The sequence below is a fragment of the Ipomoea nil genome, unplaced genomic scaffold (genome assembly GCF_001879475.1).
Source record: "Ipomoea nil cultivar Tokyo-kokei standard unplaced genomic scaffold, Asagao_1.1 scaffold2036, whole genome shotgun sequence".
Lineage (NCBI taxonomy): Eukaryota > Viridiplantae > Streptophyta > Magnoliopsida > Solanales > Convolvulaceae > Ipomoea > Ipomoea nil.
This window is the reverse complement of record NW_017618464.1, coordinates 5,654,186-5,726,274: the sequence shown is the minus strand read 5'-3', so window position 1 is coordinate 5,726,274 and position 72,089 is coordinate 5,654,186. Positions and strand designations below refer to the sequence as shown.

The 72,089-nt window shown below is 33.0% G+C and overlaps 1 protein-coding gene and 3 non-coding genes across 5 annotated transcripts; all 4 read right to left on the bottom strand.

The window, feature by feature from the left end:
- Positions 1-55,455: 55,455 nt before the first annotated feature.
- On the bottom strand, positions 55,456-56,914 carry LOC109148224 (phosphoenolpyruvate carboxylase kinase 2-like). 2 transcript variants are annotated; one of them, XM_019296092.1, is made up of 3 exons: positions 56,076-56,914; positions 55,912-55,946; positions 55,456-55,831 (listed from the first exon to the last, which is right to left on the bottom strand). In XM_019296092.1, exons 1-3 carry the CDS (start codon positions 56,872-56,874, stop codon positions 55,673-55,675), a joined length of 993 nt encoding a protein of 330 aa, XP_019151637.1. In that variant the 5' UTR covers positions 56,875-56,914; the 3' UTR covers positions 55,456-55,672. The 2 variants fall into 2 exon arrangements, with proteins under 2 accessions (XP_019151637.1, XP_019151638.1); XM_019296093.1 differs by lacking the exon at positions 55,912-55,946 and having other exon boundaries at positions 55,693-55,831; positions 56,076-56,913.
- A 6,491-nt stretch (positions 56,915-63,405) lies between these two features.
- On the bottom strand, positions 63,406-63,478 carry TRNAR-CCG. Its single transcript has one exon. It is a non-coding gene; the product is annotated as a tRNA-Arg (tRNA).
- A 2,008-nt stretch (positions 63,479-65,486) lies between these two features.
- TRNAR-CCG lies at positions 65,487-65,559 on the bottom strand. The gene has a single exon. It is a non-coding gene; the product is annotated as a tRNA-Arg (tRNA).
- A 2,830-nt stretch (positions 65,560-68,389) lies between these two features.
- Positions 68,390-68,462, bottom strand: TRNAR-CCG. Its single transcript has one exon. It is a non-coding gene; the product is annotated as a tRNA-Arg (tRNA).
- Positions 68,463-72,089: the final 3,627 nt, after the last annotated feature.

Here is a 72,089-nt window from a genome sequence, read left to right as displayed (position 1 = left end):
TTCCATACAAATGAATTAAGATAGTAATTCATTCCTATAATTGAGTTGCTTGAGAATGAGCACATTTGACTAATTTATATAAAAAAAATACTAAACAATGATAAATAAAATCTCCAAAATTACAGCACCGCATGCGTACATCTACACATTAGCTATTAATTTGAGCAATCATTTGCTCAAATTTAAGCAATGATAACATCAAAACACATAAATAATCCAAACCATATGTTCAATTGCACTATATAATATTTGATGTTATAATTTAAATAATTATATATTGATCGAAATATTCTTAATATATTACAACAAATCCATTCTGTGCATCAAACGGGTGAAAATACTATTATTCTAATAATTTTTCTTTCCTTCTTTCGTGTAATTACAATGCTAATGTATTTAAATATTGAAAGAGAATTCTATAAAAAGGATCCTTAACTCACTAAAATTCTATATTATTCTTAAAAACAAAACCCCCATTTCTTACTTACCCGCCCAAACAATAAAAAAAAATTACCAATTAATAATACTAATAATAATTAGTAAAAAAGTTAGTAGTAAAATAGAAAAAAAATCATTAATTCACAAAAAATAGAAAAAAAAAAAACGGGATTCACTAATTAATTAAAACTAACAATAATCAGTAAAAAAAGATCCTTAATTCACTAAAAATGAAAATATAAATGGAATTTACTGATTATGACTAATAATAATTGGTAAAATAGGAAAATAAAAAATGAGTCTTAATTCAATAAAAATGAAAAAAAGAAACGTAAGGGTGTGAAAAAAAAAAGGTCATAATAGGATAACAGTAAAAAAAAAAAAAAGAAAATTCTACCAAAAATTAGAATAATAAAAAAAGTTTCTTAATTCACGAGAAATAAAAAAGGAAATGGAATTCACTGATTAATTAATAGTAATAATAATCAGTCAGAAAATTAGCAGTAAAATATGAAGAAAAAAAAAAGATCATTACTTCACTAAAAATGGAAAAATAAACGAAATTTACTGATTAATACTAATAATAATCAGTAAAATTGAAAATAAAAAAGGATTCTTAATTCAATGAAAATGAAAGATTTTTTTTTTTTAAAAAAAGGGGTCATAATAAAAATAACAGTAAAAACAATCCTACAAAAAAAAATGAAAAAAAAAAGATTCATAATTTACGAAAAATAGAAAATGAAATGGAATTCACTGAATAATTAATACTAATAATAATCAGTAAAATTAAAAGTTAGCATTAAAATAGAAAAATATAAAAGGATCCTTAATTCACTAAAAATAAAAAAAGAAACGAAAGTCACTGATTAATACTAATAATACTTAGTTAAATAGGAAAATATAAAAAAATCTCAATCTATACCATTATTAAAAAGAAAATACTTCTTCCTTACTTTCACACCCAAACAATAGAAAAAAAAATCTATAATATAATTAAAAACAAAATTCTATTTACTTGATTTATCGCCCAAACAATAGTAAATAGTAAAGGTAAATTTTTTTTAAAAAAAAAGGATGAAAAAAAAAGAACAAAAATATTCTATATTATCAATTAAAAATGGAATGTAAATTAGGTAAATAAATAAGTATTATTTAATAAATATTAACAATTGTTTGGCATGACTTCCCACATAAGAGAGGTCACTACATGCCATCTGAGCACAAGGTGCTTGGCAACAAACATTAGGTTAATTGAAAAAGGAAATAAATATTAACAATTGTTTGAAAATAAGAAAATATTCATAATTGACTAAAACAGAAAAAAATGGTCAGATCATTGCATTTTAATTTTTCACAATAATATTACACAGTATAATACATCAAATCACGAGTATGTCATAAATTTTACACAATTTTAAACAATAGAATGAAAATATTTCAATAATAATATTCTACACTATCAAGTAAAGGTAAATTAAAAATGAAAAGGAAATACTTCAATAATAATATTCTACATCATCAATACTAAAGACATATTTTAAACAATAGTAAAGGTAAATTAAAAATGTAGCGAAAATTAAAAATGAAATGAAAATATTTCAATAATAATATTCTAAATCATCAATTAAAAATGAAACGAAAATTTGGTAAAAATATCATTGCATTTGATATTTTAGTTCGCTAATTGATTAATTGACTAAAAATAAAAGAGAAGTAATTGGATGAAAATAAATATGATATTACTAATGGATTGAAAATTTAAAAGGAAATGAATATTAATAATTGACTGCAAATAAAAAATTATTCATAATTGACTAATATGAAAAAAATAAATGGTTAGATCATTGCATTTTAATTAAAATGGAAGGGAAACTAAAATTGAACGCCAATATTTCAATAATAATATTCTACATTATAAATAGTAAGTGCATATTTTAAACAATAGTAAAGGTAAATTACAAATGAAACAGAAATATTTCAATAATAATATTATACATCCTCAATTAAAAATGGAACACAAATTAGGAAAAAATATCACTCCATGTAATATTCTAATTGTCTAAAAATACAAAAGAATAATTGACTGAAAATGAATATGATATTACTAATTTATTTAAAATATAAAAGGATCGCTAATTGATTAATATTATACCATTATATATTTTCACCGAGTCACCCATCCTGATCAATTGAAGGTGTTAGCTCTAGACGATGATGGACAAGATTGTATTGCTACTACCAATGTCGTCTACAAAGAGGTTTCAACAATGTGTAAATAAAATCGTTGATATTATATTTTTAAATGACAAAATTGTTATATGTATAGACAAAAAAAATATCCTCCATACAAATGAATTAAGATAACAATTCATTCATATAACTGAGTTGCTAGAGAACGAACACATTTGTATAATTTATAAAAAAAAAATACTAAACAATGATAAAAAAAAATCTCCAAAGTTATAACACTACATGCATACATCTACACATTAGCTATTAATTTGAGCAATTATTTGCTTAAATTCATACAATGATAATATAAAAACACTTAAATGATTCAACCCGTATATTCAATTGAACTATATAATATTTGATGTTCTAATTTAAATAATTATATATCGATCGAAATATTCTTAATATATTACAACAAATCTATTCCGTGCATCGCACGGGCGCAAATACTAGTAATAATAATAATAATATAGGCTCTTTGTAAACACTAAGTACTGATCTTTTCATATAAGAGACTGTTGAGTCAGTGTAATTTACTCCTTTATTATTTGGTTGGGTGGAATGTTGAAATTATTGTGGAAAAATGTTGTCAATTCAATCTTTTAACGCGTTTATTTAAAAGAAGTTTAAGACGTAGGAATTATTTATGTCAGCCTAGGGGCTATGGGGACAAGTTTAACGCGTTTCTTGACTTAGAAAGTTGACGTCAATAATTTTTTTCATAAAAGAAGCAGAACACCATTGGTTATCGTCCAAATTATGGCCGGCTTAATTAATAAATTGAAAAAAGTTGGAACAATTCCAAAATTGATCACTGCACTATGAATAAGACTTTCATCATATTTGATAACATACTTGATAAGTTAATTTTGCCAATTTTTCCTGGTTTAATTAAGTTTAACTGGTTAATAGACTACTTTAAACTCAAAGCTAAAGTGTTTAGTAGAATGACTTATTATATTACTTTATATTTTATTGAGATAATAAACTAAAATCTAAAAAATTAAGAGGAGTAGAATTTTTAGTTAGCCGTTTGGTCTTGGCTTACTTATTAAATGATCATTTTATCATTACCATCCGTAACATTTATATCTCTCTTGTTGTTGTGTCATATGCCTTGCCCTTTTTCTTTTTGATTCGTAACAACAATAAAAATGTTTTTCTTTCTTTTTGATTTCACTCACCTTTGTAATAATAATAATAATAATAATAATAATAATAATAATAATAATAATTATTATTATTATTATTATTATTATTATTATTATTATTATAAAATAAATAAAAAATTATAAAAGTAATTTAAGAATTAATAAATTAGCTATGTTTATGCCTTATAAGTTATTTTACGTACAATCAGCTAAAAGTAAACAACTAATTTACTAATACGATTAGCTAGTCAAAGTGCTAAGCCAATCAGCTATCAACTAACTTAATCGGCTATCAGCCATTTGCTAAACACCCCTTTTTTGTGACAGGCTCGATCAAGAAGGTGTTAGCAATAATCAAACACATGAACTTCGAATATAAGAATCATGTTCTATTCATGGACTACCCTTTCAGACTTTTTGTCATTTATTCTAGTGTTAATTAGTTGGACACTCACAGTACGTTTGGTTCACGGAATGAATTTTGAGATAATAGGAATGCTATTCCATAAGGAATGGAATAGACAAGGAATAGAATAGGAATTGTATGCTATTGTTTGGTTCGCAGAAGGAATAGACTTTAGGAATTATATTACAGTGTTTGGTTGATTTAAGGAATAGAAATTGAATATGTTTTAAAAGACATAAATACCCTTATAAAAATATGTAATGGTGGCGATGGTGGTGGTGGTGGTGGCGGTGGTAGTGGTGGTGGTGGCGATGGTGGTGATGGTGGTGGTGGCGGTGGCAGTGGTGGGGGCGACGGTGATGGTGGTGACGGTGACAGTTGTGGCAGTGGTGGTGGGGACGGCGACGGTTGTGGCGGTGGTGGTGGCGGTGGTGCTACTGGGTGGTGGTTCTAGTGGCGGTGGCGACGGCAGCAATGGTGGGGCAGTGGCGGTGATGGTGGTGGCGGCGATGGTAATGGTGGTGGCGGCGATGGTGGTGGCGATCAGGGCCGTCCCTCGGCATGTTTGCCCAGGGCTGGCGCACAGGGCCCCCAACTTTTTGGGGGCCCCATATTTAAAAAAAAAAATTATATATGTATATAAGCCGCATTAAGCAAATCTCATGCATTAGTCATTGTGTAGTACTGTAGCAGAATTAGCAAAGTTCATTAGTCATTACGTAGTACTATAGAAAAATTAGCAAATCTCATTCCTTCTGCGCAACCCTATTAGTACCGTCGGCCGTAGTTAATGATAAACCAAATGATTCGCTTTTATTTAACATATATGATCAAAGAAATTGGATGCCCTTGATTCTAAATTAATAGATATTTGTGTGAAAGATGGTCCTATAATAGATTTATCACTAAATAAAGGTCCTAACGATATATTCTCAAGAAGATTTTCGTCAGCGTTTTACACAAGATATTTGCCAAATGGAGAGAAGTGTGATCGAGATTGGCTTGTATATTCATTATTAAAAAGAACTTGACAAGGTGTTTTGTTTTTGTTGCAAGATTTTTATAAAAAGTATAGGAAAATGTGCTTTGGTCTATGAAGGTTTTAGGGACTAGACACATCTTGGTGTTAGACTTAAAGAGCATGAAACCGAGTGTATATCATATGACTAAATGTGCACAACGCATGTCACTTTTTAAAATGAAATTTTAGATGTATTTTTTATACAATATTTATATTTTGAATTTTTGATACAACTTTTTGAACAACTATTATTTTTATATACAAATTACTTTAAAAAGGGTCCAATTTAAAATATTGCACAGGACCCCATTTTTTATTGGAACGGCCCTGGTGGCGATGGTGGTGGTGGCGGTGGTGGTGCTGGGGTGGTAGTGGTGGTGGTGGCGGTGGCAGTGGTGGGGGCGACGGTGACGGTTGACGGTGACGATTGTGGCAATGGTGGCGGTGGTGCTGCTGGTGGTGGTTCTGGTGGTGGCGGCGGCGATGGTGGTGACGGTGGTGATGGTGGTGGCGGCGGTGGTGGGGGTGGTGTCAACGGTGGTGAAATAGGATAAAAAAAATTAGGTTAAAGAAAGGGGTAAAAAATAAAATAGATTCTAAAATCTATTCCTGAGCGTTCAGTAATAGGCTAATACCAGGGGGCCCTAGTAATAATAGCTATTACCTTATTTGAGGTAATAGGCTATTACCAGGAATATTATTCCTGGTAATAGAAATGGTTACCAAACAAAGGAATAGGCCTATTACTGGGAATGCTATGCCATTCCCGGCCTATTTCGTGAACCAAACGGGCCATCATAGTAGCAGGGGCGAATCCAGTAATCTTTGTTTGGGCGAAAGATTAATTAAAAACTAATGAGATAGTTTAAAAAAAAAAAATACTTAGAGGCCAAGTTATAGATATTGTTAATTAGAATGAAAATTTAAAACACATAAAAAAGAGATAAAAAAAAAATTCAAAACACATCAAAAAGAGATAATAAAAAATTCAAAACAATATATGAATTCAATTGGAATATAATTAATCTCACTATAAATTCATAGTGTAGGATTTGTACCTCTAACATTTAAAACAAAATTAGATATCTTACCATCTAAACTAAACAATCCTTTAGCTAAATTTAGATAAATTTAGTATTTATAAGTTAACTATGTATATACAAGGAACTTTTATATATATATATATATATATATATATATATATATATATATATATAGGGTCCGGATCAGGTGAGGACCTAATCTTAGGTGAGGACGTGAGGACTAATCTAGACCATTAAATCAGAATGATGTATGATTGAGATTAAAAGAAACAAATCACACGGATTAAGAAAACAAATCCCTTTAAAATATTAAAATATATAAATTTAGGGTAAATCAGTCTTATTAAAAGATGTGCATTCCTATACTGAGTGTTGTGCATCAATAACTTCATTGTTGTGCATTCAAACCCCGCCAAAAAATCATACAGTGAACATCCAATGTTCTACGATACATTGAACTATGTGCTATAATGCACAACTCCCTAGCCTATAGTGCACAACTTACAACACTAGGTTGCACAATCAGCACACACGAATGCACAATCGTACTACCCAGGCATTTATACATGTACACGGCAATCCAAATATAGACAATATTATACTCAAAAGAACAAGCGAAAAAAAATAAAAAATACTGATTAGTTTGCATGAGCGAACACTCAATCAATGATGAAGAAATCGCGGCTCCAAATTGCAACAGTGATGATCCAAGAAAATAGGAAACCAATTTGGCCAAGGATTATACATGCGTTCACACTTAAAAAATAGAAAAAGACACTATTATCCCACTTTAACAAAAAAAATCAATCCATGTCATCTCAAGAACTCAAATCTGGACCATCCAAATAAAAAAAACAAACGCACAAGATTAGTCCTCACGTCCTCACCTAAGATTAGGTCCTCACCTGATTCGGATTCTATATATATATATATATATATATGGACGGGGTGGGGGAGTGGGGGCAACTGCCCCACTGTCTCTATTATGGTTCCGCAACTGCATAGTAGCGTAGTTGGCTCAAAAAAACACTAGGAAGAAGATGTGTGTAAAATACGTGCTAGACTAAGGTATTGACAAAAATTAAATACATAACTTTTAATTACAATAATCATGATGTACTCATTCAATCGACTTTAGGACATTTTATTACCGAGTATCATTATTTTACTGATACACACAAAAAAAAATAACAAAACACAAATGCTCTTCTTATTGATTTTAAAAAATACAGATACAACCATTATAGTATTTATTTATAACTAGCACAAAAGAAATATATAGCAGCACTGTATGTTTTTTAACTTGATCTAACAAATCCTTTTGGGAATAACCATTTAAACTTAAGATGACGGAGGTGGTGAAAGCTGCGACGGCGGTGGTGATAACAGATGAATCGGGTCATGATGTGAACGAGTATTGGGCCGAGGAGGCGGAGGCGCAGGCTTTGTTCGATCGGTTTGAATCTTCTAAGGCCAATGCAGAGAAAGGGTATTGCCTCGCAGCCATGGCAAAATGAAGCTGCAGCGCCATCACTTCATGGATCAACAATAATGCGATCGCCAGCTCTTGAAATTTGCCCATTATTCTATTCTTAATTGTTAATTTAGGGTATGAATTGAAGATTCCCATTATTTATTGTAAGCTTTGGGCCCTTGTTAACTTTGAAAGTCGTGGAACTACTCAATACACACTCAAGAGTCGAGACAAGAAGGTGGATACTATTAAATTCACTCAAATTGGTTTGCAAATATAACAAGACGTTTGATTGGAGAGGATGAATTATGTGGAAAAGAAATTGCAATTTCATGAGAGATGAATTATTGGGAATAAAGTGGAAATTTAAATTTCAGTGTTTGGTTACAAGAATAGAATTATCGGGAATTTCAATTCCAATGTTTGGAATACATAGAAATTGAAAGGGAATAAGTAGTATAAAGTCAAAAATGTACATTGTTGTTGTTAGACATCAATTTTAAGTTAAAAAATGAAGGGGTAATTTTGATTCATCACTCCCTTTTTTTCTTACTAAAATCCCAGGAATTAAAATACCGGGGGACATGGAATTTTAATTCCATGAAAATGGAGGAATTGCAATTCCTTTCAACCAAACAAGGAAATTTTGTGTCCTTTGGAATTATGTGGGAATTAAGTGGAAAGAGAATTTAAATTCCCTTCAACCAAATGCCCTGTAAGGTTTTAAATTTAACTCTTAGTATAAGCTATTTCTTGAACTTTTTGTTTTAAATCAGTCAGTTACCTATCCTTTATTACAATATTACTTGCTATTATGATCGAGTTTTTAATAATAATAATAATAATAATAATAATAATAATAATAATAGAGGTTTATGGGAAGAGAAAGTTTTTAAACAAATGACAGATTAGTATTTTAATCAAATAAATTCTTACAGGGCGTTTGGTTGGAGGGAGAGAATTATGTGGGAAAGGTGGGAGTTGAATTACTGGGAATAAAGTGGATTAAATTCCAATGTTTGGTTGACAGGAATAGAATTACTGAGAATTTCAATTCCAATGTTTGGTATACATGGGAATTGAAAGGGAATAAGTAGTATAAAGTCAAAAATGTCCATTATTGTTGTTAGACATTAATTTTAGGTTAAAAAAAGGAATAGGTAATTTTGACTCATCACTATCTTCTTTTTTTCCATGAATTAAAATCCGGGGGGGGGGGGGGGGGGGTGGGGAGGGGGGACATGAGATTTTAATTCCATGAAAATGGGAGAATTGCAATTTCCTCCAACCATACTACGGAATTTAATGGCCTTTGGAATTAGGTGGGAATTAAGTGGGAAGGGAATTTAAAATCCCTCAACCATACTACGGAATTTAATGGCCTTTGGAATTAGGTGGGAATTAAGTGGGAAGGGAATTTAAAATCCCTCCAACCAAACGCCTTGTTAAACTTTACTAAAAAAAGTAATTAGGTCTTTAAACTTTTAAAAGTTACAATTAAACCTATAAGCATGTTATTTTAGAGCTAAAAATCATTTGGTGACCTGTAATTACATGTCACTAGCGTTTTGACAGCTCTCCGACCAATTTTGACGATCCTTCAACACTTCCAGCCAACTTCTAACGAATTTTCAACGAAATTTCGGAACAAATACCAACTATCAGCTCACCAGAGAAGGTGACCAACTCAAAACGTAACGCGATCGTGACCATTTGACAATTGTTGAAAAATTTTCGGAGGCTAGTTAGAGTTGTCGAAGGGACGTCGGAGTAGGCCGAAGAGTCGCCGGAACCCTAGTGACCTGCAATTACAGATTGCTGATTAATTTTTGAACTTCAATACTCTAAAATAATATGTTTATAGATTTAATTAAACTTTTAAACGTTTAATAACTTAATTAACTTTTCCAGTTATTTGAAATTTTTTCCCTAGCTAGCACCCTAAAAAAGAAAGGTAAAAAAGAAATAGCTCTTCTCTGATTTTTTCCTCGTACTACCAAATCGGAGGTGGCGAGAGATGATACAGTGGAGGGTAAAAATGTTGAAAAATATTGTTTTTTGGAGTTGGCGGCGCCGCCTTTGTCCGATCGGATTGATATAATATTGAGGAGTCGTCGTCTATCATCTACGGCGGCCATTACAGAGGAAGGGAGTTCTCGTGCAGCCATGGCGAAATGAAGCTTCAGCGTCATTTCATGGATCAATAATAATGCCATCACTAGCTAGCCCTGCAAATTTGCCCATTATTATTCTTAATTGCATATCTTAATAGACGCTAATCATTTATGTAAGCTTAGCGAGACGAGTTTAACACATCTGTTGACTTCGAGTTGACTCCAATAATTTTTTTTATTTATTTTTCCATCAAAGAAATACAACTTGTTAGTTGTTATATATCGTCCAATAATTTTTTATTGGACTCAAAATCAAACATTTATCACTACACTAATGGGCTGTTTGGCTCACGGAATAGGTTAGAATGACATAGTATTTCCAGAATGAGTTCTACTATGTGTACTCCTAAATTCTACTCCCTTACTTATACTCCTTCCAGAATAGGCCTAGAATGACATATATCTCTATTTGGTAACCACTTGTATTCCCAAAAACATTATTCCCATGAATGATCTATTCCCCTTGCAAGGGGAATAGAGATTCCTGGGGTCTCCTGGTATTAGGTTATTTTCGAGTTCTCATGAATAGTTTAAAGTTTCTATTTTTTATTTTACCCCCAATTAAATTCATTTCCTATTTCACCGTTGCCACAACCACCATTGCCACCGGCTACCACCACCATCGCCGCCACCAGCACCAACACCACCACCCCACCACTGCCACCGCTACAACCGCCGTCGTCGCCACCACCCCACCACTGTCATCACCACCGCCGCCACCACCACCACCATCACCACCGCCGCCACCATCACCATCACCACCGCCGCCACCATCACCACACCCGTTGCTGCCACCAACACCACTGCCACCGCCACATATTTTTATAAGGGTGTTTATGTCTTTTAAAACATATTTCATTTCTATTCCTTAAATCAACCAAACACTGTAATATAATTCCTAAAGTCTATTCCTTCCGCGAACCAAATAATAGAATACAATTCCTATTCTATTCCATTCCTTATGGAATAACATTCCTATTACCTCAAAATTCATTCCGTGAACCAAACATGCTGTAAAAGTTATAGAATGTGTAACTTTATTATTTTTTTATTTTATACTTGTATAGCATCAACATCACGTTTCAATGTCAAGATGCTGGACTCAGTCCTCCATACCATCGCCCAATACATAGATTCCTTATTAACTCAGCTTAGTTAATTTACAAATAATTTATCAAAATAAATAGTTGTCATTTTTTTAAAATAAAAAATAACTTATATAGAGTGGTAATTGTATAGTCGAGAAACATTTTTCATTTATTTACCATTACCATATCATAGTCCATATTGTCAGATATACAATAGTCTAACTATATGAACCATAGTATACGAGAAACCTAACTCGTATGATAGCGAAAGCGTAGCCGTGTTGATCTCCAGCCATAGTTGATGTTCCTGTTGTGTTGCCTCCTAACGGTAGACCGTCAGCCATGTTTTGCCTCAGACCTGACTCAGAACCCTAGATGGTGTATTGATATCTACTGAGCAGTCTGAGTACCGTAACTGAATGTGCTATCTAATCCATAATCCTGTATCCCATCAATCCAGGTTATATTAGGCACAGAGTTTGGTTGACTAACAACTACTAGTTATTAAGTCCAGCCAGACCACTTAATAAGCCTAGTCAACTTGCACCACTTAATTAAGGCCCTAATATATAATATATAATATATATTATTAGGGAAAATCTTACATTCTCCCACTTGGTGCAAGTACTAGCACAACCTTCATCAAAGAACAAAACACACGAATCATAGTGATATGTCTTCTATTTAATGTAGTATCCATTATGGTCACATGCATTTTAATTCTCCAACTTAGGTCCTTAATGAACAAACCCTACGTTTATTCTCGGTACCTTAAGGGATGTTTCTCAAAATACATTATGTGCACAACTGAAGGAGAAAACACATCCAAATTGTACAAAAGAGTACACTGTATGATCTCTAAAACTTTATAAGCATGCCTTAAGTAGAGATCTCTTAATGTTAGCATAATGCTAACTATATTCCATGACCACTTTATAAGTTAACTTTAAGTACTATCTCTAACAGCTAAGAGCTTGGAGTTGACACGTCTGTCACTCCCACTCATCAAAAATAGTCAAAAGATCGTCAAGTCACAGAAGCATTCCAATAACTTAGACAATAAACCAAAGGTCTAAGTCCATAAATTTGGAATCTTAATCATACACCATAACTTCCCAAATAACTTCAATGTCCATTTTAAATGAACTGAACATAATGAGTCTTACTTTTATGTCCCACAAAATTGTTTTGAGCCTTACAACCGAAATGACCCAGGATCAATTTTGAAGAAACTAAAGACTCTATTAATCACTGAAAAATTTATTAAATGGCAGTGCACCACAAGTTAAATGCTTTTGTTCTAATAAATTCCTTAATATTGTTGCAACATTTTCATAAATATGTTGCACAACCAAATGTTCAATAATTTGAACTTATGAATTTATATGAACAAATACAAGATTAATACTTTTGAAATATTTTGGACTTATTGTTTGACATACAATCAAATTTAGGATGTATGAAGCCAATTAAATCCATAAACTCTAGTGGAGCATCTTAATGATCTTTTTCTAAATGATCACTCCCACTGATTAAAATATTCTTTAGCGAAATTAATAAAAAGAACTTAATAACATACATACTCATAATTGATTTATTGACCAACTAACAAATGAAGACGTAATTCCCCACCATTAGTTGGACATACTAAATAATCAATTTTGGTTCCAATTAAAGTCCAACTAAATAATGAAGATATATTTCCCCACCATAGTTGGACATACTAAAAAAATATAAAATACATCTTTCAAAACCAAGTTAGAATTTGACTCAAAAGATACATTTTATCATTATTGAAATCCAAGAGGTATGTCAAATCACGTAACTTACTACAGTTAGTCCGAAGAACCGAGCAAGATTCGTGGATTAATTAATAGAAGTGGCTAAATTTTGGGAAGTAACTGAAAACATATTTTGCCAATGCAAACCATGAACCTTAGAATTATAATTGAGCTAAATTTATAATTTCTAAGAATTGTGACAAAATTATTATCTAATGGGTTGAAGGATTTATTGACATAAAACTTGCATGTGGGCTAAAGTTTTAATTCTATTGAATCCAATTAAGAAACCCTTATGATAATATTTTTCACAATTACTAAAGAGCCAGAAGAATCTAGTGACATAAAACTTGCCTGTGGGCTAAAGTTTTACTCAATTAGATCCAACTGAAAAATTTATTTATGATGAAACCATTATCAAATGACTTGAAGAATCAAATGACATAAAACTTGCCTGTAGGCTAAAGTTTTAGTCAATAAAATTCATTACTATCATTATGATAAAAAACTTAAGAGATCATGTTCCTTTTCTTAATCCCTGTGGGCAAATTAAGAAATATGATCTAAAGTTTACATCATAAAATTAAACTTCATGATAGAACTGAAAATTATTTACAAATAACCATAAAGTAAATGTATAAATTTATTTCTATCATCATTGATAAAACTACTAGACTACATTCCGATACATAATTGCCTGTGGGCTAAATTATGACCGTAGTCCAGTATTTCATCCTGATTAATCATACAAACATAATGAAATTGCCTGTGGGCTAAATTTCATCATATTACATACAATTAATCACAAATGATATGTCCAAAACTTTATGTGATCAAAATAAACCGCTTAATATATAATTTTAACTGATTAAGGATGTTGTGGCTACTCCAAAACCAAATTATAATTATAAGATCACTAGACAATTATCAATTCATTGCCTACACTTTATGTGATTGAAACTTAACAATCTTAGGTAGCTGAATATGCTATAGCATTTCTTTAATTAACCAAGATTGAAAACTCAAGATATTTCAGTAAATTAAAGATGCTTTCGCTATTCTTTAATGAACCGAAATAAAATCACATTGGCAAGGAATACTTAAAAATTTTGACAAACAAATTATACCAAATTGTGATGGGAAAAACTGAATATACTCCAAGGAAAGGTGGTTAGAGACTAAGTCTCACTGAAAACCAATTCCTTAAATAGAGTATCAATTTAAGGAGACTAGTGGCACAAGATGTTTTTAAGTCATGGCCATTAAAAATAGTATGTCTCCCCGATTAATATATAGTTAATGTATAACTATTTGGGAGTATGAACCTAAAACTGTAGGGTATACACCAGAAAACTGTAGGATTCACCTATGATTAAAGCTTAAATGATGAACTAAATATAGCGGACTAAACGTGCTTAACGTCAGACACTACCGCAACTGAAGTTTATGCATAAGTCCAACTTAAATAGGAACTAATATAATTCCATCTTAAAATTATGCATTGCTAAAGTCATAATAAAATTGCATAATTTAAAACAGAATATTATGCTTAGGACAAATATGCACAAAACTAAACATTAAACTCATATGTTCCAAATAAATTGCATAACTTAAAGCAATTTACAATATGAGATTTTAAAGTATAAACTTAATATTCAAACATCGATGAGTTCAAACTAAAAGAGACCCAACATTTTGAATAATAATGTACTGGATATATACTTTGAAATTTTTTTTTAAACTGTAAGCCCATGGGAAAATGTTTTAATGCATAAAGATCAAATTTATGAGAAATAATTGAATTTACAAATTCAAACAATATCAAACCAAAAAGATATGCTATCATTTGTAAATTAAAATCTCACAAACTCTAATTGCATAATTAAACTTAATATTATGCACTTAATGTGATCGAATGCATAAAACAATCTAAGGAATATGAACCAACTAAAGAATATGAATTTAAACAAAAATATTCATTTATTCATACTTAACCAAATATGGGCAGTCAGAACTAAAATCATAATTTCAATAACTAAATGAATTATGGAATTAATGGCAAAAGTCAATTGCCTAGCAAATATGTTTTCCAAGATTACTAAATTGATTCAAAATCATCCTCCATAACTCAGATAATAATATTATTATTATGAATGGCAAAATTGCAAATAACCAAAAGAGCAATAAATAGCCATAATAATATTATCACATTATGTATGTAGGAGACTAAATATGGAAAAACAATGGTTAAAACCGCTAACATTTATAAACGTTTTCGGATAAAATTTTGAAAACTTGATAAAATTTGAAGTCCGAAAAATATTAATGTCCAGAAAATTATTTTCTGAACTGGAGTATTGTCACATAAATTTATTTGAAAACAGTTTAAGATACATATCTGAATACCATACCAATATAATGTCATCATTAATTAATTATTAATTATTAATATTAATAAGTAACATTATAATCACTATTAACATCCTATATATAATAAAGTCATATGGTCTTGTGAAAATTAAATGGTGATAATCAACATTTGATTTTCACAAGACCATAATAATATTGTTATTGTGAAAATTAAATGGTGTCAACATTTAATTTTTCACAAGACCATAATAATATTGTTAATTATAATAACAATAACAATAATAATAATAATAATTGCAACAATAATAATGATAATAATTTCAACTGACAGTTTCTAATATATATATATATATATATATATATATATATATATATATATTATTTATATTTCAATTTTTACTGGCAAATTATTGTGTGAACGATGGTCCACATAATTGTATGGATCATGAATATCAAATACATTTTTAATATATTAAAAATACATTATTTTTATATTGAAAGTACCTTACATACATATATAATGTACCCTTAGTAGATTTAAAATATACTTTTTATTGCATGCAACCCCAAAGTTCATAAGTTTGAAATTAATATATGGCATAGCTAGGCGGCCTAATATTTAAGATTGTTGATGTGCATATTGAGGACTACGGAGACAAAGATGCGTTATTCGTGGATTCATCGGATACTATCCAACAACACTCTCCAACTTAATTGACGTGAAGTAGGCTTAGTAACATTAAGATTATATTCTCGAATTATTAGTTCTCATCTTTTATTGATTACACACTTAATTCGATAGTATTTGGAAGAAAAAATCAATATTCGAACTAAGATTGTGATTTTGGTCTTTAAAGGTCAATTGTATGTTGCTACATCTGGAGTTAGAAATCTCAAAGGTCTAAAAATTTTGATCCGCGGTGACTCTAAAATTGTAATTCAATTACTGTTGTAGTTTACTAAGTTCTTAAAAATTTGTAATATTAAATACTATGTACTAAATTTTTAATATAGTTTAAGATTTGTAGTAATCACCCACCTTAAATATTATTTTAATTGTAAATATATTTATGTTCATAATTTTATCATAGGAATTCACACATAATAATTATTAAATAACAAAAATTTTATATATGAATAAACCTCATATAGGGTATATTTTTATAACATATTTTCCGTGCATCGCACGGGACAAATACTAGTTAATAATAACGACAAATCAAAGTATGGTGATGCACCTTTTAATGTTTCCATTTTTCTAAAGATAAACTATGCGACTAGTCCAAATTAGCGGTTAACTGTAACTGTAGCACTAATTATCAATAATAACCATAAAAGATAATTAATGACTAACCTTAATGATGCAAACCGCATCTGCCCATTGTGCTAAGAACGATGACGATCCACAAGAGAAGAAAAGACTCCAGAATTCTTCCAATCTTCACTATCGGTGTCAATGAACTCGATGTAGCGTCCAATGGTACGTTAAAAAATTTATTGGTAGGACTTAATTACCAACATTAATATAATAGTCATGTAAAATGAAGTGGTAATCATGCCAATGTACCAAATATAGCAGATTACCATGAAATAATAATTATTATGGAAGGTAATAAATGAGGTTAGCCCCTAAACTTAATAACAGTGATTAATAATGCCAATTAATAATAACTACAATAAAGGCAAAACTGTAATCAAGGGATGTCAAATACTAATCTCAATTTTATCACATAATAATTAATCATGACTATTATGATACTTAGGGAGACTGAAGTTAGGTAATAACCAAATTACCATTATTCTAACAATATACCAATTGTATTGCTTTTGCCATAAATTAAAGACTTAATATTATTATTAAGACCCTGAAAAACTATTGATAGATTAAAAATTTAATCAACTTAAACAATAGTTATAATTTTTAATGGCCAAAATAACAATTAAATCTTTAAATCCTTAGTGTCTCTAAATAGGCTAAGACAATAATTATAGCACCTAATCACTCAAATTAGGCTCATAAACCTCAATGGCCCAAGTGAATTATAACATGGATGGAAAATGGTCTAATACTGAAGTAGACCCAAAACTTAATATTATTACCAACGATGAATACCAAAATATGGTAGTTAGTAATAATTAAAACTTAATAAACATATTATAATTAAAAAAAGGAGCTATAATTATTATTTAAATATCAATCAAAATGGTGGGATCCATACTTTAATAGTTTATTGACCCAAGATAGGTCCCAAATAGCTTGTTCAAAATAGGTTCTAAAGTCCCAGAGACACATAAAACTAAAATGAGCTCAAAATTAAGGAGAAACCAAAACAAGCTACCTTAATAGGCCATAATGCTTCAAATTGATCCTAAGGATCCAAAATTGAGTGATATTTTAATAATGAATTTATGAGTTAATAATATGCTAAATCCAACTTTAATACATGCTATTAAGAATGTATAATTATAACAATAATTTATGAATATACGTAGCATGCTTGGATGTGCAAATTAATATATTATTAATACATATGATGGTTTTTGGGTTTTCGGGTCCAAGGAGGTCCAACACAACCTTTAGCTGGAGGATACACCTTTCAATAAAGCTTGCTAAAATAATATGGGCTCGATGATTTTGACGTGGAAACCGAAAGGAAAACCACGGGCCTTTTTGGGCGGTGCCAAGCCTAATTCCACTATGTATTTCGTAGGTATATCTTTATACATGTTGTATGGTTATTTTGTATATAGAGATATTGTGTAAGAATAGAGCTATCTATGATACCGAGAGATGGAGTATGCTTCTTGATGGAATGGTGGTGGAGTCTTCTCATATGGAGTCTTCTTGGGAGAGTGGTGTAGGAAGAGTGCTTGGAGCCTTCTCATACGGAGTCTCCTTGGGATAGTATTTGGGAGAGTCCTCCCCACATGTAGATGAATGAGTGGATCCTCCCTTTCTTCTTGTCTTCCCCTCCTTTTTATAGCTAGCCCATCTCAAAAGTGTCTGTTGGACATTTAGTAGGGTAGTGATGGGTGATAATTAGGGGGTTATGGATAATAATAATAATGGGGTAATAAGATGGGGTAATAAGTGGGAGGTTAGGAATGGTGGGGTAGTAAATAGGACTTTAAGGGTAGATAATTAGGAATTTAATAGGGGCTAACGGCTATTTTTAGGCCGACCCTCTACCCGTGTCGATCCCACACTCATGCCGACTCCCGGGTCGAACCGACTCCTCGGTTTGACTCGTATCTCTTTTGGACTTACTCCATTTTTCTCTTGGGCTTCTCTTCTTCTTCTTAGGCTTGATCTCTTTTCTTCTTGGGTCCGAGCCTATGGGGTTCACACCCCATCAACATATATACTAAATAAATTGCAACACTTGAGGCAATTTAATATGCTCCTTAACATTAAATTAAAATTCAAACAGCAAACTAAAACTTAATATTGCTCCAAATTGAATGATAATTTAATTATGAATTTAATGCCAAAATTAAATGGAAACTAAAGGGCGTTAAAATTTCAAATTAAGCAATTATCATACATTTACCATTTGCTAAAATAATATACAATATTAATTAAGATAATATAATTAAATATGGTAATTTAAAACTAAATAATTACCCTTTACCATAATTAATATGTAATATTAAATAAAGCAAATATTAATATGGTAAATAAATATATATGATAATTGTAATTGTAATTACCTTAATGACCAAACTTAACTTAATGCACGGTCAAGCAATCAAAGTCGAAACACCCATCAGCGTCCATCTTCTTCCAAAGGCAGACGACAGCATCTCAGGCAGGCCAGAACTTTCCTTATCCTCATAGAATTTCCAACGCCATAATCGGCCTTACGGACTCTGCAAAGGAAAACCAAATCGAAGTCGCCGCCGCAGAAGGTGGAAGAGAGAGAGGACGTCAAGATACTAGTGTCGCCGGAATTTTTTGTATTAGGAATAAGGTCCAAATTGGCCCCTGAACGAAACGTAAAAGTGCAATTAGGTCCCTGAACGTAAAAAAAAGTGCAATTACCCCCCTCAACACCTCAAATATGTGCAATTTGACCTGATAGCAGGTTAACATCCCATCTAGCAGGTTGCATGTGTGACGTGGATGATGACTTGGCATTTTTTTTTGGAAAGATGACTTGGCATTTTTTTTTTTATTTCCTTCTTTTGTCTTCTTCTTTACAAAACAACTAACTCTAGCAGTTGTAATATTCCAGCATCGATATCTTCTCTCAAATTTACAAGCAGGATAAATTTCATGAAAAAATATTCAATTTTACATAGTTATATTAACAACGAACAAGTTAATAGCTTTCACAGGCGTGGTTTGAGAATTTCTAATGCAGGTACACGGTGAATGGAATTTCTGATGCAGGTACACGATGAATGGAATTTCTGATGCAGGTTTGGGAATTTTGATGCGTGGTTTGGGAATTTCTATTGAAGCTTTGCCTTAATACACGGTGAATGGAAGAAAATGAAATAAAAGGAAATTAAAAAAAAATGTCAAGTCAGCATACACATCATCATATAACCGGTTGGATGGAATGTTAACCTGCTATCAGGTCAAATTGCACATATTTGAGATGTTGAGGGGGGGTAATTGCACTTCTTTTACGTTCAGGGACCAAATTGCACTTTCACGTTTCGTTCAGTGGCCAATTTGGACCTTATTCCTTTTTATTATTGGCGAGGACGGAGACTTCTTCCCCTTCTCCACAGCTCCACTGCAGCCCAATGAAGAAGAAGCAGCAACCGGGATGCAACCATGGAAGCAGCGAACAGCATCCTACGGTGCCCCTACGATTTAATGACGCACTGTCTGACCGCCACTATGGCAACCAACCTTTTTTCAAAGGTGAAGTTGGTCGCCACCCCACTGCGCCTACGACACTGTCTCTACGCCAACGTTGGTAAAAACGTAGTAGACAACGCCGCATCTGATGACTGATTTCCATCGAACTCCTTTGCCACTAGAGAGCTCTACAATTTGTTACCTTCGAACCGTATTCCTCCGGCCAAAATTTGATGGCGGTGGATTTCAAAAAACACGGCAACAACAATCAATCAAGTCCATAAGACAATATTTCGAAAAACAACATATATTAAAATCAATCTATATGATATTAATTAATGTTGATTTTTAGGCAAAACAATCAACCAGGCAGAGATTGATAAAGGCTCTGATACCAAATGTCATATATACAATAGTCTAATTATATGAACCATAGTATACGAGAAACCTAACTCGTATGATAGCGGAAGCGTAGCCGTGTTGATCTCCAGTCATAGTTGATGTTCCTGTTGTGTTGCCTCCTAACGGTAGACCGTCAGCCATGTTTTGCCTCAGACCTGACTCAGAATCCTAGATGGTGTATTGATATCTACTGAGCAGTCTGAGTACCGTAACTGAATGTGCTATCTAATCCATAATCCTGTATCCCATCAATCCAGGTTATATTAGGCACAGAGTTTGGTTGACTAACAACTACTAGTTATTAAGTCCAGCCAGACCACTTAATAAGCCTAGTCAACTTGTACCACTTAATTAAGTCCCTAATATATAATATATAATATATATTATTAGGGAAAATCTTACAACATATGAACATTTCTAATTTCTATCACAAGTAATGAACTTGAACATGTTATTGTTACCAATAAAACAAAAAAGTACTAACAAGAAATAAATCACACACAAAAAGATTTAAAAAAAAAAAAAAAAGCACTGCTCTTTTCCTCGTACAAACAAGTAGGTTGGGAATTGATCATCACCAAAACTTAAGATGGCGGAGGTGGTGAAAGCGGCGACCGCGGCGGTGGGAGCGGAGCAGGGTGAGGTGGCCTGGGCGGCTGAACAGGCGGCTTAATAATGGGCTTATAATGTATACGATTATTGGATTTTGGAGCTGGAGGCGGCGCCAGGTTCCTTTTCCGATCGGGCTGAATCTTGACGGAAGGGAGTTCTCTTGCAGCCATGGCGAAATGCATCACTTCATGGATCAATAATAATGCCAACACCAATCCTGCAAATTTTCCCACCATTCTCATCTTCCAATTTCTATCTCTCAATTTAGGCTATCAAAATCCCTATTAAGGAGACAAGCTTAACGCGTCTATTGACTTCGAAACGCGACTGTTAACACCCTCCTTCGAACCAAACGCCCCCGATAATGCATATTATGCGGTCTGCTTTCATATTCACAAAGAATAGATTGTTGAAAAAAAAAAAGGTGAAAAAGACACTTTTATCACTGAATTATAGGCTTATAGTACTTTTTCCCTCTGAGTGATTATGTATTCATATTTTTTCCTTTCAATTATTTTAAAAGTGGCAGTTTTTCTCATTTTGATGTTAAATGAACATTTTTACCCTTAAAACAAAAAATATTCATTTATTTTTCTTCTCCAACCAATTATTGCTTATATGTAAGAATGACTATGGTCGATTTAAACCGAACCGAACACTAGCAACCGAACTAAAACAGTAGAGACAGTTCTTGTAATGATTCAGAACCAGAAAAAATAAGATAAGATAAAATAATTGTTGAATTTAGGCTATTTAAGAAAAAAAAAAGAAAAAAAAAAGAATTTACAAAAATAAATAAATAAATAAATTTTGAACTGGCGGTTCAAACTGAAACTAGAATCAGAATAAATGTGAACTTGAATCGAACAGTTTTATAAACACTGTTTGTAAATGATAAATCTGTTCGGTTCTGGTTCACAATTATCCTGATGTATTTATTTATTTAATTTTTGTAAATTCTATTTTTTATTTTAAAACAATCTAATTCAACAATTATTTTATTTCATTTTATTTTTCTATTTCTGAATCGTAACAACAAACGTCTCTATTGTGATTTAGTTTGGTTCGGTTCAAATCAAATCGTGGTCATCTGTACATATATATAAGTAATAATTTGTTAGAGAAAAAATAATGAAATAATTGTTTTAAGGGTAAAAGTATCTATTTAACTTTCAAGGGGAAAACCGCCACTTTTAAAATAATTGAGTAGGCAAATGTGAATACGTGAATAATTTATAGAAAAAAAATGCTATAAGCCAATAATTCAAGGGGAAAAGTATTTTTCCGAAAAAAAAAAAAAAAATTGCTTGTAATCTGTAATACTTTGACATACAACAAAATTACAGAAGAAAATGAGGGAACAAAAAATTGGATCATTTACATATTAGGTGTGTAATCACTTTCCTATAAGTTTTAAATCTCTATAAAAAAAAAAAAAAAAAAAAAAAAAAAAAAAAAAAAAAAAAAACAACCAGGTTCAAGATTTAAACTTGTGAGACACAAGAAAATGAATGAAATTCTTAAGTTGCTCTGTTTAAGAATTTCATGTATAATTGTTGGACTGTGAAATATCTCGGTATACTCCAAGTTAATTTCATCCATCTTCGTTCAGATATTTCTTCAAATATTTATAGATGTAAAACTGGCTGTTAGGAGAAGTAATACCAAAGTTATGTCAGTTTAAAACTCAACTTTCGCAAGTTATATAAATTGATCTCTATTACTATATAAATTTTCAACACAACTCCAATCAAATTGTTTGTATTATTGATTTAGTAATAGTAATTATAATATTATAAGTGCTTTTTTAAATCAGTTTAGTTTTTTTTTTTTTTGAAAACCAACATAAAACTTCATTAAATCAAATCAGAACCAGACTCGAGATATAACTCGGTGGAACATAGTCATAGTGACCAAGGATAGACATAGAAACAGTCGCATGTGCAAGCACATGGGTTAGTCATTAAATCAGTTTAGTTGGTATTATTGATTTGAGTCAAATAGTTATGAACAACCTAATAAACTATTTTACCTTTTTATTGTCTTTTGTCAACTAAAATTTTAAAGTGGAATTTACCTAGTAAATACACTTGAATAGTTACTACAATTTTTTGTTATCACTCAGAAAAAAAATACTCCGTAGTTATTAGGTTTTGGGGAATTTTTAATGCCAGTTAAGTAGAGTTAAAGTAGTTGGATTGAATTAGATGATCAAGCCAACTTGTCCATGATTTGGATAAGGCAGAGGACTCTCAGTCTTATCTTTGGTCGGGAAGGCTTTTTCTCTCGAATGTATTTTGCATCTCCGATCCTTCATTAATCTAGTTTTGGGTTGTTTGCATTCTAATAAAAAGTTTCTAGAAAAAAAAACTTACAAAACACAAATCCCCTCCTCCTTCCACTAAACATATTTTTCTTTATGAAAAAATAAATATATTGCTTAAAAGAGGTGATCAGATGAATAAAGCATACCATAAGTTCAAATTTTTGTCTACATAATTTCCATTTATGAGTATAAAAAGAAAAAGAAAAAAAAAGAGATAAATAGAAAAAGAAATAATAGCTAGCGCTGTTGTTTTCCTCAAACTAACAAATCTTTCTGAGAATAGCCACTAAAGACTTAAGATCACGGAGGCGGTGAACACCGCGGCGGAGCTGGCGGCGGACTCTTAAAAAAATGATGAGGAACATTAGTCCGTGGTGTCGGAGGCGCAGGCATTTTCCGATGGGGTTGAATCTTCACAAGTATATCATCTAAGGTCATTGCAGAGAAAGTGTTTTCCCTTGCTGCCATGGCGGAATGAAGCTGCAGCGTCACTCCATGGATCAGTAATAATGAGATCGTCAACTGTTGAAATTTCTCCATTATTCTTCACTGCAAATCTCAACTTGATCTACCAAAATTCCGATTACTCTGTATTTATGAAAGGTTAGGTAGAATAGTATGACGCGGTTGTTGACTTTTAGCATATGTATGGTTGGAAGGAAAAATATTTCTTTAAATTTGAGGAAAATGTATTTTTTTTGTTCGCTTCATGAAAAATATTTCTTTAAATTACCATTGTGTATTATATTTTAATCTTTATACCCCTTATTTCTTACTATTTTAATCCCAACTAAACAACGAAATTAATATTTTCAGTAATCTTTATTAAAACATTCTCATTTGATTTTAATATTATTATGACATGACCATTTTTGGTCTTCCGTCAACCATTTTTGACACATAGGTTGATTCGCTATATTTTTTTTTAAAAAAAAATTATTAATTGAAGACTAAAAGATCATTATATTTATCAAAATTTAAATTATTTTATTGATAAAGAACCAAAAATAATCATGCCACAATAATACTGAACTAAATATAAATATTTTTTTAAATAATAATACTCCGTAATAATAATAAACTGTCATCTATAAATTTAAGACTAAATTAAAAATAGAATTAACTCTAATAATAATACCAAGTACAAATTGGTGACCTATCCTATTCGATACAATTAATAGTACATAAATAATTCCACAAACGCTAAGAACCCGGAGGCGGCGGTGGCGGTGGCGGTGGCAGTGGCAGTGGAGGAGGAGGAGGAGTAGGGAAAAATGGCGGCGGCGGTGGAGAAAAGAGAACATAAAAGTGGCGAGGACGATTGAACTGAGGAGGCGGTGGGTGGTCCTCCCTTATCCGATCAGTTTCATTATTGAAGGCCATTAATGACGATGAGAAAGGATATTGTCTACCTGCATTGGAGAACTGAAGAAGTAGCGTCAACAACAACAACGCTGTTACCATGTACTTTCCCAGAAATCTTCTCATTCTTGAAATTCCGGTAGTCAAATATTTCCAACAAATCGATCTAGATATATGTTATTGGATAGAATAATAGAAGAATTTAAAATATCTTCAATTCTAATAAATTACATATATTGGGAGCATTAACTTTGAGTTGGTTAGCCGGTGGGACTTGGGAGGAAATAAATAATAGAGATCGATTTTGTACGGGCTGATCTAACATGAATTTTTTTTTGAGAAAGAATCTAACATGATTTTTATTTTGGACTTGTGCAGTCGACAGTGGACTAATAAGATTGGTCAGAAATTAACGAAATTATTAAAGAGAATAGACTAATTGCTTACCGCTTCTTTGGCTTGCGATAAATATTTTATAAAGAATAAAATTTAAATTTTATGGGAAAAACCGATGAGGAGAAAGAGGAAGAAATAACTAGCTGAAGTTTGGGTCGAACAACAACTGGTCTAGAAATTTAAGGTTGTTTCATACTCAAAGTCAATGATCGAATTTTTGACCGTTGGTTAAAAATGAGTTAGTTAAAGTTTTGTTATTTATACCTAGCTAATTAAGAAAATTTCATTATGATAAACTAGTATTTGTGCCCGTGCGATGCACGGAATGAATTTGTTGTAATATATTAAGAATATTTGGATCGATATATAATTATTTAAATTAGAACATCAAAGATTATATAGTGCAATTGAAAGTATGGTTTGGATCATTTATGTGTTTTTATGTTATTAATTGCTCAAATTAATAGCTAATATGTAGATGTACACATGCGGTGCTGTAACTTTGGAGATTTTATTTATCATTGTTCAGTACTTTTATAAATTAATCAAATGTGCTCGTTCTCTAGCAACTCAGTTATAAAAATGAATTAATATCCTAATTTATTTGTATGGAAAATATATTTTTTGTCTAGATATATAGCAATTTTGACATTTAAAAAAACATAATATCACAGATTGTATTTACATACTATTGAAACCTCTTTGTAGACAACATTGATAGTAACAACACAATCTTGTCTATCTTCGTCTAGAGCTAACACCTTTAGTCCCAAAGGATGAGTGACTTGGGTAAAAATATATAATGGTAGAATTTCAGTCAATTAGTAATCCTTTTATATTTTCAGTCAATTAGTAATATCAAATTCATTTTCAGCCAATTATTCTTTTTTATTTTTAGTCAATTAGTCAATTAGAATATTAGATGTATTGATATTTTTACCTAATTTCTGTTCCAGTTTTAATTGATGATGTAGAATATTTTTATTGAAATATTTTCTTTGTATTTTTAATTTACTTTTACTATTGTTTAAAATATGCATTTACTATTGATGATGTAGAATATTATTATTGAAATATTTCGGTCCAATTTTTAATTTCTGTTTCATTTTTTAATTAAAATGCAATGATCTGTCAATTTATTTTTTCATTTCAATTATGGATCATTTTTTATTTGTAGTCAATTATTAATATTCATTTCCTTTTATAATTTCAGTCAATTAGTAATATCAGATTCATTTTTAGGCAATTATTCTTTTTATTCTCAGTCAATTGGTCAATTAGAATATCAGATGCAGTGATATTTTTACCTATCCGAACCATTTTTAATTGATGATGTAGAATATTTTTATTGAAATATTTCCGTTCCATTTTTAGTTTAGCTTTACTGTTGTTTAAAATATGTCTTTACTATTGATGGTGTAGAATATTATTATTGAAATATTTCCTTTTCTTTTTTATTTACTTTTACTTGATGATGTAGAATATTATTATTGAAATATTTTCGTTCCATTTTTAATTTCTGTTCCATTGCTTAAAATTGTGAAAGATTTATGATATAATTGTGATTTGATTTATTCTACTATGTAATATTATTGTGAAAAATTAAAATGCAATAATCTGACAATTTTCTTTTCAATTTTAGTCGATTATGGATCATTTTTTTATTTTCAGTTAATTATTAATATTCATTTCTTTTCCAATTAACCTAATTTCTGTTTCTTTTTTTTTTTTCATTTTTAATTTTCAGTCAATTATTAATATTCATTTATTTTCCAATTTACCTAATTTTTGTTCCATTTTTAATTGATGATGATGTAGAGAATTATTGTGAAATATTTCTGTTCATTTTTTAATTTACCTTTACTATTTACTTTTTTTTTTTACCTTTACTATTTACTATTATTTGAGCGGGAAATCAAGTAAATAGAATTTTGTTTTTAATTATACTAGTATTTGTCCCCGTGCGATGCACGGAATGGATTTGTTAAAATATTTTAAGAATATTTGGATCGATATATAATTATATAAATTATTTTATCAAATATTATATAATACAATTGATGAATTGAGTTCGATCGATTGTATTTTCTAATGTTATCATTGCTTGAATTCAATCAAATAATTGCCCAAAATTAATAGTCAATATGTAGATGTACGCATTAAATGCTGAAACTTCAGATATTTTTAATATCAGTGTTCAGTGAATTATATATGGGGATCATATTTAATTTTGAGTGACTTATTAATATTCATTACCTTTTCCAATTGGTCTAATTTGTTTTCCATCTTTAAGCAACATCTTCCTTACACATTCTATACATAATTTTACATCTTTATATATGTGTATTGTAATGAGGTCCTATAATTTTGAATAAAGATGTGCTACAAAATCAGTCACAATTAATTTCTTTTGAATCATTAACACGTATTGCAAGAACATTTCCATCTTTAATTACACAATTTTCCCTATAAATTGTGGATACTAAAAGATTCTATTCAATTTTGCATTTGTAAATATATATCTTTACACAACTATATTTCCAGTAACATATATACACACATTTTTTTAATATTTCCAGTAACTTTACATTTTATATAATATATAACCGAGATTAATATTTTTTCCAGCTCGGCTAAACTTTTTTTTTTTTTTGACATACTCGGATAAACCTTATAATTACACAATCCTTATATTCTTAGTATAAAATAACATTTGGTGTAAAAATTATTAATTTCCATATCGATTAATATTCTTTCCATCTCGGCTAAACTTTATATTTCAATCTCGTATTGCAAAACATTTTCCATCTTTAATTACAAAAGTTTCTTATAAATTGTGGATAATAAATGATTCTATTTCATTTTCAATTTTTAAATATATATATCTTTACATAACTATATTTCAGTAACATATATATACATATTTTTTTTTATATTTCCAGTAACTTTATATTTTATAAAATATATAACCGAGATTAATATTCTTTCTATATACTGAGTCAGTTTGGAAGTATTTTTCATTTTCAGTCAATTATTAATAGTCATTTCCTTTTTCAATTGGCCTAAATTTTGTGTCATTTTTATTCTCAGTCAATTATTCTTTTTACTACATATTAATTAATTAGTTAATTATTAATAACAGTTTTTTTTATTATTATTTCCACTAACTTTACATTTTATAGTTGATACTTTTTGTATAATAATTTAGAAAAGCTAGTAATTTGTTGTAAAAATGGGTGTTTATTTATTTCAAGATTAGCCAGAAGAACGAAGTGGGAACAATATATTTGGCACCGTGCGATGCACGCCATAAAATTTAAATAACTTTATTATTGATAATATTTTTAAAAAGAGTTAATACCAAAACTTCTTTGCAATCATTTAATAAAATTGGATATTGTTTAAGAAATTAGAGTTTCTTATATATAAAAACATCAATGATTATTATGTGGTATTTAAATGATATACAAAATAAAATTTTTAAGAACAAAGCTTATTTTATAAGGGGAAAGCTCCAGATGCATGCTATGGTAACCTTCATTATTTGACTTTTATCTACTTACTTTGTGATTACCATCTAATTGTTGATTGTTGTAGATCTATGGTTGTTTCTTTCTTCTATTCTTTACCAAATATTTTGTCTAAATCTGTTTTTTTACAGATTGCATAGGAATTCAACACTTAAACACTGCACATTGGTTACAATAAAGATAAGAGTTGTGGTTTAGTATAACTCTAGTTTTTACAGTCCCTTATTTTCCTATTCAAACTAATTTAATTTTTCAGATATTGATTGTATATTCTTTTATTAATTAGAACAGAATATTGAATCGTATGTCGAAACTGTTATTTAACTTTTGTTGGATTTATATTGTTGAAAAAACAGGTTCATGAAGAAAATAAAATTTGATTAGAAAGAAAGGTTAAAGCTATGACCACATACCTTTGTTAGATGTTTTGTACTTCCTTTTTTCTCCCATAATTGTTAATGAAGATAATTGTACTTAAATTTTTCTTGAGTCACTTTTTTTTTTAACATAATAAGTTTATATTAGTGATATTTATCTTTGTTTCTTGATTTTGAGTTTTAAGTATAGTCTTTATGTTTTCAAAGTATATTGCGTTATTTCATTGATAAAGATATTTTTTCTGAGTAAATTGTTTTTTATTACATAATAAGTTTTGTTAAATTTCATTTGTTTCTTGATTTTGAGTTTTAAGCAGTCTTCTAGGTTTCATGTTAGCTCTCTTCCCTATTTGCCTTATTTCATTGGGTTTTGATATGCCTTATAATTTTATTTTTTTTTACTAAATACGGGTGCATTACTTAAATTTTTCTTTTTACTCTGTTGTCTCACTTTGTATTTTGTGGGAAATGTGGTAGTTGGATTAATGATTTTAAGTAATTCCTGATGAATGTTATGTATCTCCGGGCATTCCACCCATATAAGTTCAAGGAAAAATTGTTCAATTTGAGACTTAAGTTAAAACTTTTGTACCTTTTTTTTAACTATTCATGCGTATGGACCATTTTTTTTTCTTCTGTATACTACATTGAAAATAAAGAAGAAAATTTTAATCTCAACTATGCATGCATATGAATGTAACTTCTTATTTCCTGAACAGTTACTATGATAATAGTGGTGATACCTTGGCTTCAGCTAAAATTGAATTTCCTAATTTTCATCACGATTATTCATCCTCAGATCCTTTAAGGTCTGCAACAAATGATCAAGTTTCATTTGCTGTGCAACACGTTGCGTCACCCACATCATATTCATATGCTGCTGCTTTAGGCTTTTGTCAAGGAGCACCGCTCCTGGTCCTCAATACATTGTCAGGGCTCCAAATCCTTGTGTTACTCCTATTGGTACTCGGAGAGCCATCACAACAGAAAAAAGAAATATTAAGAGATAGTTTACTTCTTTTCTCTGTTTTTTCATTTTCAGTTTTTCATTTTTCCATTTCTCCAGTTTTCCTTCCTCATTCTTTAAGTTTTCTATTTTTCCAATTTTCCAATTTTCATTCCCCATTCATCTAGTTCTTCCTTTCTCTTATTTTCTGATTTTATTAAATACAATAATCCCATATAGCATTTTTACATTTCTACAACAAAGATAATAATAATAATAATAATAATAATAATAATAATAATAATAATAATAATAATAATAATAATAATAATGGCGCAAAGCAAACAAAAAATGAAGCAATGGCAAAACTGAAGCAGCAAACAAATTAAAAAGTGAAGCAAAGGCAAAACTAAAGCAAACGCACAGAGTAGGACTCAAACCAACAACCTCTTGGCCAAGTGTAGTGTTCACGCATGTATATCCATCCCTCTATTTGAAGAAGTTTAAATTTTCTTTCTCCAAAAATATACATGAAGTGGAAAAATGAAGAACGAATAAGCATTTGAAGAAGATATTTAGTAAACAACTTTTCCAATTTTTATTTTTTCCACTTCTCAATTTCTCCATTTCTCCAAGTTGGTAAACAAACCCTAATAGTCCAAACTCATTCAATGGTGTCCCCTCTCATGCAAATGAACCTACAGATCTGGTTGCTCAGAGTCCACTAATAATCATATGGTCAGTTTTTTTCTATCACTATGAATAGTGCATTATTTAATCTTGCACAAAGTCCACTAATAATTAATAAATAACTTTTAATGGGTTGAGATAAGATATTAGAGAAATATCTTTTAATGGGTTGAGCAAACTCGTTCAGATTGATGATGAAGAAGATGAAGTGAAAAGTGCATTATCTGCCCTTAAGCACAAACCTTATGCACAAAAGGTTGATGGTACTGAAAATCAAGAGGTAAACATATATGTTTTGGACTATTTTCATCAAAATTATTATAAACACATATGTTATAAACTATTTTTGTATGTCATATAATTTTTCGGGTCTTAAAAAATAATAAAAATTGAAAGAAACAATATTAAACTCAATATTTATGTTTAACTAACTTACCCCTGGATTAGCTTATACATATGATCAATATATTCATAGTTTATATAATATATGTAGATAGAATTTAAATTTCAGCAATGGTATAATTTTCTATTCTTTATCAAAAAAAAAAAAAAAAAGTTGAAAAATGATACAGAGATTTACCAAATGTGCAAGTGTGGTGTAGCGGCTCTTCTGGATATGGAAGCTTCGGCGGCCACACCTCACGCAAAGAATATGGTCTTGTTCATCCTCTTCTCGAAGCTCCATGTTCTCTACACCATTACTATGAAGCAGAGAATATTCCCTTCTTTGTAACTTGGTATTGTTTGTATTGAAGAGAATGTGATGTATATATAGGTGTTTAGATATGAGTAAGGTAACAATTATGATTTTTATTATATTATTATTATTACTAATTACCAATTACCAATACCTATAAAATTAGGGTTTCCATTTTAAATTTGCTTACCAAATAAGTTTACTTTTAATTATATATTATATGTTATATATTATTATATTATATATAGATATATAGATATATAGATAGATTACTTATTGGTATTCTAAAAATATGGTATTGCCGTATTGGCATATCCTAATTAATTAATTTCAATAGTCATTTAGTGATATTCCTTAAATTCTCACATCATTCCTTATTATTCACACGGAATTAGGCACACGAAATATCCCTTAATTTTGTATATAATTTCTTTAATTAATTAAATTTATATATTACATAAATGTTCCTATGTTTTGGGGGGAAATTTGTGAAGAAGGATTTTATTTTTATATATAGATAGATATTATTATATTATATATAGATATATAGATATATAGATAGATTACTTATTGGTATTCTAAAAATATGGTATTGCCGTATTGGCATATCCTAATTAATTAATTTCAATAGTCATTTAGTGATATTCCTTAAATTCTCACATCATTCCTTATTATTCACACGGAATTAGGCACACGAAATATCCCTTAATTTTGTATATAATTTCTTTAATTAATTAAATTTATATATTACATAAATGTTCCTATGTTTTGGGGGGGAAATTTGTGAAGGAGGATTTTACTTTTATATATAGATAGATAGATTGGCATATCCTAATTAATTAATTTCAATAGTCATTTAGTGATATTCCTTAAATTCTCACATCATTCCTTATTATTCACACGGAATTAGGCACACGAAATATCCCTTAATTTTGTATATAATTTCTTTAATTAATTAAATTTATATATTACATAAATGTTCCTATGTTTTGGGGGGGAAATTTGTGAAGGAGGATTTTACTTTTATATATAGATAGATTATAGATTATAGATTTTCCAGCAATCCAAACACTATGGATAAAGAAAAGTCATTTCATTAAGAAAATTAAAAATAATTAAATTAAATCTAATCATGCTATATTTATTTGTAACTGTATATTAATTTCATTTGAAATCATTGGTTCACATATTTGAATTATTTATTTTTTCGTTAATTATTATAAACAAAAATGATACTATACTAATTAATTTATGATATTTATCAAATTGTATTTTTAAAAAAATATAAGATTTACACATGTTATGAGGGGTTAAAACATATTTTAAAATTATTTTTTATTAGTAAGTATTTTTATTTTTAAAATATTTTCCAGCGGCCCACACACTCCCTTAGTCTACCATAAAAAATTGATAAAGAAAAGTCATTTCATTAAGAAAATTAAAACTAATTAAAGTACATCCTATATTTATTTGTAACTATATATTAATTTTATTTTGAAATCATTGGTTCACATATTTGAATTATTTATTTTTTCGTTAATTATTATAAACAGAAATGATATTGTACTAATTAATTTATGATGTTTATCAAATTGTATTTTTAAAAATATAGTGTTTTACCGGCAATTTATATCATGCACCAGGGCACGCATTGCATCGTGCGTCCTGATGCAATACATAACTGTATAAAAAAATACACATAATTGTATAAAAAAAATACATATAATGATATAAACAAATACACATAATAACGTCAACCCCCTTCTGCGCCTCCCAAAACAACGTCGTTTTGGGAGGCGCGGGACGCACAGTGCTGCGCGCGTCGTGGTGCAGGGTATAACGATTGTGTTTTACCCGTGCGTTGCACGAATTTTTTATTTTTTTTTATGAATTTAAAATTAAAAATAGAAAACAATGAAAATATATTATAATGTACAATATAATAATATGGTTGGATTTTTATATATTTGGTCAAGTATCTATTTTCATAACATACAAAATTTAAATTTAAATTTTGTATGTTTAATATAATCTCTAATCATGTACATATTTAGATAAATTTATTGAAAAATTCACATAATTAAGTTTATTTATTCCTAATTGTATTTCATATATATTATAATTCTAAAAATATGAATACTAACTAAGAGAATTGTACTTCGAAATCAATAAAAAAATGTAAATTCTAAATTTTGTATGAATAAATTTAAACTCTAATCGGACGCATTTCCTTATATGATTGTATAATACATTGTATATACACATAATATTTATTAATATGTATATAGAAAAATTCTATAATATAATTTCAATAATTATAATTTATATTGATAGATTTATAATTAAAAAATTACATTTAGAAATTTAAAATGTAGCATTTAAATATTGTATGATTATTATAGTGTATAATTGTATGTAAAATTATAAATATTCATGTTTTGTTAATTTTATACTTTCATTTCTTTAATTATATTTCATATTTTATTAATTATAATTTAATGAAATTGTCACAAATATTTTTAGGGAAGAAATATTATATTTTTTAGTTTCAATAATTATATTAATTATAATTAATAAATATTGTGGCAATTACCATAATAATTTCATTAATTATATTAATTCTAATATTTGTTCTCTTCCAATATTTAAACACATTACCATAAAATTATCATAATACTTACACGAAAGAAGGAAAGAAAATTATTAGAATAATTACCATTAATATTAAAAATTAAGGGAAAATGTCACTTTTTCCCCCTGAGTTATATACTTATAGCACTTTTCCCCCCTCAATTATTTAGGTAAGCACATTAGCCCCTTCAATTATTCTAAAAGTGGTGGTTTTTCCCCCTAATATATTAAATTGACATTTATACCCTTAAATAACCATTTTATTTATTTTACTTCTCCAACAAATTATTGCGTATACGTAGGGATGACCACGATTCGGTTCGAACTGAATCGGACACTACAGCAATCGAATTAAAAGCTTCCGTTTATGATTTAGATCTAGAACCCAATATTTGGATTTCAATTTATTAAAATTATGAATCAAAGAAATTGGATCCTGAACCGTGAACCAGCGGTTCCGGACCCGATTCGCGATTTTGAACCGTTTTTATTTTAAAAATTTATTTTTATTTTAAAAATAATCTAAATTCAACAATAAATGTATTTTATTTTTTCAGTTCGGAACATGAACCGTCCGTTCCGGGATTTTAATAAACTCTAAATATCGAGTTTCGATTCTAAATTGTAATTGGAATATTTCGGTTTGGTTGCTATAGTGTTTATTTGGTTTGAACCAAATTATGGTCATAATTTGTTGGAGAAGAAAAATAAATAAAATATTTATTTTAAGGGTAAATATGTCCATTTAACATTTTAGGGGGAAAAATAGCCACTTGAACAATTGAGGGGGGAAAAGTGCTATAAGTACATAACTCAGGGGGAAAAAGTGCCATTTTCCCAAAAATTAATTATATATTAATGTGAGTAAAATTTATTTTATGCCAATAATATTATACATTAAGTATATATATATATATATATATATATATATATATATATATATATATATATAATTATTGAAAAGAGGATATAATTTTAAAAAGTAAATTATTAATTAGATTACATAATATAACTGTCCTACTAATTGATTTCATACTACTATGTATAATTAATATATTTGAATTTTTTTTTAAAGTTAAATACCTATTAATTACCTTAATAATTAAGATAATTTTTAGTCAATCAATATTCAATAGTACTAAATGTATTACTTCAATTTTTTATAAATAAGATATAATATTATTAAATCGAAATAATTAAAAATAATGTGTCCATATTACAAAAGATTTTATAATAGTAATTTTTATTGCCTAATAGAATTTGTCAATTGTTAAACATTGTTTATGGTAATTATTGTATGACATTTAATACTAAGATTATCAGGTATAATTTTTATAATTAAGGTATAATATTATTAAACCAAAATTATTAAAAATAATGTGTCCACAATATAAAATAAATTATACTTGTCTTAAATAATTATTATTAATATAAATTTATAATTATAAATTTGTATACGAAAAAACATAGCAACTGAAATTTCTGGTTAAAAAAAAAAATCTCTCCATTTTTTTGTCACCAATTTATAGGTAGAGAATGTGAGAATTATAAATTAATAATATAAGTTTCATTTTCCATTTCCTTTTCTATTCAGTCAATTAGGGATTTTTATAATTTTCAGTCCATTAATAATATACGTTTCCTTTTTCAATTTGCATAATTTCACTTTCGTTTTCCAAATTCGTGTTTCATCTGTTATTCCCATACATAATATTCACGTTACTATAAATTGATTAGCAATTAATACATTTACAATACCATAATTATGCAATATTACCAATTAATACATTTTAATTAATTTACATTAAACATATGCTTACCAAATAAGATTGATTAATTATTTGACTAAAAATATAAAATATTTAATTAATTTAGTACACGAGTTTGGACGTGAAAATGATGTAGGATGATTTTACTTTATATATATACTAGTTTTTTACGCGCTTTGCGCGAATGGATAATGTCCAATAATTATTTTAAAATAAATATTTTAAAGTATATCAATGCAATATTATATAGGAGATGTTTATGCATATGTAAATAAATGTTGAATTTGTTTATTTAAATCGGTAATTTAAAGTATATACATTGAAGATAATATATATATGAGAGATTATAATAATTGTCATTAAAATAAATGTTTGTAACTTTGTAATAACTCTAGTCTAAATACTTAGTCTTAAAGCGATAGTCTAAACAAATACTATTAAATCCTCTAATCCCTTGTAATTCTCTTTTGGGTAGCATTGTCATTGTTTTCATCGTCAGTACATGACGTTTTTTTTTTTTTTTTGGTAGTGTGTCATGTGCCATTAGGTTACTGGTGGCATCATAGAGGGATTCATCATGCAATGAGATTATGGTTTAGGAAGCTTTAGATTTGCATTGATGCGTATACGACTGAGATTTTAGTTGTAATATGGACAATGATGTAAGAACAATTTTGTCCGATAAAAAAAATAATAGCATAATATTTGTAAATTAATGTACAATTATACCATTATAAAAAATATAAAAAATATTAATACCGTAATGACCTAAATCATTCCAATAATGCAAAAGCATAATTGAAATATTAAGTTTGTTCTAAATAATCAAAAGAAGATTAATTGAACACTAAAAAAAAAAAAAAAAAAAAAAAAAAAAAAAAAAAAAAAAAAAAAAAAACTTAACCTAATTTTTTTTTTTTTTGAAAATAAAATCAAGAAAATCAAATGATTTTTAAAGTTACTGATTTATAATCTTTGATGCTCAACTTTGAATGCTATGTATTTAGTCACCTAATTATTTGACCAAAGTTTATGTTAAATTTTATATTATATATATTTTTAATATATTTTAACATATTCATAATATATGTTTAACAATTATGCCAACTCTAATTGGGATGCGATTCGAAACTAAGACTTTTCTTATATAAATTAATGATAAGAATAATAAATAGTTAACGGAATATTCCGTTACTAAAGTTTATACTAACGGAATTTAGGGTTATTTTAGGGAAGAAAATAATATAACAGAGGATAAATAAGGAAAGTCATTAAAAATTACTAAAATCAAAATACTATCTACCATTCATTTTAAGAAACAATAGTACCGACATTTTTTTGTTCCAGTTAAGGGCCTAACATTATTGGCTCTTATTATAATTGTAGATTGTAGATATATATATATATATATATATATATATATATATATATATATATATATATATTATTGTATTACGTTCATATGAAATAATATTACCATACATACTTGTTAATATTTTGATTTATTAAATTGTTTACAATTCATATTATGGTATGAATAATTCTTATGCAATATACAATTTGGCAACTCAATTAATATTAAGATTTCGCGCAATGAACATATTTCGTCTTGTGTACTCATTTGACCGAAAATATGAAGGTTGGTTCAATAAATCATAAATATTACCAATTGTTTGGTTAGAAAATAATCTTTATCAAATAAAAAGTAATTAAATTGATAAATTATACTTAAAAGGTAAATATTATGGGTTGTTTTCTTATATATAAACCTTTATTGAATTATTTTATTATAAGGAGCGAAAAATTTTATACATAAATTGTTTTATAATTTATTTTGATCTTGAGGTCACACACACACGCACGCGCGCACACACACACACACACACACACACACATATATATATATATATATATATATATATATATATATATATATATATATATATATACACACGGTAAATATTACAAAATACTTGGTTATAGAATAAGCTTTATTAATTTATATATAAATTAAAAATGATTAAATTGTTAAATTATACAAATTGGAAAACTCTTAACAAAAAATTAGCAAAAATGTAACCACATCCATAAATTTGATTCTATTTCGTAAATGATTTATAAAAATCTGTGTGATTTTATTTCGAAAATTTCAAAGAATAGTGCAGAGTAGTAGTAAATTAAGGTAAATATTACCCAAAATTCTTAAAACCAAAAACATATTTGATCTTATTGAGAAGTGAGAAATGCCTATTACATAACAATAACAAAATATAAAATTATAAGTGAAGTTGAATGTTGGAATAACTATACAATCTTTAGAGCTATTAACATATCCATCATTATTTGAATCACATTCTTTCGAAGAATATGCATATGTAGAAAAGTACCATGAATTTGTAGTGTAAAAAGAAAATGTTGTAAAACAACCATATGCATAAACTAAAAGTTTTGAAATACAAACTATTAAAATTACGATCATAGTACCAAAAAAAAAAAAAAAAACACCTCTTTATCATGGACTACACACTCTATAGAGTTTATTGTTTCAGAACCTCTTGCCTCTGGAAGATGAACAACACGGAGCACTCCAACATTGATTCTATTCCAAATGAGTGTAGGATGAAGTTGACTACCAACAATTTCGTTGTGACTTCCTGCTACAACAATTAGACAATTATATTATTTTTAAAATAAATATATAAAAAATAAAAGAGAAATAATTTAAAAAATAAATGTAGTGTCAACTATTATATAATAATAATGCATATTACATGTAAATTTATAAATTCGTTGTAATTGTCAATGCTTAACATCATTGTAGTTTATCCAGTTATTGTGCGTACCTTCTACAACGTGGGCACACGTGGTGTTGGAAGTCATCAACTCTCCTTAATGCATGTAAATAGTTGCTCAGAACCATTTCAATTGTCTCTATATTTGTATCCTGCAATATTTGCAAAAGATGCAGAAAAGAAATAAGAACATAAATTAAGAATTATGCCATTGGAAAATGAAAGACGCAATACATAACTCACCCTAGTACAAAAAGGAAGAGTTATAATTTTTCTAGTCACTAATCCATTATATTTATAGGTAGAGATAGAGAATGTGAAAATTAATTTCTTTTTATATTTTCAATCAATTTGCCTAATTTCTGTTTCCTTTTTTCATTAGAATCCTTTTATATTTTCAATCAATTAATAATATCAGTTTCCATTTTTCAATTTATTTTGACTGGATTTCACAATGGTATATTGGTATTGCATAATATTACCAATTAATAGTTTTTTAACATTTTCATTTTACATTTACTTACCAAATAAGTTTTATTAATTTGACCAATAAAATATTTCATTAATTTGACTATAAAAGTTTGAGCGGGAAAATTACATAGGAGGATTTTACTTTTATATATATATAGATATAGATTAGTCTTGTGAAGTTATATCTTCTTCCCACTGGTTATGGAAAGGATATGCTCAAGTTATATCTTCTTCAGTTCTTCCCAATGGTTGTAAATGCATCCTTTTTCCATCCCTATTAAATTTAATTTTGGATTGCTAAAACTAAGGGCAAAATACGTATTTTAAATTGCTTTCACTCTCCAACAAATTATTGCTTGTATGTGAAAATTATAATAAATGCAACAAAAAAAATAAAAGAGAAAAAAATACATATATTATTTGCAAATACTATAATTTTAATTTTAATATAACTCTAGTAACATAATTAAAACTTAAACACAAATTTAATAATAATGAACTACTCTCTCCGTCCTATTTGATGTGTCTGGTTTGATTAACGAGGTTTGACTGAATTTATTTTTAAACCTTAGAAAAAAAATAAATAATCACCTAAGATTTCGTATTGAAATGGACAGTTTATATCGTGGACCATTGTCCACATATCATTGTAGATTTTATTTGAATAAAAAATACGTCGTTTTGATCTCTAAATTTTAACATATTCTGTAGTTTTTTCATTTCTCATATTTCTACACATATTAATATATTTTAAGTACAGAATTCATACTCTTAAAGTATAAAATTTCATAACACAAGACACAAAAACTTACAACACAAAACACATACACATGTTTACTTATTTTCAAATCTGACTTAAAATAGATAATTTATGTTCTATAGACATAAAATTTCACAACACAAGATATAAATTCATAACATAAGACACACATAATGTTGTGTGTTACACAGCTACTAATCTATTTAATGTATAGAATTTAATAACACAAGACAAAAAAACTCACAACATAAAACACAAACACATGTTATATATTTATTTACTTTAAAATCTGGTTTAGGTAGAGAATTTATGTTTTATAGGCACAAAATTGTACAAGACATAAATTCATAACATAGACACACAATATATTGTATGTAGTTTTTCTCCAAAAAAAAAAAAAAAAAAAAAAAAAAAAAAGTCGTATGTACACAACTATTAATTTGTTATATGCACAAAATTCATACTCTTAAAAAAATATAAAAACAATCCACGCCTCCACGGTACATAATACAAGATACAATAAATAAATAAATAACACTCACAATACAAGATACGTACATTAAAAAATATTATAACGTGAATTGAACAATTTAATGATCACTGCCAAAATTAAATAAATAATCGTTCAAAAACGACGTCATATAGAACCAGGATCCAGAATCCGAATCATTATGTCATGAAACCGTGTACACCATGGATGGTGAACACGGTACCAACGGTAATAGTGCATAGTTATTTTCTTTTTTTTTTTCTTAATTAACCGCGAGACTTTTCTTCTTCATTTTCATATTTTGCGGTTTCACTTCCTCTTCACGCAAGCTTCTTCAACATAATCTCATAAAAAGAAAATTCATAATTTCATAACTGCACATTCATAAATCCATGTCTGCACATTCATAATTGCATGGATTTATAAATGTGCAGTTATAAAATTATGAATTTTCTTTTATGAGATTATGAATTTTCTGTTTTGAAATTATGAATTTACAGTACATTCATAATCTCAAAACATAAAATTCATAATCTAACCAAACGCGCGCCGTTAACACCACATTAACTATTTTTTTTTCTGTAAAAACAGCACCGTTTAAGCCCGTGTTCACCATTCACGTTTCCGGGGCATAATTTGCGCCAGAATCCACGCCTCCACTGTATAAGCGTCCATTGAAATGGGCTTGGACTGAGACCGAATGTAAGACCGATAGGAACCAATCCATTAGAGCCCATCGTACAAAAAGAGAAATTTGGGGAGAACATTTTCTCATTATTTATTTATAATCATAACAAGCACACAAAGATAAATAGAAAAAGAAATAATATCACTGTTCTTTCCCTGATCTAACAAATCTTTATGAGAATATAGCCACTAAAGACTTAAGATGACGGAGGCGGTGAACACCACGACGGCGTCAGGGGGGTTCGCAGCGGAGCAGGGGGAGGTGGCCAACGCGGCGGCGGCGGACTATAATGTTGAGGAGTATTAGTCCGTGGAGTCGGAGGCGGTAGCTTTTTCCGATCGGATTGAATAATATTGACGACTCTGCTATCATCCACGGCCGCCATTACAGAGGGATGGAGCTCTCTTGCAGCCATGGCGAAATGAAGCGGAATCACTTCATGAATCAATAACAGTGCCATCATCAACCCTGCAAATTTGCCCATCATTCTTAATCGCAAATCTGAATTTGGCTATCAAAAACTCCGGTTATTTATGCAAGATTAAGGAGACAAGATTAACGCGCTTCTTGACTTTGAAAGCTACTACTAATAATATAATATTGTCCAAGGCATTGGCTGAAAAGTCTATAATTTGTTTGAAGAAGTTGAAAATTTTGAATTATAAAAAATATAATATAAACAAGGTGGGGGCTACATGTATAATCTAAGAATTGGGCGGTGGAAAAAGCGGCGGAGGTGGTGAAAACGGAGGCGGCGGTGGCGGAGGAGAAAACAACGGCTGCGGTGGTGGAGGCGGCGGAGGAGGAGCGAGAAAAGCAACGTGGCGAGGAACATTGGCCCGAGGAGGCGGTGACTCCGCCCTTTTCCGATCAGTTTCTTCATTGTTGGGCATTAAAGACGAGAAAGGGTGTTCTCTATCTGCATTGGAGAAGTGAAGTAGCATCATCAATAACAGTGCTACCGTGAAACTCCCGTCGAGTGTTGTCATTCTTGGAATTCCGGCGGGTGTTGAGATCAGAACATGCATAAATGGATGGCTAGGAAATATCTTGAATGGATAAGGGCGAAATAAGCCCTCAACAATTGCCAATTGATGATACAGCAGTTACTTAGGTTATCGAGTCTCACCAGAACTATGTGGTCTAATGGTACTCGGGTTGGACTTCTATTTGAAAAGTAGTAGTGTGTTCGAGCCTCAGTGGAGGCCTTCAAAAAAAGGTTATTGAGCCTCAGAATAGGGAGCATTGTTTTCGAGAATAAGGAGTGTAATCTAAAATCAAACTCTCAATGTTCAAACAATAATTAAATTCTTATCTTATTATTAAAAAAATAAAAATCAAGTTGGTCATATTTTTCAATGAAAGAGAAGGCAGTCTGGTTGGTCTGACTCCTCCAAATGTTTCAAAATAACATGTTTATGAATTTAATTACAAGTTTTAAAAGTTTAAGGATCTAGTTGATTTTTTTAAGTAAAGTTAGTTAAGGGCCTATTTGACCATCTTTTCTTTTCTTTATTTTTCAACCATTAGCTATACTGGATCGATAACATGCATTATTTGTCCACAGCTCTCACATATATAGGTAAAGAAACACATTTTTCAAATTAAAAACATGTTTTTGTATTCAAAATTAACTACGATGTGCTCTAAAATGAGTGATTTATTAGTAGGTAAAACATAATTCTCGTATGTAAAATTTACGAATTTAATTTTTACCAATACTATTTAATTCCAATCAAACTTATCACATATAATTTTTCTAAGAGTGAATTACTTTTTTCATAGTTTATTCTCAATTAATAACCCCAAATTTCTATCCCCATCCAAACGAAAAACTACGAGGCCACCACCACGAATTACACCATTAATTACCACCAGCTACCTCGGTCATGTTGGTCAAAGAGAACAAAATTAAACTGAAATGTGGTGCATATAACTAGGCTTGTCCCTTGTTCTACGCAACATTAATTAGCTCCACCGAATCATACTAAACACACACACATATATATGGGTCACACTTCTATTTGGAAGATTATGAGTTTGAGCCTCAGTGGAGCCGTTATTGGTTCTTTGTGTTTCAGTAGGTTAAGAAAGTATATGAACAGATACTACAATGTAATAGAGCCAGTAACTTTCAAAAAAAAAAAAAATATGGGTCACACTTGTGTGAGACCATCTCAAGAAAATCATTATTCGTAAGACGAGTCGGATCAAGTCAAATCAACATGCAAATATCATACTTACATGCTTAAAATACTAATCATGAATAAAAATTTTTGTTATTTATAAGGAAAAATGTAATACTTTTGTATTTTGATGTAAAAATATTATATTTTCCATTAATAGTATTACATTTTTCATAATAAGTAATGTTGGCAAGTACCCTTACTTATAAGGGAAAATATAATATTTTTTTGAGGAAAAGTGTAATACTTTTAAATAGAAATGTAAAAGTATTTACATTTACTCTTATAAGTAACAAATTTTTTGTTCCTAAGTAGTATTACATTTGAGCATATAAGTATGACATTTTGTGCGTATAAATATTACATTTTCATCTTGACTCGACCCGTCTTATGGTGAGACGGTTTCACACAAGTTTTTGCATATATATAATTAAGTTCCAGTGCGGGTGCATGTTTCCCGTGCAGTTGTGCGGTGAGTAATGTGCGTGAATTTTGTACTTAAGGTGAGTGATGCTTGTGCTTAAGGTGCGTGAGTTTTGTGCTTAAGGTGCATGAGTTTTGTACTTAAGGTGTGTGAGTCTTGTGCTTAAGGTGCGTGAGTCTTGTGCTGATTAGTGAATTCACCTCAGATTGATTGAACAGAAGATAGGATTACAGAGTATATCGTAGAACTAATCTCTAACTAATCCTAACTAATAGAAAGCTAAGTCAAACAGAATTACCACCACTAATCTATGACTATATATTATACAAATAATAAATATAAAAATACTAGCCATACTAACACACCCCCTCAAGCACAAGGTTGTAGAGAGACAACATTGAGCTTGTCCCGTAAAGTTGCGAACCTTGACGCTGAAAGAGGTTTGGTGAAGATATCCGCTAACTGATCCGCGGTAGACACATAATTGACGACGAAATCTCCTGAAGCAACCTTGTCCCGGACAAAGTGATAGTCGATCTCGACATGCTTCGTGCGGGCGTGGAATACAGGATTGGCACAAAGGTAAGTAGCCCCAAGATTGTCGCACCATAGCGTCGCAGGGTGGCCTGAATGCAACCCAAGTTCCCGTAGAAGCGACACAACCCAGGTGACCTCAGCGGAGACATCTGCTAGGGCTTTGTACTCAGCTTCAGTGGAGGACCTAGCAACAGTGCGTTGCTTCTTCGACAGCCAGGAAATAAGGTTGGTCCCTAGATACACCGCAAAACCACTGGTGCTCTTTCTATCCACTGGACAACCAGCCCAGTCCGAATCAGAGAAGGCATGTATACAGGTCGAGGAAGACGAGGCAAGCCGGAAGCCGTAGTCGAGAGTTCCCTTGATGTAACGCAGAACCCGTTTCACAAGAGCCCAATGGTCTACTGTTGGTGAGTGCATGAATTGACACAATCGGTTGACAGCATACGCCAAGTCGGGCCTAGTGATAGTCAGGTATTGTAGTGCTCCAACTATGCGACGGTACTGAGTCGGATTATCAAACAGTTCCTCCGTAGGTGTGACTGATTTAGTGACAGCAGCCGGTGTAGTGAGGGGTTTACAGTCAGACATCCCTGAGTGCCCTAGGAGATCCGTCATATAACGACGCTGAGACAGAATAAACCCGTCACCTGACTTGATCGTCTCAATGCCCAAGAAAAAGCCGGGAGATCCCAGATCCCTGATCTTGAACGTAGTGGACAGTCGCTGTAGAAGTGTAGTCACCAACTTGACATCATTGCCCATCATTATTATGTCATCGACGTACACCAACAAAAACACACGGGAGTCCCCAGTTGCATAATAAAACAGGGATACGTCGGTTTTAGATGACTTAAAACCTGCAGACAAGAGAAAGTCATGAAGACGCTTGAACCAAGCCCGAGGTGCTTGTTTCAAGCCGTAAAGTGACCGGTGTAGATGACATACATGGCCCGGTGTGGTGGGGTCCTCGTACCCCGGGGGTTGCTTCATGTACACGGTTTCAGCTAAATGCCCATTTAGGAAGGCATTATGCACATCCAGCTGCCGCAATGTCCACCTGTTGGAAACAGCCAGGGAAAAAAGCATCCGTACTGTGGTCGGTTTGACCACCGGACTGAATGTGTCAAAGAAGTCTTCTCCTGCTACCTGATTAAACCCCTTTACCACTAGGCGGGCTTTGTACCGCTCAACAGAACCATCAGCAGTGCGTTTGGTGCGAAAGACCCATTTGCACCCGATGATGTTCATGTGTGGCTTAGGTGGGACAAGCCGCCAGGTGTTGTTATGCAACAAGGCGTTGAACTCCTGGTCCATAGCCTCACGCCAATGTGCATGGCCCACAGCTTGCGAATAGCATGTGGGATCCGCTACTGCGGTTAGAGCCTGGAATGGCTCCTCCGTACCCCTCGTCATGTGTTGCAGCCGCATGACATGACCACGACTTTGTGGCTGGGCACGTCGTTTCCTTGTTCTTACCGAGGCAATATGTGCTATAGCTAGCCGTGGTGACTCACGAGCCAGGGGTATTGGCTCAGGTCCGGGCGGGGCCGGTGTTTCAACCGGTGCAGCTGTTGGGACCGAGACAATTGGCGCTGACGCCCACGGTAAGGCCGGTGTGGTAGGCACTTGCGCTGAATAATCTGTGTCAAAGGGAAAGATAGACTCGTCAAAGCGGACATGACGACAGATATAAGTCTTTCCGCTAATTAGATCAGTGCACCTATATCCCCTAAAGGACGGTGGGTAACCTAAGAAGACACACGGGGTGGAGCGATACTCAATCTTGTGCCGGTTATATGGCCTTAGATATGGGTAACACTGACACCCGAAGACACGAAGGAAGGTGTATGGGGGTGACGTATTAAAAAGACGAGTGTATGGGCTTTCAAAATTAATGGCTGATGAAGGTAAATAATTGATTAAGGTGGTTGCTATTTCGAAAGCAAAATCCCAATATTCATGGGGTACTTTTCCTTCGGCGAGTAGAGTTAAGCCAGTTTCGACAATATGTCTATTGCGGCGTTCTACTCTGCCGTTTTGCTCATGGGTATATGCGCAGGATTGGCGGTGATTTATTCCCAAAGATTGGAATATTTTGTGAAGTTTTCGGTACTCACCCCCTAAGTCAGATTGAATTGATTTGATAGAGCGCGAGAATTGCCGCTCTACCAAGACGCGAAACGACTCAAAAGCTTTATATATGTCTGATTTTACCCGTAATGGATAAAACCAGCAGAATCTGGAGTAGTCATCTACAAAAAGACAAAAATATCAAAAACCACTAATAGACAATACAGGAGAAGGCCCCCAAATATCAGTCCAAATTAAATCTAATACATTTTTAGTGGAATTTTGAACACTATCCAACTTAAATCTAGATGACTTTCCGAGATGGCACGAGGTGCACGACTCGATTGACGCAGCTTTATTAGGTGTGACGGGGCACTTTTGGAGAACTTTATTTAGGACTTGCTTGTGCGGGTGTCCTAGCCTGCGGTGCCAAGTGGTGGGAGTAGCCCGGGAACTGACGAACGCGAATTTTGTCTTGACACCGGGAGTTTATAGAGGCCGCCCGATGTTGGCCCTTTAAGCAGAATTGTGTTGGTTGTGGAGTCCTTCACAGTAAAGTAATTGGCATGAAATTCAAAAAAAACGTTGTTGTCAATTGCAAATTTATTGACAGAGAGTAATGGAACGGAAAGACTGGGTACATGCAGGATATTATTTAAACATAATGTTTTAGACAAGGATGGGATAGTTGCACGACCAATTCGCGAAATAGACAAACCTGCCCCATTACCCACTCTGAGAACGTCTGAACCGCCATACTCATCCGACTGGCTCAACATGCTCGGGTCCGGAGTTGCGTGAGCGGTGGCCCCGGTGTCCGGATACCACCCATCACCCGGAACAGTGGTTGGAGCCGCCGGAGCTTCACCGGACATGGCAACGTGCGCTTGAGGCTGCGGTGGTTGGGTTGTATATCTTTTGTAGCAGTAGACCGCCGAATGGCCGTGTGACCGGCAAATTTGGCATCTCGGCGCCCCGCGACAACCACGTCCTCCACGGTTCTGGCCACCACGGCCTGACTGGCCACCCCGCTGCTGCTGGGAGTTTTGCGACTGCCTGCCTCCGCCGTGCGAGCCCCGACCAGTACCGGCATACAGGGCAATGTGTGAACCTGCGGCATCAAGAGACGAATAATCGTCCACGAGAATAAACTCGTGGGCCTGTAAAAAATCGGACAAATGCGTTAGAGTCACCGCCGCTCCAGTCGCCGTGAGAGACGTCGCAAGGGACTTCAGCTCCGGTCGCAGACCTCGAATAACATACAGGTTCTGCTCCATCAGCGTGAGTGGGCGACCAGCTTGGATGAGGGCTTCGACGAGAACACCAGCTCTCCCAAGGTAATCGGCAGTGGAGGCATTCCCTTGACGTAACATCTGGAATTGGCTCAATAAGGTGAGACACCGAGCCTGACTAGAGGATCCCAGGGCGCCGGTGATGGAGGCCCATATGGCAGCCGACGTCTCCCGGCCAAGCGCAAGATGAAGGACTTCATCTGCCATGGACGAAACGAGGAGGGAGACAATGGTTTGATCCTGTTTAACCCAGGCATGGTACGCCGGATTCGCGACCGCTACACCCGCGGCCGAGGTGGTTGCCGAATCGCCGGTCGTCGGAGTGCCGAGAACTGTGGCCGGCGGGCATGGAAAGCTACCATCCACGAAGCCCAGGAGATCCTGGCCGCGGAGGAAAGAGAGGAGTTGCATCCTCCAGAATAGATAGTTCTTGAGAGTCAGCTTCATCGTGATATAGTGGTGTGCACTAGACAACGTATTTCTGACGGCCGGAGAAGAAGTCCCGGCGGCAGCAGAAGCAGTTCGCTCGGAAGAAGTCGACATCGTGCGTTGTCGCCGGCGAAAGAGGGTGAGAGGGGGAAAAAAGGTTTGTGGTGGAGGTTGGAGAGGATCGGATAACCTGTGTCTGATACCAGATTAGTGAATTCACCTCAGATTGATTGAACAGAAGATAGGATTACAGAGTATATCGTAGAACTAATCTCTAACTAATCCTAACTAATAGAAAGCTAAGTCAAACAGAATTACCACCACTAATCTATGACTATATATTATACAAATAATAAATATAAAAATACTAGCCATACTAACAGTGCTTAAGGTGCGTGAGTCTTGTGCTTAAGGTGCGTGAGTTTGTGCTTAATGTGAGTAGTTGTTGAAACTTAAGATGCGTGTGTTTTTGTGCTTAAGGTGCGTGAGTTTTGTGCTTAAGGTGCGTGAGGGTTGTGCTTGAGATGCGTGCGTTTTGTGCTTAAGGTGCGTGGGTTTGTGTTATGAAGGTATTTTGTTTGTGTACTTAATGTGCGTGTGTTGTGTACTTAAAATGCGTCAGTTTAATGCTTAATATGAGTCCAACCGTCCAACCGTCCAACCGCACGGGAAGTCCCTCCCGCACCTGATCTCTTCCATATATATATATATATATATATATATATATATATATATATATATATATATATATATATATATATATATATATATATATATGTATGTATGTATATATATGGATGAAGTCTATCTTATAATCCTAATTGGCAAAGAATCACAATAAGTAAATCAATCGATATTACTTATGATGAGGATATAATATTTCTGAATGAATCAAATAATAAGTCTGTACAGGAATATATAGTAGTGAATAGCAAACCTAATACAAGACTAATACTAGTAACAATAGGTAACGAATACTAATAATAATAGAGTCCTAATACTCCCCCTCAAGCACAAGGTGGACTAGCTACAACATTGAGCTTGCCACACAGAGTAGAGAAACGCGGACCAGGGAGAGCTTTAGTGAACACGTCAGCCAGCTGATCCTTAGTAGAAATGAAGCTAACCTGCAACTCTTTCTTTGCCACTTTGTCACGAACAAAGTGATAGTCAATTTCCACATGTTTCGTACGAGCATGGAACACCGGGTTGGAACAGAGATAAGTTGCACCCAGATTATCACACCAGAGAGTGGGAGGAGCTGCCAACGGCAACCGAAGTTCATGCAATAGAGAAACCAACCAGGTGACCTCAGCAGACACGTCAGCTAGTGCCTTGTACTCGGCCTCTGTAGACGAACGAGCAACCGTACGTTGCTTCCGGCAAGACCAAGAGATCAGATTGTCACCAAGAAAAACCGCAAAGCCGCTAGTAGACTTTCTGTCAGCGGGGTCCCCAGCCCAGTCCGAATCCGAAAAAGCATGCACTGCAACAGAGGAGGATGGGCGAATAAACAGACCAAAATGCAAAGTGCCTTTAACGTACCGCAGAACACGTTTGAGCATTGCCCAATGCTCAGTAGTCGGGGAGTGCATATGCTGACAGACCCGATTCACAGCAAAAGATAAATCCGGGCGAGTGACAGTAAGATACTGCAGAGCCCCAGCAAGACTGCGATACTGCGTGGGATCGGCATAAGGAACCACAGATTCAGAAACGGGTCGAGTCACAGGCACCGGAGTAGCCAACGGCTTGCAGTCCACCATACCTGCACGGCTCAAGATATCTCGCATGTATCGCTGCTGAGAAAGAAACAAACCATCACCACGAGAGACCGTCTCAATGCCCAGAAAAAAAAAAGACGGAGCACCCATGTCACGAATCTTGAACTCCGAGGCTAAGTCAGTCAGAAGCCGAGTAACACGCGAAGCATCAGATCCCATAACAAGGATATCATCCACATAAACAAGCACATATAAAGATACAGAGTCACGAGTGTATATGAATAAAGAGACATCAGTCTTTGAAGGTGAAAAACCAACTGACACCAAGAAAGCATGTAACCTGTTAAACCATGCGCGAGGAGCCTGCTTAAGACCATAGAGTGACCTCTGTAATAAGCATACAGCATCCGGTCGTGACGAGTCCTCATAGCCAGGCGGCTGTCGCATGTAGACTGTCTCTGCAAGATTACCATTCAGAAAGGCGTTGTGAACATCCAACTGCCGAATTACCCAACCGCGAGAGACAACCAAGGAGAGAAGAAGCCGCACGGTTGTGGGTTTTACAACAGGACTGAAGGTCTCAAAAAAGTCCTGTCCTGCGACTTGATTGAACCCCTTAGCCACCAACCGAGCCTTGTGCCGCTCAATCGTGCCATCAGCCTTGCGCTTCGTCCTGAACACCCATTTGCAGCCTACAACATTCATACCAGGTGTGCGACTAACCAGACGTCAAGTGTGATTCTGGAGCAAGGCATTAAACTCAAGATCCATGGCCTCACGCCATTCCGGATACCGAACTGCTTGAGAATAACAGGTCGGCTCAGAAACAGTCATAAGAGCCACATGCTGCGTCGGCCCCAAAGAACGAGTCGCCATAACATGAGACCGAGGTGGAACCGGTTTTACCGTGCGCCGACCTCGCTTGGGCGCCTTAGGAGCACCCGAGACTGCCACATCTGGAGCCACAGCAGTCTCGGTGCGGGAATCAGAAGCAGCACCAGCAGCCCCGGAATCCGTGTCCATCTCCGGACGAGGATCCGGCCCAGCAGAACAAACACCGGAGCTCGCGCCAACCTGAACGGCGTCAACACCCCACGGCTCAATCAGGCGAGAGCTAGAGACCTGAGAGGGGACAGAAGAAGCAAATGGAAATATGGTTTCATCAAACCGCACATGACGGCAAATGAATACCTTGTTAGTAGCAGGATCAAAACAACGATAGCCACGAAACGAAGACGGATAACCAAGAAACACACACGGAGAAGACCGATACTGCAACTTGTTACGATTATACGGGCGTAACAGAGGATAACAGAGACAGCCAAACACACGCAAGAAAGAGTAAGAAGGACTAGAACGATGCAACCGAGAATGAGGACTATCATTATCCAAAACCCGAGTCGGCATCTTATTGATGAGATAGACCGCAGTCTCAAAGGCATAATCCCAATATCGTTGTGGAACTGAAGCCTGGGCCAAGAGAGCCAAACCCGTTTCCACAACGTGACGATGCTGACGCTCAACTCTACCATTCTGCTCATGGGTATAGGCACAAGACTGCCTATGATTAATACCCAAAGAGACAAAAGTACGGTGCAACCGTTTATACTCTCCCCCTAAATCAGATTGAATAGAGACAATCTTACGACCATATGAACGCTCAACTAGTGACCGAAACTGCTCGAAGATAGCATACACATCAGTTTTCAAACGCATAGGATAAAACCATACATAGCGCGTATAGTCATCAACAAACAAAACAAAATAACGAAAGCCATTGACGGAAAGAAAAGGCGATGGGCCCCAAATATCAGTATATATAAGTTCTAAAACATGAGACGTAGTAGTATTGACACGAGGCAAGGGAAACCGTGAGGATTTCCCAAGCATACAAGCACGACACAATTCCGAAGTATCACTAAAACTAGACTGAATAGAACATGAATTTAAAATCTGCCGCAAGACACGCGGGTGAGGATGACCCAACCGGCTATGCCACACGTCAGAGGAGACTCGAGAGGCCACAAACGCAACGGGACTTGAACGAGAGACAGGCCAAGAATAGAGACCCCCCGAAGCCGGCCCTTTATATAGAACTTCCCTGGTTGAACGATCCTTCACAAAGAAACAATCAGGGTGAAACTCAAAAAAGACATTATTATCACGAGCAAACCGTTGCACAGACAATAAAAACGCAGAAAGCCCAGGAACATGAAGAACATCAGACAATCGAAATAGTGTTTCAGATGCGGCTAACGAAGATGAACCAGTACTCACAATAGGTAAACACTTACCGTCACCAACACGAAGATGATCCGGACCATTATAAGGAACCGCCGAGGACATTAAAGACGGATCCGGAGTGGCATGATTCGACGCACCAGTGTTAGGAAACCACTGCTGAGGATTAACCGAAGCCGAATCATCAACAGAATATGCAACATGTGCCCGCGGCCCTGGAGCGCCATCCTAACGACGATAGCACAAAGCGGCCGAGTGGCCTTCGCCGGAGCAGATCTGGCACTGGACAGCCCCGGCGCCACCTCGACCGCGGCCTCGGCCCTTGCCACGACCTCGGCCTCGATTGCCGCCGCCACGCTGCTGCCCGCCCGAGCGACCTCCACCTCGCTGAGCCGCCATGGCGACCGGAGCAGCAGCAACGTCACCACCATCATCAGCACATATAAAGGCCTGCGAAACAAGAAAATCGGATAACTCGAGTAAAGACACCGGAGCACCCCTCGTCAGCGACGCCACCAAAGCGCGATATTCGGACCGCAAGCCCCGGAATATATACATATTCTGATCTTCTAGTGTCACCGGACGGCCGGCAAGTGCCAAATCCTCAATAAGCACCTGAGCACGCCCAAGATAATCCGGGATCGAAGCATCCCCCTGCCGCAATCCTTGCAGTTCGCCCACCAACCGAAGAGCACGGGCCCGAGTCTTCGAACCAAGAACCTGTTCGATCGCCACCCACAAATGCCGAGAGGAGGTTTTACCGATGGCAAGATGCATCATCTCGTCGGACAAGGACGAGATCAACAAGGAGAGCACGGCCTTATCTTGACGAAGCCATGCACTCCGAGCGGCGGACGATACGGCCGACGAAGACACGGCAGCAGCAGCCTCCTCGGCAGAAGGTACCGTAATCGCAGTAAACGGGGGACACACAGACGTTCCATCGACAAAACCCAATAATCCTTGGCCATCCAGGAACGGAAGAAGCTGAGTGCGCCAAAACAAAAAATTACGGGATGTCAATTTGATGGAAACGAAGTGATGAGCCGAAGAAAACGACACCCCGGACTGCAGGGGTGCCACAAGCGCAGCCTCAGAAACAGTCCGTTCAGAACTTCCAACAGAACCGCCATCAGAACCGAGGTGCGCCATAGAGAGAGAGAGAAAAAGAACCTGTTGATACCAGATGAGGATATAATATTTCTGAATGAATCAAATAATAAGTCTGTACAGGAATATATAGTAGTGAATAGCAAACCTAATACAAGACTAATACTAGTAACAATAGGTAACGAATACTAATAATAATAGAGTCCTAATACTTATAACTAATAAATTCAAACCAAAAAGTTAATAGATAGTTATAAAGACAGCAAGTTATGCTGTGTATCCGTATGCACCATGCATGGTGCATACGGATGCAAAAACGACGTTGTTTTATTAAAAACGCGTGTCTCACTTAAAAAAAAATCAGTTTCGATTCCCAACAACAATATTATATTGTGCATAATTTGAACTATATATATCCAGAATCAATGAACTAAAATTCTAGAATCGATGAACTAAAATTCCAGAATCTATGAACTAAAATTCCAAAATCTATGAACTAAAATTCCAGAATGAATGAACTAAAAATCCATAATGAATGAACTAAATATCTAGCATGAATGAAAAAAAAATCAGTTTCGATTCACGTCTAAATATCCATAATCAATGAACTAAAATTCCAGAATCTATGAACTAAAATTCCAGAATGAATGAACAACATAATGCTGTTGAGGGGAATCGAAAACGATTTTTTTTTTAAATGGGATGCGCGTTTTTAATAAAACGACGTCATTTTTGCATCCGTATGCACTATGCATGGTGCATACGGATGCACAGCATAACGATCCTATAAAGACAATTCAACTTGAACCTTCTCTCGATAACAAAATGTATTCTAACCATATTAAAGATCTAAAGATGCTCGTATAAGCAGCTCAGTTGGTCATAGGGGTGAAGTTTGAGAAGAATGACCAAGGATTGAATCTCACTAGCGGCAGTGTCTCAAAGTGAGGGACTCCTTGTATGTCGTAATTAAATGTCTAACTTCTGGGGGACTCCTGCTGCACAATAAGTAGCTGAGTTTTGTGCACAATAAGCAAGTCTTTAAGGGACTCCCGCTGTATAGTAAGCAATTGAGTTATCATAATTTACATTCTTCTAGATGCTTTGTTGGAGAATCAAACTTTTGGAAGAAGGATTTAAAGATGGCATCGATTGCTGAATTTTAAGTAAAAAGTTAAAATTCTGTGAGTGTATAGAAAATGCTTTTACCATTTTCTTAAAAAAATATTTTAACATTCAAATTTATTTTTTTAAAACCAAATTAATTATAGTTTCTAGAAAACAGGGAAGCAAAGAATAATTAAAGATGTTCTCAAAAAAAAAAAAAAAAAAAAAAAAAAGGAATAATTAAAGATAGATAGCTTATCAGAAGTTAGACACGGCACGTGATTTACTCTTACTGGGAGTCTGGGACAGTGGGACTACTATGAAATTGGACCAAGTTTCAACCGTCCACGTGGTTCATTCACTCTATTGGCTCACCTGATATGTTACTCCACTGATAACATTTTTATACAGCATTTGATATCTATTGGATTCAAGTTGTATTATACCAGTAAAATTTGATTCTTATTTGAAACTAAAATTTTATAATATGGCATTCAAAAATAAAAATAAAAAATTATAATATGACACAAAAAAACAATACTCTAATTTCGATCTAAGGTCTTCTTAAATTTATAAAGTCCAACTAATTTTACTTCAAACAAGAGCCCTTTAATATATATATATATAAAATGCATTATCAAGATGTATAGTTTTATTGGTCAATCTAATCAAGTTGATCAGATAATGAGAATTCTTGTGTAGAAGATGTTTATATAATCACGTTCACATAAGATACAGGAAGATTAAAAATATACACAAGTAGAGTTCTATTGTAACATAATAAACTCAAGAGAGTCATGAACTAAATACATATATTAATATAGACTGTTCATTAAATAATTTACAAGTTCAATTCAATCCAACTCTTAGCGAGGATGGTTTATTGGTCTTCTAGATTTGATTCGGTCTTTGGACAACTTAGGCTGCCGGTATAAGTATAATCCAGAAGCATATGCTACCACTGTCCTTATAGCTGGGGATTCTTATACCAACTCAACTCAAAATAGCCAGAATTTAGGCATCCGGACACTTCAATATACAAATGATATGTTAGTTGAACGTCACAACTTAAATGTGAAAGAACTTATCAACAAGTACTACTACTCACCTTTTTTTCACTTTCCGACTTCTATTCAATTTGTAGGAGAAGCTAAGATTGCATTATTCTCAGTTTTTATATATTCCATACATGCACTACACTAAAGTATCTTCTTTAAACTTTAATTATTCCGCGCAAACACAATATATCATATATAATTTACATCATTCCAAATGTTCGGTCGGGCTGGAGTGTCGAGGCCCTTGAAGTTGGGGATTCAACATTTGTTGGGGATTCAACATTTTGTGAGAAGAAGACTATAAGACATTATGTTGGAAAATTTATAAACGAAAATATTCATTAAACATTTCCACACAGATTTGCAAAACCAGGATAATATATACATGGCAGCCACTGCAGAAAGTGATCCTTAATCTGTGGGCACTTCCCTCAACCTAGGATTCTTAATCAAACCAAAAACATAGGAGAAAACCCATGGCTTGATTGATGTATACAGTCCCAAACTCTTATTGCTCAAATTACTATAGGGCCAAGAAAGAGCCTAGCCTTTTTAAGTCTACAAAATAGGCCATACTTGCATCTTTACATCACACATTCTTACAACCATCTTTAAAAAGTCTATATATAGTTGTAATATTGCATGTAGTCCTCCTATGAAGTGAGCTAGATCAATCAAGGGAGTTGGTTTCTCCTCCACTAAGAACCCATGGATGCCCTGCATATACCAAATGAAGTTTAGAATCCAAAAACAGATAAAATTGAAAAATACAAGAGAATCTAGCAGTTAGTTATTACTTGAAGGTATGCATTGATAACACCAGCCTTGTGACCTAAATTGACAAAAGATCAAAAGAAAATATGCCAGTATACATTATTCATAGTTAACTCTCTTAAATCAAGAAGACTAATATGCAGATCCCATCCCGAGCAAATTAAAAGAGAAATAAAGAATAACTTACTTAGTACTTGTTCTGCTGAGAAGCGTCGAGAAGGGTCCTTGCATATCATCTTCCTGAGCAGATCTTTAGCTTCCGGCGAAACAGACCGGAAAATCCTGGTGGGAAACCTCAAATTCGCTCTGAGAACAGCTTCGAAAGTTTCCGCCGGAGATTCGCCGTAGAAAGGCGGAACACCGGCGAGCATTATGTACAGAATCACGCCGGCGCTCCACACGTCCACCTTCTCGCTATAGTCTCTCCCCATCAACACCTCCGGCGCCACATAGTAGGGCGTCCCCACCACCCCACTCATCGCCGCCACATTCTCCTCATCATCGTACCCTCCGAACCACTCCGCCGACCCGAAATCGGCGAGCTTCAGGCCGCCGTGAGAGTCGAACAAGACGTTGTCGGGTTTTATGTCCCGGTGGGCGATCCCGGCGAGGTGGCAACTCCTGATGGCCGACACGAGCTGCCGGAAAATGACGGCGGCGGACGGCTCCGACAGCGGGCCGCGCGACGACACCCGCTCGTAGAGGTCGCCGCCGCCGCAGAGGTCGGTGATGATGTGGAGGTAGCCGTCGCCCTCGTACACTCCGAAGAGGTTAAGGATGTTTGGGTTCCCGGCGAGGAGTTGGAGGATCTTGGGCTCTTTCTCTAAGCACTCGCGGTCGGTGGGGTCCAGGAGGAGATTCTTGTCGATGGTTTTGCAGGCGAAAGATTCTCCGGTGGACGGCGAGAAGCAGCGGTAGACGGTGCCGAATCTACCACGCCCGAGTTCTTCGCACAACTGGTACTCCTTTTTCAAGCACTCGAACATGTTTTGTTGAGAAGTATGGTTTGTGTGGGTAAATCTCGTACATAAGGGTTGTTATTTATAGTCCAAAGAGTATATTAGAAGAAACGTATAATACCCAAAATATTCTATGATTCAATGACTGATGAAAAAAATATACTTTAATTTACCGAGAGAACTCCACAACCACTATCTTACGTTTCTAATATATCACAAAAGAATAATTTAGAATTTGACTCTTACTCCTGAAAAACCTTAAATAACTTTTGACATGACACACTATTGTAATAATCGAACTTTAGCACCCTTCAAAAAATAAAGAAAAAAAAATTGAACATTATTAATAGTTGGCTTACCAACTATCTCAATTGTTGTGTTAGGTGTAATTTAACTTAGCACATTTAAAAAAACTTCTAAATTTTAATACTCCGTAATTGATTGGTTTGTAATTTTTTTTTTCATTAAAACTATGTATTGGAATTTTAATTAATAATAGATATTTTTAATACAATAAATCAATATCAATTACAACAATTAAGCAAAGAATCTGCAGATATCAAAAGTGATATATATTTTATATTCATAAAAATAATGCATTAGCATAATATATAAATGTAGTACGTGTACGAACTTAATTAGTTTACATAACATAATTTCTATTTTTTTTTGTTATATAGATATCTAATAATGTATATATGAACATATATGCATGATTGACATTAATTAGTAACGTTAGAAAGTGATGTATGTTAGTTTATTGTAAGTATAAATTCATCATACGCATTATTAATTCTTTCAATTTGAGGTATATATATATATATATATATATATATATATATATATGAATATATATATGAATTTATTTGTTAAGTGTGGATTGCTATCCACGTCTCTTCTCTGTGTAATAAAAATATAAATGAGAAAGGTTTCGAGTTTGTTAGCTGTTAGCTGATTATATATAAAATTATTTTTTCAAAAAGTTGATTGAAAAAGTTATTTTGAGTAACTTTTTAAATTTTAACATTTTAGAGCAATATCAGGACTATGTGGTCTAATGGTACCTGGATTAGACTTCCATTTGAAAGATTATGAGTTTGAGCCTCAGTGGAGGCGTTATTGGTTCTTTGTGTTTCAGTAGGTTGTGAAAGTATATGAACAGATAGTATAATGTAATAGAGCCAATAACTTTTTTAAAAAAAAATATTTTAGAGCAATAAGTTGTTACAAAAAATTAATTAATCGAACACTCATATTGATTGTTTAACAAAGTCAAATAGTTAATAACAATTAAATAAGTCGAAATTAACTGATAAGTTAATTGTGTTATCAAACAGCTCATTGTATTTGTGCCGATTAACACTATACATTTTTCCATAATATGTTATAGAACTGTATTGTTTGTTTAGGTTTAGTCTATATGTCAAAGTGTAATTAAAAATGATTATAATCTGTAAATTATGCGGAATGATGATTTCCAAGGCGGTGGGTTTTCGTTTCTTTTAAGGTAGAAAAAGTCAAATTGTTTTTACTAATTTCTTGGTCATGAGAGCAGTTTGGGTCACTCTCCAATGTTTATGGCATTTGTTTTTGACAACGACGAGGATTATAAATTAATGATGCTGTATTTGGATTGTTGTATGACTAGCAGGTTAAAACTTTCCTTTAAAAAAAAAAGGTTAAAACTTGGATGGTCGGCAACCGATATATGTATAAAAGAATTAATCCGAGTGTGTGTTTGGTTTACACATTAAGAATGTAAATCAAAGTCATGATTATTGTTTGATTTGATTGATAACTTTTAAAATATAACTATCTATTTTGATTATTTTTTTAATGAAAAATTTTATTCTCTAATTAAAAAGAGTATCATTCCATCTTATGGAGTTATGGTAATTTAATTTTTATGTTTGGATTTTTGTTTTGATTTTTTAATTCATATTGATGCTTTGGATGTCATTATATTAGTGATCAATTGTATTTTTTGTTTTTGTATGTTTAGAACATTTATTCACATTATATGGTCATACACAACCAAACATCAATATTAGTAATCATTCTAATTCCATCATACTACCAAACATGTAAAATATTTTTACCAAAATTCATTACCATTATCAAGTACCAAGTATTTGATTACCATTCTTATTCTAATTTCCATGCCAACCAAACACACTCCGAGTATTTATAGTTTTAAAATTATATTCTTTATTTTTTAATATAGTGGCCCATGGTTGATTGTTAGGAATCTTTATTCTTTTGTTTTTGTTTTTTTTTGGTTTTTTTTTTTTTTAATTATGTTTGATTAGTGAAGAGTTATATAATATTTTAGTGAGTTTTAGAGCATTACCATTGACATTGTTTCCTGGGTGTTTAAGTTTTTTTTTTTTTATTTTATTTATTTTAACAACTTTTGTATGGGGGGAGAAGAGATGAGAAGGATTTGTATGCTACTTAATGGTTTTTGTCAAGAGAAAAAAAAAATTAATAGAGCACGTCAAGCATAAATATGTCTTATATGCTTAACAAGCACATCACGATAATCACCAACTAGTAATCACTCATAAAATTAAATTTGTTTCCTCTCTCTTTGTCCGAGTTTAATTTTTTGCTATTAAAACTCAAAAGAAAAATAAAAAAACCATTGAATTTGCTTTTAGACATTTTCAACTTGCATATATACTTTATAGCTATGGAATCTTGCTCCTGATGTATGTGATCTGACTTTCGAAGAATCTTGAGGTGTACCATATTATCTATGTTCAAGTTAGTAATATTTATTAGTTACAATTGAAAGACTAAAAATGGTTTTGTTTTTGTTGTTGTTGTTGGTTTTTTTTTTTTTTTTTTTGATTAATTGGGCATTAGAGAGATGTTAAAATAAAAATAAAAATTGGGCATTAGAGAGCAAAGTATTGCTTACATATTTGCATGAGATATTAATTTCATTTTTAGTTTTCAAAATCTAATCTTATATTATTGTACTTTATGTATAGTAAACATAAATAATACAGTACTATTTTCCTTCCTCATTTTACCTTATAATATTCTCCTCCTAGCATGATAATCAAATTCCTTTTACTCATTAGCTACTATGAATTAGCCAAATCTACTCAATAGTAAAAAATTGAATCTATTTATTAAGCAAATATAAAGGAACAAATGAATATTGTCACATTAGGAGGTAAATTCAAGAAGATAATTTAACAATGCTCAGTAAATTATATCAAACAAATATATAGTTTCTTTTTGCCACAAAAGGGATGGCCGAGTAAGTAGTGTAGGACTCTTGTATCTAAAGATCACAAATCTCTAATGTACATCATATGTACTAATTGTACGTGGGTTTATCTCATCACCCAAAAATAACATATAATTTTCCTGTTTTGTGTGTGTGTGTGTGTGGGGGGGAGGGGGGGGGGGGGGGGGTGGAGGATTTAATGAAGAGTATTCTAAGTATTTTTATTTTGTATAAAATTTCCATTGCTTAATTGTTTGTACGAGGATTCACAGAGCTGAGCACAGAATCGTATCATATGCGTTGTCTGTTGACCCTTTGGTAGTTTGGTCATTGGAGACTGTCATACTATTTTTATTCTAAATATATAATAGCAAATGTTTTTTTGTTTGAAAATATTTATTGCACACAAACTGCATGAATGCTATCTGACTTTGCAATTTTTATTTTTATTTTAAAAAAATTGATTCGTAAAAATATTAATTGCAAATAAATAAATAAAGTAATGCCATATATCTGTAATTTTTTAATATATTATGTAACTAGATGAAAATATATGATCTATTTTTTTATTAACATATGAATTGACGGGTCACACTATGAATTATGGAGTAATTAAATTAAATTAAACGACCTCGACGCATCCAACATTTGTTACTAAGCATTTCCTTTTAATTTAAACTAAGAATACACTCATAAATTTTCATAACTAACTGGTTCAAACCGAAAAAGTCAATAAACAATTTCCTAAGAGTCAAATTTAGAACTATCAAGTATCAACGCAATCACCCAATCAATTCAGCTAAAATTGCCCACTAAGGATTTCGAGGTTTCCTTTTGTTAATGCTAACAACTGGGGTGATAGTACCGAACCAACGTGATCGATGTTGTTGGTCCAATTAATAATCATCACTTGATATGATTTAAATATAAGTTTGGCCTAACATGCATTATATAAAACACGTAAAACCAGATTCCACCTTCCAGTCTTCCACGCAGCTAGGCACTATCTATCCTGTTTAATTTGTGACCTTAATACAGTGGGTGGAGTGGAATTGCAGCCCACAGTATTTAAGGGCGCAAAAAATTGCGTGAACCATGATTCACACAGTGCTATGTAAATCATAACAAAAAATACATTTTTAATATACTAAAAATACATTATTCGTATATTTAATGTACATTATACAAAATAATGTACTTTTAGTACTGAAATAATGTACCTCCTTTGAATACAATCTACATTTTTAATATATGAAAAGTATATTATTATTTGTGTATTGAATATACATTATTTGAAAATGTGACCCACACAACTGTGTGAACCATGCTTCACACAATAATGATTGATTTCCGAGCAAAAAACACTTACATCCTAATCTCGAAAGTCCCTGTTTATCCATCTACCCTTAAGCTTATTTTGTAGTATTGATGAAGGAAGTGACTTAACGATTTACAAGTTTTTCAAAGTACTTTGTACACTGGTACTCACAACAAGACAATTCTATACTTGTCCTTAATAAGAATCGAACACTACACTCTATGATTGCCAGCAGAGCATACCACAAAAATTAAACCACTTGTTATTATAAAGGATGCATGTCTTGAGTGTATATCCAACAATTATATTGAGATTCATGGAACATGAAGTTTGTGTACCTATAATCATGAATATTCCGTCCAAAAAAGTAGTGACTGGTGACACATGATCATGCCACATGGGATTTCGGTATAGGAAGAGGAATGTTTGTTTTGAAAGAGATGTTCCAACTAGAAACCTGAATGGCAGTTTGTGCTTTTCATCAATGTTATCTACTTAAGCCATTTAGCATTTCTTCATGGTCCTGTTTGTTCAGGTTGTCTTTTTCTCATTTGGCTCAATCATAGTGCCGTAGAAGATGAGAGAATACCTTGAATGAACACTAAAAATTTCTCTTTCCTATTCTATAAATGACATCATAGAGAAGAAAATAAGAAACCCCATACCTGGACCATGATACCATGAAGAAACATCAAACATCATTGTCCCAGATTAACTACAAAAAAGAACAAAATATGAACTTCTTGCACGTGGAACTGTGGAAGTCATTCAAATGTAAATCTGTGATTTTAAGAATCCTTAGCAGAATCAGTACCATGATCCTAAAATTGATGAAACCAAATAAATATACCAAATATACATATTAACTGTATTAACAAATAGTTTCAAAAAAAAAAAAAAAAAAAAAAAAACTGTATTAACAAATAGATTTTCTTACATGCTTACATTTCAAAAACAGTTTACAGATAAGTATTTGGTCCTTTGAGCCCATCAAGTTGATTGCCTAACAAAGCCTCTAGGCTTGGCTGTTTAAGAGGGCAGCTCAGGTGCCTCCAGAACTACTACCAAAAAAAACCATAAATAAACTTCATTAACCAACAAGTATGCAATGATTCACTTGGCCAGAGTTTTATAAAATGTTCCAACAAAAGTAAGAACTTGTCAATCTATTTCCCCCCTTCTCTTGGCGAAAAAATCGAATTACTAAGCAATCTATTTAATATTTCTAGTTTTGTGTCCTGGTTTGCTTCCACAATCCATCCATCAACCTGCAATGAAACAGAAAGTACAAATTCGTTCTATATTGCGTATTAAACCATTTAATTCAACCACACGCGTTGTACTCAGCATCAACAGATAAACCTGAACTCCTAGAACAATAATGCCAGCAATCAACACAATTATAGAAGAGAGAAATACTGCTACAGATCACTTCAAGTTGACATACAAACATTAACATAAAATTTGGGGAGAAAACAGACACAAGCACAAAAATCAACTTAATGTATTTCATTAAATTAGGAGTACCTCACGGAGCTGTTTGGCATAGTTGGAGACGTCATCTGAGATTATAACAATCATGTGGTTATAGTATAGCGAATCGACTTGCCATTAGCCAAGCACTCAAATACCGAGCAGGAATTCATCGCCGCAGTAGAGAAGCTCCCAAAACGCAATCAATGATATCACATGATGGCGCAAATAGGCACAGCCAAACAATCCATAATCTCCAATTCACAGAATTCATTGTAGCAAGCAACAGATTTCTCTAGAAAACAAAACTTTGATTTACATTTTGCCAGAATATTTTGATCCTTTGAAAATTGAAAATGAAGGGTATTTATATGCAGCTTTCATTTTCTATTAAAGAAAACTGTGAACATATTTTTAATGGGCCACCCAACTCATCAAGCCCATTTGTTCAATTTAAGCTTATAGAACGATATATTTTGGGCTCTGGATATTAGAAAATCCGCAAAAATTAAAAAATAATAATTTCCGTTCACGATGGGACTCGAACCCACAATCTCCCGCTCCGGAGGCGAGCGCCTTATCCATTAGGCCACGCAAACTTGTTGTTCAAGACTGAATCGAGAAAAATCACTATAGTCGAGGATTGGCAATATCTTACCTGCAGAAATGAACAATAGTAGCAGGAAGGTACACGAAAAAGTCTTCGAGGATTTTTGCCTGTTCCAGTTCCTGGTAGCTCTTGCCTCTTGCAGCCAAAGAATTTAGAGCTAATTATGAGTTCAATCCATAGTCAGAAAATGTAACAAAAAGATTGCGGCTAGAATAAACAATTACAATATGTCATTTCTGCAAAACAACCTGCATACACAGATACAGGTGGAAGAATCCTCTTGAAACGAGGAAAAAAAAAAAAAAACTTGTTAGCAAGCATGTAAAGGCCAGCATCTGCATTGTATGGAAAGTCATTCCATTTTACAAACTGGTCTAGAATTAATGACATTCTGAATTTCTGAGGCACAATTGTCTAAAAAGCATGCACATTACGAAATCCTACATAGTAGGAACTGAGAAAAACTTGGTCACCTGTAATTGCATCAAGAGAAACATCAAACATACATGAGAGAGTTCTTTCACGAGATAGCTTTCAATTTTAAAACTATGAATGCCTAATACTCCATACATGCTAACAAAGCACTCAACAGTTATTGTCCGACTAGTATTTTAGGAGCATGTCATTTTGTGATACACTCGAGACAATCTGAAATTTTCCATACCAATAAAAGAATTGACATGATGGAAATCTCCTAAGCCTTACATAAAGGTGACTGATGACAATGAGGGAAAGGATCATATCCTAACGAATAGCAAACTGGAAAGAGTAAGAATACAGTTAAACAATATAAAAATATGGCATACCTCTTGTGTAAAAATTCAAAATATTAAACTTGTTCATCATATCCTTTTAAACATCTGATCTAATGATGGCTCAACAATACAATAACCATTACTCCGGAGTGCAGTTTTTAGAATGTTTTAAGTTTGCACAAAACATCCTGCATCTAAATAGATCTTTGATAACCCACTGCTAAAAAAGAAAATGAAAGGAGTTCAATAACCTAGTTCAAGTACGCAATGATTCACTTGGCCAGAGTTATATAAAATGTTCCAACAAAAGAAAGAACTTCTCAATCTATTTCTCCCCTTCTCTTGGCGAAAAAATTGAATTACTAAGCAATTGAACCCCCTTTTATTGTACTTTGTCATATTTAATATTTCTAGTTTTGTGTCCTGGTTCGCTTCCACAATCCATCCATCAACCTGCAATGAAACAGAAAGTAGAAATTCATTCTATATTGCGCATTAAACCATTTAATACAACCACACGCGTGGTACTCAGCATCAACAGATAAACCTGAACTCCTAGAACAATAATGCCAGCAATCAACACAATTACAGAAGATAGAAATACTGCTACAGATCACTTCAAGTTGACATACAAACATTAACATAAAATTGGGGGAGAAAACAGACACAAGCGCAAAAATCAACTTAATGTATTTCATTCAATTAGGAGTACCTCACCGAGCTGTTTGGCATAGTTGGAGACGTCATCTGAGATTATAACAATCATGTGGTTATAGTATAGCGAATTGACTTGCCATTTGCCAAGCACTCAGATACCGAGCAGGAATTCATCACCGCCGTAGAGAAGCGTAAGGTAAGCTTCTTCCGGAGATTGAAACTCGGAAGCTCCCAAAACACAATCAATGATATCACATGAATACTGATGGCGCAAATAGGCACAGCCAAACAATCCATAATCTCCAATACACAGAATTCATTGTAGCAAGCAACAGATTTCTCTAGAAAACAAAACTTTGATTTACATTTTGCCAGAATATTTTGATTCTTTGAAAATTGAAATGAAGGGTATTTATATGCAGCTTTCATTTTCTGTTAAAGAAAACTGTGAACATATTTTTAATGGGCCACCCAACTCATCAAGCCCATTTGTTCAATTTAAGCTTATATCATAACCGGAATGATATATTTTGGGCTCTGGATAACGGTTTAGAAAATCCACAAAAATTAAAAAATAATAATCTCCGTTCACGATGGGACTCGAACCCACAATCTCCCGCTCCGGAGGCGAGCGCCTTATCCATTAGGCCACGCAAACTTGTTGTTCAGGACTAAATCGAGAAAACCACTATTGTCGAGGATTGGCAATATCTTACCTGCAGAAATGAACAATAGTAGCAGGAAAGTACACGAAAAAGTCTTCGTCTCTAGGATTTCTGCCTGTTCCAGTTCCTGGTAGCTCTTGCCTCTTTCAGCCAAAGAATTTAGAGCTAATTATGAGTTAAATCCATAGTCAGAAAATGTAACAAAAAGATTGCAGCTGGAATAAACAATTACAGTATGCCATTTCTGCAAAACAACCTGCATACACAGATACAGGTGGAAGAATCCTCTTGAAACGAGAAAAAAAAAAATCTTGTTAGCAAGCATGTAAAGGCCAGCATCTGCATTGTATGGAAAGTCATTCCATTTTACGAACTGGTCTACAACTAATGACATTCTGAGGCACATTTGATTCAAAAGCATGCACATTACGAAATCCTACATAGTAGGAACTGAGAAAAAACTTGGTCAACTGTAATTGCATCAAGTGAAACATCAAACATACATTAGAGAGTTCTTTCAATTTTAAAACTATGAATGCCTAATACTCCATACATCCTAACAAAGCACTCCCGGGGAACAGTTATTGTCCGACTAGTATTTTAGGAGCATGTCATTTTGTCATACACTCGAGACAATCTGAAATTTTCCATACCAATAAAAGAATTGACATGATGGAAATCTCCTAAGCTTTACATAAAGGTGACTGATGACAATGAGGGAAAGGATCATATCCTAACAAATAGCAAACTGGAAAGAGTAAGAATATGTGCTGTGGCACAGTGCCAAGGAAGTACGCAGAACTCTTCCCCATCTTCCTCCGTTACAGCCTAGGTAAAGACTTTCGTCACCAAGTCGCCTCAAACAAGTTGATCCACAGAAAAATCTGAAACCAAATAAATATACCAAATATACATATTATCTGTTTTACAATTAGATTTCCTAGCATGCTTACATTTCAGAAACAGTTTACAGATAAGTAATTGGTCCTTTAAGCCCATCAAGTTGATTGCCTAACAAAGCCTCTAGGCTTGGCTGTTTAAGAGGCAGTTCAGGTGCCTCCACAACTACTACCAAAGAAACCATAAATAAACTTCATTAACCAACAAGTACACAATGATTCACTTGGCCAGAGTTTTATAAAACACTCCAACAAAAGTAAGAACTTCTCAATCTATTTCTCCCCTTCTCTTGGCAAAAAAAATCGAATTACTAAGCAATTGAACCACCTTTTTTTTGTACTCAGTCATATTTAATCTTTCTAGTTTTGTGTCCTGGTTTGCTTCCACAATCCATCCATCAACCTGCAATGAAACAGAAAGTAGAAATTCGTTCTATATTGCACATTAAACCATTTAATACAACCACACGCGTTGTACTCAGCATCAACAGATAAACCTGAACTCCTAGAACAATAATGCCAGCAGTCAACACAATTATAGAAGAGAGAAACACTGCTACAGATCACTTCAAGTTGACATACAAACATTAACATAAAATTGGGGGAGAAAACAAACACAAGCAACCAGAACACAAGCGAAAAATCAACTTAGCTGTTTGGCATAGTTGGAGACGTCATCTGAGATTATAACAATCATGTGGTTATAGTATAGCGAATTGACTTGCCATTTGCCGAGCACTCAGATACCGAGCAGGAATTCATCGCCGCCGTAGAGAAGCGTGAGGTAAGCTTCTTCCGGCGATTGAAACTCCGAAGCTCCCAAAACGCGATGGCGCAAATAGGCACAGCCAAACAATCCATAATCTCCAATTCACAGAATTCATTGTAGCAAGCAACAGATTTCTCTAGAAAGCAAAACTTTGATTTAAATTTTGCTGGAATATTTTGATTTTTTGAAAATTGAAATGAAGAGTATTTATACGCAAATTATGCTGTGCAACCGAATGCACCTTGCAAGGTGCATACGGTTGCAAAACGGTGCCGTTTTGGTTAAAAAAACGCGCGTCCCACTTAAAGAAGAAATCAGGTTCGATTCCCGGCAATAGCATTTTTATATATCCAGAAATTCATAACTATATATCCACAATTTCATAACTATATATCCACAGTGAATGAATGAAGTAAAAATCCACAATGAATGAATGAATGAAGTAAAAATCCACAATGAATGAATGAATGAAGTAAAAATCCACAATGAATGAACTAAATATCCACAATATATGATTGAACTAAATATCCACAATGAATGAACTAAATATCCATAATTTCATAACTATATAACCACAATTTCATAACTATATATCCATAATTTCATAACTATATATCCACAGTGAATGAATGAAGTAAAAATCCACAATGAATGAATGAATGAAGTAAAAATCCACAATGAATGAATGAATGAAGTAAAAATCCACAATGAATGAAGTGAATATCAACAATATATGATTGAACTAAATATCCACAATGAATAAACTAAATATCCACAATTTCATAACTATATAACCACAATTTCATAACTATATATCCACAATTTCATAACTATATATCCACAATAATGTTATTACTGAGAGTCGAACCTGATTTTTTTTTTTTTAAGTGGGACGCGCGTTTTTAATCAAAACGACGTCGTTTTGAACCGTATGCACCATGCGCATGGTACATTCGGTTGCACAGCATAACTATTGGTATTTATACGCAGCTTTAATTTTCTGTTAGAAGAAAATTGTGAACATATTTTTAATGGGCCACCCAACTCACCAAGCCCATTTGTTCATTTTAAGCTTATATCATAACGGGAACGATATATTTTGGGCTGTGGATAAATGCGATTGAGAATCCGCTAAAATTACAAAAGAAAAGAAATCGTTCACGGTGGGACTCGAACCCACAATCTCCCGCTCCGGAGGCGAGCGCCTTATCCATTAGGCCACGCGAACTTGTTGCTTCGAACGATTAATATGATCTATCTAACTGTGATATACTTTTAACTATTAATGTACGTAACTCTGTATATTGCCAAGAGTAAGTTTTTCAAATTAATCTTGAACTATTTTAATTTAATTTGGTAAACATTTGAATTTGATTCAATCACTATCGAGTCAAACTCAAATGATTCAAGTAAAAATTTAAATTGAATGCAAACAATTACAAGCCAAATCGAGTTTTTAAAGTTTAATATATGTTTTCTATAATATAAATATAATATTAAACTTTTAAATAATATAATTATATTTATAGAATAATCATATTCAAGATGAAATATTGAGTTTTATTATGATATTAGTTATAAATATTAATATATGATTGAAAAATGGCTAATAAACCAAATATATATATATATATATATATATATATATATATATATATATATATATATATATATATATATATATATATATATGCCAAGCATCTTGTGTGCTTAGATGGCATGTAGTGACTTCTCTCATATGAGAGGTCATGAGATTGAATTCCAGTGGGGGTGTTGTTGACTTTTTGTGACTCTTTGTGTTTCAATAGGTATTCCTTTGACATTCTCCCCTAAATATTCCTCTTCATTTAATATTCCTTCTGACATTCTCCCTAAAATATTCACCGATAATGTTGCTCTTAAAGACCAAAACAGAACAATTGAGCAATTATGCATGAGAGGCACCTAAGATGACTCGATGAAAACCTTGTGTCTATGATGAAAACGATTAGAGAAGAAGAGCGAGGAGTTGCTAGCTAGGAATGTGTAGTTGTAGTTGTGATTGTTATCTAATTTTTTTTTAAAAATAAAAAATAAAAATTATAGTATTGAAATTCACATTTAACAGTACTTTACTGAATAAATTAAAACATGATTTAATTACACTTTTCATCTGCCTAAAGAAATTGATTGAAACTTTTTACAGTCAAAAAGAAAACCAATTACATTATCCACTAAACTCCGAGGGATTTGAAACTTTTTTCCAGAAACCAACTTTATGCAGTCTACAGGGAGAAAGAAATATGAAATTTTCTTCTTAAAGTGATGCGAATTAAATCGGCACATAATCAAAGATTTATTGTGCATGTTTCCTATTTGTCGCCATCCGTCTGCCTTCATTTCCTGTCTTTTCCGTCATCCACCTATGAGAAGCATCATTATTGTGCATGTCCCACCACAGGTTTGTTTTTCCATTGGTTTTCCATCCAATTTCCTTAAAACAAGCTAACGTGATGAGCCCACTGTTCCCGCGAGGCGGCGGTATTCGAGCGGCTTGGTGATGAAGGAATTGAAGGTAGGTTGCCCTTATGGGGAGTTCAATTAAGAATAATAATTTGGGATCGAAATTCACCAAACAATGTAAGAACAGTGTTGTAAAAATTTTGCTTAGACACCGATTAATCGGCGCCTAGGTGCTGTCCGATCGTCTAGCGTATTACTTATAATCGGTGGTCTAGGCTGCTTTGACGCTGACCGCCTAATCTTCCTAGATGCCGAGTAGACCTGCTAGGCACCGATTAGGTCGCCTAGTCAGTCGATTAACTATTGTCCTATTCTTTTTTAAATGGTTTATTGACATCTGAGCGAAATAATATTAAATTATTCAAACTCTAGATGTTTTTAGGTTAATATTTAATATTTTAATATTAACTATTAAAGTATTAAATGCTTTATAGTTATCAAGTCTTACAAAATTAAACAAATTTTAAAAAAATAAATAAATAAATAAAAAATAAAAAATACATGAACGCCTAGGCGCCTATTAATCCCTGCCTAGGAGCTCTAGGCGCTGCCTGAGGAGCGCCTAGCAATTTTTCAACCATGTGTAGGAGTAATCTCTTAAAGCGAGAGAGTTCCTTGTACACACTAAGTAAAGATCTAATATCTGTATTCAGTTGAGTTACCATAATTAATTTACATCGATCTTTTCAAATGTTTTGTCGGGTCAGACCGTAGGAGGTCATTGGGGTTGAGGAATTGAAGGTAGGTTCGGGGAACACACAGGAAGTTGCGGTGATGTTCCTCCGTGAAACTACAACTGTTACTTCCTGCTTAACATCATAACTTAAAGCTAATTCAGTTTCAATTCTGAGCTACCTAAGACTGATTTGGGGTTTTGATTACACATGGGATTAGATTAACGTGTCGACAAGGTGACGGTTGTCTACTTGTCCCTTTGAATGTTCCGTGTACCCGCTTGTGTCTTTCATCACCATCATACAATCAAACGCCAATATTTTTTTTTTCTTTTTTCATTTTATTAGACACTATTGAACGCCGAAGTTAAATAATTTTTAATTGTTGTCATCACATATTCTAATATTAATGGTTAAATTAACAAGGCATTTGGTTGGAGAGGGAGAATTACGTGGGAAATGAGTTGCAATTTCATGGGAGATGAATTACTAAGAATAAAGTGAGAATTTAAATTCCAGTGTTTGGTTTATAGGAATAGAATTACTGTGAATTTCAATTACAATGTTTGGTATACATGGGAATTGAAAGGGAATAAGTAGTATAAAGTCAAAAAAATGTCTATTGTTTTTGTTAGACATTAACTTTAGGTTAAAAAACAAAGAGGTATTTTGACTCATCACTATCTTTTTTTCTTCCTAAAATCCCAGGAATTAAAATCCCAGGGGAGACATGGGATTTTAATTCCATGAAAATGGGGGAAATGCAATTCCTTTCAACCAAACAAGGGAATTTTGTGGTCTTTGGAATTAGGTGGGAATTAAGTGGGAAGAGAATTTTTTTTTTGAATGCAAAGTGGGAAGAGAATTTAAATTCCCTTCAACCAAACACCCAGTAAGTGATTACCACAACTCAAAAATTATAGTTGGTATGGGATGTGTGATGGGCATATGACAATTATTAATCATTTTCAACCACAATAATACGCCTCCCGAATCCCAACCTTTAGGTCAAGGAGTGAACGCGACCCAAACAGACAAGTAGCACGTTAAGTGTCCTCTCAGTTGTCACACCCATTCGAATTTTTTCAACACTATTTGAGGCAACCAATCTAACTAACCTATAGGCGAACACTATGTGCCACTCGTCGGTTAAAATCTCTCCATGTGCTCTTAATCAAACCAATGAATTTCGTTCTGACATATTTTAATCAGATCAAAATATGTTAGTTTAATTAACAAATTTCTGAATTATTTCTTAGCTTGTTAATTAATTTTCATATAAATTTTATAATTAAAACCCAATCACATTATATTAATGTTAGTTTAAACAATTATTGGAAGAATCTAGACTCAGACATATATTATAGTAGTAGTTAGTTAATTAGGGATGAAAGTATGTATCCAAATCCTAGTGTATCTCAATTAACTTCATTAATAAAAGGTATCATATCCTAAATCTAGTCTAGTGTAAAGACAAATGCTATAAAGACGTACAAATAATAAAAAGTATTCCTTAATCGCGAACGGTTGATCAACATTTCGCTAAGCAAGCCAGAGGCCATCCGAGTATTTCACATCCATTTCGAGAGAAGAGTATTTCAGATTTGATCGGACAATTAATTTAATAAATAAAGGTTTAAGTTCGACTCATTATAAGAGATGCTTATTGACAACCTATA

What these genes read in the sequence shown, in the direction of transcription:
- LOC109148224 (XM_019296092.1), bottom strand. Translation starts at nt 56,874, where the DNA reads ATGTTCGAGTGCTTGAAAAAGGAGTACCAGTTGTGCGAAGAACTCGGG. An exon ending in CTCAGCAGAACAAGTACTAA is followed by an intron (nt 55,947 to 56,075) that starts GTAAGTTATTCT and finishes TTGTCAATTTAG; the next exon opens with GTCACAAGGCTGGTGTTATC. An exon ending in TTATCAATGCATACCTTCAA is followed by an intron (nt 55,832 to 55,911) that starts GTAATAACTAAC and finishes TGGTATATGCAG; the next exon opens with GGCATCCATGGGTTCTTAGT.